The sequence below is a fragment of the Chiloscyllium plagiosum genome, unplaced genomic scaffold (assembly GCF_037043375.1).
Source record: "Chiloscyllium plagiosum isolate Xiang-an unplaced genomic scaffold, Cpla_swu_hap1 HiC_scaffold_50, whole genome shotgun sequence".
NCBI classification, from domain to species: domain Eukaryota; kingdom Metazoa; phylum Chordata; class Chondrichthyes; order Orectolobiformes; family Hemiscylliidae; genus Chiloscyllium; species Chiloscyllium plagiosum.
The window spans coordinates 31,026,155-31,098,243 of record NW_028270188.1 but is presented as its reverse complement, the minus strand read 5'-3'; the positions used below and the strand labels follow the sequence as shown (position 1 = coordinate 31,098,243).

The window sequence follows — 72,089 nt, the reverse complement described above, 5'->3', positions numbered from 1 at the left end:
AGCAGTTCAGGCAGCATCCGAGGAGCAGTAAAATCGACGTTTCGGGCAAAAGCCCGAATCAGGAATACAGGCAGAGAGCCTGAAGTGTCAGGAGGTACGTGACAGGAGGGCTGGGGGAGTGGGGAGAAAGTAGCATAGAGTACAATAGGTGAGTGGGCGAGGGGATGAAGGTGATAGATCGGGGGGGAGGGCGGAGTGGATAGGTGGCAAAGAAGATAGGCTGGTAGGACAAGTCAGGACAAGTCATGGGGACAGTGCTGAGCTGCAGGTTTGGAACTGGGGTGAGGTGAGGGAAGGGGAAATGAGGAAACTGTTCAAGTTCACATTGATACCCTGGGTTGAAATGTTTCGAGGCAGAAGATGAAGCGTTCTTCCTCCAGGTGTCTGGTGGTGAGGGAGCGGCGGTGAAGCAGGCCCAGGACCGCCATGTCCTCGGCAGAGTCCGAGGGAGATTTGAAATGTTGGGCCACAGGCCAGTGTGGTTGATTGGTGCGGATGTCCCGGAGATGTTCCCTAAAGCGCTCTGCTTGGATGCGCCCAGTCTCCCCAATGTAGAGGAGACTGCATCGGGAGCAACGGATACAATAAAAGATATTGGTGGATGTGCAGGTAAAACTTTGATGGATGTGGAAGGCTCCTTTAGGGCCTTGGATGGAAGTGAGGGAGGAGGTGTGGGCGCAGATTTTGCAATTTTGCGGGTGTGGACCTGACCAGGTAGTCACGGAGGGAACGGTCTTTGCGGAAGGCAGAAATGGGTGGGGAGGAAAATATATCCCTGGTGGTGGGATCTTTTTGGAGTTGGCTGAAATGTAGACGGATGATTTGGGTTATACGAAGGTTGGTAGGGTGGAAGGTGAGCACCAGGGGCATTCTGTCCTTGTTACGGTTGGAGGGGTGGGGTCTGAGGGCGGAGGTGCGGGATGCGGACGAGATGCCTTGGAGAGCATCTTTAATCACGTGGAAAGGGAAATTGCGATCTCGGACGCCATTAGCCATGCGGCTGCTGCAGCTACCATCACCACGCTGATTGATGATGTCATTTCCGTCCCCATCATGGCTACTCCCACAGCCACTTCCGCCCTTCACAATTCCACATGCACCACACTTGACATCACTTTCGACCCTCACATCACCGCTGATGTTACACACTCATTGACGTCTGCCCTGCCATTCCCGTGGTCACTACCACTTCAACCCCCACCAGTGCCACTCGCCTGCATTCTGCTGACACGCTCCCCACAGATCCCACTGACACCAACCCCGCCTCCCAGAACCCTGAGGGGAACACCACCCCAGCTTATGACTCCACCCCCATTCCCCCACCACCACACCCCTTCCAGTTACTAGCTCCACCCCAACTCCCAGTTCCACATGCACACCAGATCCCAGCTCCCAGCCCTGTCGAGTTTTCACCATCCCTCCATACCTTCCCCTCACTGAGGACGAACGATCAATCCTCAGCAAAGGACTCACCTTCATCCCCCTCCGTTCACGCATCAATGAATTTAATACACACCGTGACGTTGAACAACTCTTCCACCGCCTCCGCTTCTGAGCTTACTTTCACAATCAGGACTCTTGCCCCCCTTCTGAGGACCCCTTCCCCCACCTCCAACACTCTGCATCTACCTGGACACCCCGCGCTGGCCTATTACCCGCCCTCGACCTCTTCATTTACGACTGCCGCCGGGACATTAACCGCCTCAACCTGTCTATCACCCTGCCTCACTCCAACCTCTAACCCTCACAACGCGCAGCTCTCCAATCCCTCTGTTCAAATCCTGACCTCACCATCAAGCCAACAAATAAAGGGGGCGCAGTGGTAGTCTGGCGTACTGACCTCTACACCGCTGAAGCCAAACGACAACTCGAGGAGACCTCTTCCTACGTCCCCCTTGACCATGACCCCACCACCATCACCAAACCATCATCTCCCAGACAATACAGAACCTCATCAGCTCGGGAGATCTCCCACCCACAGCTTCCAACCTCAAAGTCCAGGAACCCCGGACTGCCCAGTTCTACCTCCTTCCCAAGATCCACAAGCCTGAACACCCTGGCCGACACATTGTCTCAGCATGTTCCTGCCCCACTGAACTCATTTCTACCTGCCTCGGTACTGTCCTATCCCCCCTAGTCCAGGAACTCTCCACATACCTTCGGGACACCACCCACGCTCTCCAGCTCCTCCAAGACTTCTGTGTGCACGGCCCCCATCACCTCATCTCCACTATGGATACCCAATCCCTCGACACCTTCATCCGCCCTGACCAGGGCCTCTACGTCCTCCGTTTCTTCATCTCCTGACGTCCCCAATAGTACCCTTCCACCGACACTCATTCGTTTGGTCGAACGGGACCTCACCCTTAACAATTTCTCCTTCGAATCTTCCCACTTCCCCCAGACCAAACGGGTAGCCATGGGCACCCGTATGGGCCCCAGCTATGTCTGTCTCTTAGTTGGCTACATCGAACAGTCGATCTTCCTTTATTACACCGGCACCAATCCCCACCTCCTCCTCCGCTGCATTGATGACTGCATTGGCGCCACCTTGTGCTCTCGCGAGGAGGTTCGGCAATTCATCAACTTCACCAACCTGACCCGAAATTTACCTGGACCATCTCTGCCACCTCCCTCCCCTTCCTCGACCTCTCCATCTCCATTAATGTCGACCGACTTGATACCGACATTTTTTACAAACCCACCGACTCCCACAGCTACCTGGATTACATCTCTTCCCACCCCACCTCCTGCAAAAATGCCATCTCGTATTCCCATTCCTCCGCCTCTGCCGTATCTGCTTCTAAGAGGACCAGTTCCACCACAGAACAAACGAGATGGCCTCCTTCTTTAGAGATCGCATCAATGTGGACTTCAACAGTTTCCTCATTTCCCCCTCCCCACCTCACCCCAGTGCCAAACCTCCAGCTCAGCACTGTCCCCATGACTTGTCCTGACTTGTCCTACCTGCCTATTTTCTTTTCCACCTATCCACTCCACTCTCCCCACCCGAACTATCACATTCATCCCCTCCCCCACTCACCTACTGTACTCTATGCTACATTCTCCCTACCCCGACCCTCCTCTCACTTAGGCTCTCTGCCTGTTTTCCTGATGAAGGGCTTTTGCCCGAAAAGTCGAGTTTACTGCTCCTCGGATGTTGCCTGAACTGCTGTGCTCTTCCAGCACCACTAATCCAGAATCTGGTTTTCTGCATCTGCAGTCATTATTTTTACCCAATTGACAGCGATGTCAGCATTCATTCCAATACAGTTCTTATTGTCAAATAAATGTGCCATGTTGCAAGGCGTTAATCAGACGTGTTTCCACTGTGACTGTGATTGATGTCAGTCTCCATGGATTCTAATTTTGTCACTGGGGTTTTACCTTTTCTATTAGTAAGGGGGTTCTTGAAATGTTTTCTCCCATTGTAACAGTAGATGTATGACCTCCGACACTGATAGGGATCAGCAGCTACAGATACAGGGAGAAGAGAAGACAGACTCCGGGGATAGTCTGGAATGCTACAGCAATAGATCCAAATCAGAGAACAGAAGCTTGGTATGTTGTAACAATGGATCAAAATTTGAGAGCAGCAGACTGCAATGTTGCAACAAAGGATCGGAATCTGAGAACAATAAACTGGGAAGTTACTGAAGTGGATCCATTTCTGAGAATAGCAAATTGGAATGCTGCAATAATAGACAGCAGTTTATACACGGCTATTTCCTATCTTTCCTAGGTTTGGTCGACATTATCCGATCGGATGTTCGGTGCACTGCTGATTATTCCGTTGGGCTACAATCCCATTCTAGATACTGTTGGTGTTTCTGATATGTTTCTCCATCACTATTAATTTCTTAATCCCAAACACCTGTGGTGAACTTCTTTGCAATTTCATTATCTTTCTTTGGCAAAGATGGAAAAAATTGCCATCAGTTCCAATTGCAAACGACATTTATAATCACAAATTTGCGAAGGGCCCATATCACCCCGCCCACGCCTTTCAAACATCTGAAAGCAGGACTGGTCGCATTCCCAAACACAAATTTCAAAGGCCCTGATCATTATCCGAAATTCACTGCTCCACACCCACCTACAGATGACAGCACACCGTCTGAGAGTAGTAAATTCGTTGGAGATGTAGTAGAGAGGCGCAGGATATTACATTAAAAACAATGGTTCACAACCTCTCACAGAAGATAGACACACTGTGCCAGAGTAATAAGGTCACTGGAGACGAAATGAAAAGGGAAAGCTTATTCCACTAAAGACACTGTTTCACATACTCCCACTGACGATAGTGGCACTGTGTCAGTGTAGTAATGTCGCTGGAGGCGTAATTCAGACAGATTTTCACTCGAAATATACAGTTTCGCAACGTCCTATAGATGAAGGAACATTGTGTCAGAGCAGCAATGTCACTGGAGATGTAATTCAAAGGAACAGGCTATTATACTAAAAACACTGTTTACCATCCTCCCACGTAACAGGGACACTGTGTTAGAGTAGTAACATCGCTGGAGATGTAATTTAGAGGGAAATGTTATGACACTAAATTTTGTGTTTTGCATCAGCCCATAGATGACTCTGTCACTCTGTCGGAATAGTATCAACGCTGCACAGAGTCCCAAGCTATTAAAATAAAGGTACTGTTTCACTTCTTCCACAGGTAGAAAGGAAGCTATATCAGAGTTTAATGTGGTTGGAGACAAAATTCAAATGGAACAGGTGATTACATTAAAGACACTGTTTCATATCCTCCCACAGATCACAGGGGCACCGTGTCGGAGTCAGGATGTTGCTGGAGATGCAGTTCAGAGGGAAATGATATTTCACTAAAGGAACTGTTTCATAGCATCCCACAGCTGATACGGGCACTGTGTCAGAGTAGTGACATCTCTGGAGATGTCATTCTCAACGACATACTATTGCACGAAAGATACGTTTTCACATCTCCCACAGATGATAGAGACACTGTGTCAAAGTAATAATATCACTGGAGATGCAATTCACAGGCCCAAGTTATTGCACAAAGGAATCTGTTTCACATCCTACCGCAGATGCCATGAGTACGTAACATCAAATGGCAGCAACTGGAAATAAAATCCAATTGCACGAATATCAACCATAAGACTGCCAACATTTTCGCTATTTTTCAATATTTTTCACTTCTATCATTTGGTAAATAAATTTTTCATTATTACCTAACCTAGCTGAAGACTGATTCCAGACCCACAGAAATATGCTTGGCTCTGGACCTATCTGAAGAAATAGTTTCATAGTAAATGGCATTTAGTGAGGTCAACAAATGTCTGCGGTGCTAGCAGCCCATATAATAACAACATTACTCATGAAATAATTAAAGAATGATGCTAAATATCGGAAACAATAAAGACGAGCAAGTGCCAGAGAATCTAAGCAAATTTGGCAGGCTCCAGTGAAAAAAAAACAGCTGGCACTGTGAGTCCGATGACCATAGATCAGAACTGACTGCAGTTGGGGAATAGCGTGATTGATGCTGGTAACAGGGACGTCTGTTCTCAAGTGGAGCAGGAGCAAGTTGAATGGGTAGAGAAAGAGAGAGATTGAAGAAAAATCAAAAACCGGGATTGTTGACAATCAGTTAGAGTGGAACTGAAAAATGCGATTAATCTAATTTATTTTTCTCCTGTTCCCTTATTCGAGATATTGTGCCCATGTAGGTATACATTAAAGTCATTGTTAAAGTGAGACATGTCCCTTTGCCTCTATTCCCTGAGTGTGATCACTTTCTTTTATTCATTAACGGGATGCTGTGCCAGCATTTAATTTCCTTTCACAATTCTTCCTGAGAAAATGTTGGTGAGCTGCCTTCCAGGCACACTGCAGTCGGTGGGTTGTATGTTGTCAGTGCTTAAATACATGTGGTTTCATTTCTTTCAGTCTTTGTAGTGGAGTAATATGACTGAGTGGCTAGCCTGCCATTTCAACGTGAATTCCAAAGTCAACCACACTGCTGGAGTCACATGTCAGTCCAACCAGGTGAAGATACTAGATTTTCTTTCATGGAGGACATGAGACAGCCAGGTCGGTCTTTTTTATGACCGTCGGCAAGGGTTTCATTGTTTCGTTTGATTCTTCATTCCCGATATTTTATTGAATCCAAATTCCACCATTTGCTGTCGTGGGATTCGAGTCCGTGACATCGGACATTACCTGGGTTCCTAGATTAATAACCTTGAAATAATACCGCGAGGCCATGGCCTCCCAGCATCTCCAAACATCTTCATTGGCAACTTTGTTGTTAGTGATAATGTGGTTGTGCTTGAAGCAGAGCTGTTCGTAAGGTAGAGTAATGTTTTGGCAAAATATACGATCATTCGTAATTTTGTATTTACTAGAGGGTGAGAGGATCGGACGTGGTCTTGGCGAAAATGAGCTGGTTGGCCTTCGTGATGACTCAATGACAGAATTCACAAAGGGCAGCAGGTAATCTGCACATTACATGATGTGCTGCCCTTCGTGGCAAAATTATTAAAGTATAGGGGTGAATATGCCTTCCTATAGTCGTAATGTGCTGTTATGACAATACTTGTGACACCGTGTACAGATGTTCCCATCTTTTAAAGGAATGATCTTCTTTCCACAGAGGGACAATGTAAAATAGATTCACCAGAATAATGTCTTTGGTGATGGTCCCATGCGGAAAGCGTGAAGGAAACGTGGTTTTAGTCTGGATGGTTATAACTGAATAAAAGGTGTTTATATTAAAACTTGAGTGCTTTGGACCAACAGCCGTTAATTCAGAAACGAAACATTGATAGCGTGAAATATAACACATGTTTTCACGCAAGTCGCCTTTTCACACTTGGACAAAGACATACAAAGGAAATGTTTAAAACGTGGGTTCAAGTGCAGGAAAATGTGGTAAGCGTGGATGTACATTTTCGTCGGCATGGACTAGTTTGGGCTGAAGAACCTGTCTCCGGTATGTCGGACTCTATGACTGTAAGATATTTGCTGCATAGAACCCAATGTTATGCGAGTAAGAGCTTAAGGCTCTAAATGTCTCTCACTGTCTCAATGCGTAGTTGCTGTGTGTCCCTGCATCAAGCGTCATATTTTTCACAAGTCTGTCAACAACCACTCTCTGAAAGAGTTAGACATTCCCACCCGCTTCTGACTTCCAAACCGAGCACTAACCTATATTCTCCGAGATGGAAGATGCCTCGTTGTGACTTGGCACAAACCATCCGTTGTCCCTCCTCACTGTCAGCAAACTGTATTAACGTAACACGTATGTACCATTAGCATCAGAGCCAGGAGGCGTAATGTGGAGAAATCTTCTTGTGTAGTCTCTGTTTCATTGGATTGTCATCTCGGAGCAGCAATGTCAACCTCCTGCAATTGTGTTTCAGTATGGAGGTGCTGAATGGCCTCTTCTGTTAATGTGTTAGTGTCTCAAGTGGCTGAATGACCTTCCCCGTGTCCCAGGGAAGACGTTCAATGACAGTATTGCACGACCCGTGGTTCCTCCTTCTCAGCGTGCTGGACTCACTGGACTCCTTAAATTCCTTTGTAATTGGAGGCAAACAGGAGGATTGAAGGACTCTGCACGATACGCAGCAACATGAGGTGGAGAAGTCAACATTTCAGGTAAAACCGTTCTTCAGGACTTAGGGTGGTTTAGGAGCACCTGCAGTTAAAGAGGGAAGGAATGGTTCGGGTGGCGAAAACAGTAGAATGATGAGGTAGGAATAGGTGAACAGAGGTCGTGGGTTCAACTTGATCGGTTGATGGGAGGGATGAATCTGGGAGGTAGCTGGGAGACAGGGCGATTCGGTGGAATGGAAGGCAGGACATGAGACTGGAAAGGGAGTTGGGGCATGGTTGGGAAGAGTATTTGAAATTGGAGAACTTATTTTTGAGTCCTCCAGATTGTAGACTGCCAAGGTGGAATGTAAGCTGTGAGAACATTGAACATTGCAGTACAGTTCAAGTCCTTCGGCCCTCAATGTTGCTCCGATCTGTGAAACCAATTTGAAGCCATTAAAACCCACACTATTCGTTTTTTATTCGTATGTCTATCCAGTGATCGTTTTGACTAGTTTAACACAGTTGTAGGCAGCGTGTTACACGCCCATTCGACTCTCTCAGTAAAGAAACTACACCTGACATCTGTCCTACATCTATCGTCCCTCAATTTAAAGCTATGCCCATCGTGCGAGCTATCACTATCCAAGCAAAACACTCTCACTTCTTCCCATCTAACCCTCTGATTATCTTGTATGTCTCAATTACTTTCCCTCTCAACCTCTTCCCTCTGACGAAAACAGCCACAATCTTCTGCGTTTTTACTATTAAGAACTTCTCTCCATAACAAGCAACATCCTCGTAAACCAATCTCCTCTGAACCCACTCCAAAGCTTTCGCATCCTTCCGATATTGCGGTGACCAGTGCTGTACACAACACTCAGAGTTTTGTAAAGCTCAGCATCACCTAGTCGTTCCAAAACACAATCACTCTATCAATTAACATTTAGGGCATCGTATGGATTCTGAACAAATGCACCAACCTGCGTGGCAACTTTCAGGAATCTATGGGTCCCAAAGGAGTAGCCACACTACCATACATCAGGAGCATTTCAGAACTGACAGCCAGACTACTGCGACCACTCGGACTTATAGCAGCACACAAACCAACAGCCACCCTCAGACAACAACTCACTAGAACGAAGGACCCGATACCCAGCATGAGCAAAACTAATGTAGTCTACAAAATCCCATGCAAGGACTGCACAAAACACTACATTGGACTATCAGGAAGACAGCTAACGATCCGCAACCATGAAATCAACATGCCACGAAACGCCACGACCAGCTATCCTTAGTAGCCACACACGCAGACGACAAGCAACATGAATTCGACTGGGACAACAATACCATTGTAGGGCAAGCCAAACAAAGAACAGCCAGGGAATTCCTAGAAGCATGGCACTCATCCACAAACTCCATTAACAAACACATCGACCTGGACCCAATATACCTCGCCACTACAGCGGACAGCTGAAACTGACAACCAGAAGCGGCAGGGACAGACCACTATAAATGCCGGAGGAAACACCACAGAAGCGCTTCACAGGAGGCTCCCAAGCATTGAGGATGTCACCTAGACAGGGGACGAAACGTTTGCAACAAAGATTTCCAGATCGGCGAACAGAACCACAACACCTATTTCAATTCGCACTCCCAATCCCTCGTGAGCATGACCATCTTTCACGATCTCCATTACCACAGAGAACGACAAGAGCACTTTTGATGAACAATACCTCATCTGCCGCCAGCGCAGCCTGCCGCCCGGAGGACTCCAAATTCAGTCTTCCAACTTCAAACAAACTCCCTTTAAATCCCTAAACTCCGTTCCCAGCGCCTCCCCTTCCTTCCATCCTCTTATAAACCCTGATTCGAACTACAAACCGGATTCATTCCTCCCATGAACAACGCACATCCTCTACCTGCGTTCACTTATCCCCACTCCTCCATCCTGCCTCCCCATCCTTCCCCCCGCCTCTTTATCTGCAGCTCCCCTAATGCCAATGCCTCGTCCTGAAGAACAATTATACCCAAGGCGTTGACTTCTCCAACACCTGATGCTGTTTGGCTTGTTGAGTTCTTCCAGTTTCCTGCATGTCTACTTTGGATTCGAACACTTGAGTTTTATTCTTCTAAACACTTCTAGTGTAATAGGCAGGAGAGTGTGAATGTGCTGTGCCTCTTCTTATCCAATGGCATTGATCGGCTTAATAGCTTTCTCAGATTCCTGTCAAACCAGCTGGAGATGCTGAATGATCTCTTCTTTTTTAATGTGGAAATGTGCTTCGTGAGCAGTACACTTACATGAGTATTACCTATACGTTAACACCACAACTTTGAATGTTGTCCTCATTTTATACTTTAGTACCTGTGGAATTGAGAAATTGATCTATACATTGTGTGGTCGAACCTAATACTCTAACAACTGATCTTATGACGGAGGGAAAGGCATTGATAAAGCTGCTGAAGACTTTTGTGCTGAGGAAGCTATCCTGAGAAATTTCCTTAGTGATATCATGTCCTGAGAAGACTGATACCTACCAGCCACATTGTGTTCCGATTGACGCAACCAGAAGGGTTTTACAACTGATTCCCGTTAAATTGCATTTTGTTCAGGCTCCTTGGCGCCTTATTCAGTAAAATGCTGCCGTGATATCAGTGCCAGTTACTCTTACATTATGTTCATATCTTTTGTTGATGTCAATAGGTCACGTGAATGTCTGGAGAGTATTTCCTTCACACCAAGGGGAGTGATTGCCGGGACTTCTCTTTTCCAGAGAGCTGGGGAGATTGATCATCGAGATGTTTCGAAGGCGGTCACAATGGATACTTGACGCATCAGAGAGTTGAGGGCTGAATAGCTTGGACAATGAAGATTACTTGAGGCCAAGAACGGATCAGCCATGATCTGCTGGAATAGAAACACATGCTTGAGGGGCTGAACGACCTTCTCGTGTTTCCTATGTTCTTTTATTCTGTTATTGGGAAGTTATTTTCCTGGATGGTCTGTTCTTGGATGTTGCAGTCAGAGAGACCATAGGATTCTGTGAGTCATGCCTGGGTGTGTTATGGGAGCTATTTTCAGTGAATATGCGTCTACAACATGACCAATACATGAAAAAAACCTGTTTCGCAGCGTCATCTGCTCCTTCGTTCACCAAGAATATTTTCCAATCCCACACCAAACAGCATGTGACCGTTTTCTGGCGCAGAATGGTCTCCGGGTCTGTGCACCAGATTATTTGAGTAACTGGCCTCTAACTGCTCTTGTGTAGCATGTTTCAGGGGCTGAACGGAACAAGGAGAAACTGGACTGAGGAGCAGGAAGTGGGTCATTAGCCACTTTGAGCGTTCTCCACCAGGCACGATGATTGTGAATAAACTGGTTGTGGTCTCAGCCTCAATTTCACATCTGTATTTCAAAAACTTTTTGTCTGTGCAACATTTAAGCGACACAACTTTGAATAAATGCTAAAAAAAAAATACAAGCACTACAATCTTCTGGGGAAGAGCATTCGCACTAAAACAGGCCTTTATGAATTTCTTCACATCCCTGTTCACACAAAGTTGAAGAGATGTCAGAAAGCTAGTCCTTTTTTCCTTAAAGCTGTTCCTTTTCTGAAGGGTCGTGTAACAATCCAGTTTGATAGAGCTGCAAGTGTATTAGGAAGCCACACACTCAGACGACAAGCAACATAAATTCGACTGGACAACACTACCATTATAGGGCAAGCCAAACAAAGAACAGCCAGGGAATTCCGAGAAGCAAGGCACTCATCCACAAACTCCATCAACAAGCACAGCGACCTGGACCCAATATACTGGCCACTACAACGGACAGCTGAAACTGACAACCGGAAGCGGCAGGGACAGGACAGTATAAATGCCGGAGGAAACACCACAGAAGCGCTTCACAGGAGGCTCCCAAGCACTGAGGATGTCACCTAGACAGGGGACGAAACGTTTGCAACAAAAAGTTCGAGCTCGGCGAACAGAACCACGACAACGAGCACCCGTGCTACAATTCTTCACCCAAATTTTGAAGTGTATTAGGAAGCATTTCTATTTATACGTAAACAGATGAGACTTTAGGCTAAAGAGTATCTTTTTGAAGTGATCTGTGTACTGATAGTGGAGTGGTCAGTCCTAATAGCTGAATTATTGATTGAGTCAGTTCAACTGTGGGCTGTGAGGAAACACGCTGCTGGACTCTCTCGCCTTCTCCCATTCTAAATTTGTCCTGCAAACACTGGTGTCATTTTTTTGATCTGTGATAAACGGGTTTGTTTATTGTGACTGTTATGTACATTAAGTCGAAGTTGGATAGATTAAGTTCTGCGGATATTCGATATTCTGCTCTTTGTGTTTCATTCCACAATTTTGTGAATACATGGTTGTCAGTTTTAAAACCTGGAAATCAACCTAGCTTACTGCTCTGGGTAATTTTCAACTGTACACTTCACGACACAAATTACAATATTACAGTCTGGGCTGCCTGCTGAAGAATGTTTTGACTGGTCTGGCCAATCCAGAAGGTACTGGCTCTTTGTACGATTTTCCACAGCCAGTGTTATGTGCTAGTCTGTTTATTTCGCGTGTTTGTGTAGTCAAAAATGGGATAGCGATTGCTCTTGCAGTCGCCAAGAGTTTTGTTTTGGCGGTGTACAGGGTGAACTTGGTTGTTTTGCAACAGGTGATTATGGCGAAGCTGCAGGAATTAGAAGACAATCTGGGGTTGGAGCTGCCTCCTTCTGTGTGGAAAGGAGAAATAATTACAACAGTAGCACTACGATTAAAATGCTGGAAACACCATTCGGATCTATTATGGTGGTAATACTTCAATTGCAAATGAAGAGACAGGGGTTAGAGGTGAAAGATAAAGAAAGGGCAGCAAAATTTAAACAGTTCGTGTTACGAATACAAGTAGAAGGGAGGGCAAAAGAGCGAAGCAGAGGTGAGAGAAAAAGAGAGAGCGTTTGAACATTAGAATAGGAAGTCAGCATAAAAAGGTGGAGATGACGGCTGAAGATAACGTTAGCAAGGAAGGAGGGCATACTCATGTGGAAGAGCAGAGAGTTAGAACGGCAAGTTTAGAAGCTCAAGTGGCTAATTATTATGGGTTCATCTAAAAAAAAATGTCTTGCCTTCCAGAATTAATTTCGTTGGAGACAGGGGTTAGAAGTTGTGTAGTCCAGGACATATTTACTGTCCTGGACTATGCAACAATTTAATGTCACTTTGTAATAGGTGAACATTGAAAAGCAAGTTTTCATGATGCTTCTCAAATAGAGAGGAAATTTTGTGAGGTGAATTACTTGATCGGGACTCCAGACAGAGAGACCTCTCACAAAGTGTGTCATGACTACATGCTCAAAAGCATTTTGACAGCGAAGGAAAGAACCATGTTCAGAGTATTCTGTATTGGACATGAGTCAAATCAATTTGGACAACGGAAAAGTTGTCAAAATTGAGATCAATTATTAAGTTACGTTCAGCAAGAAAATCGAAACGACCTGAAAACGTTATTACCGTCACATGTGAGACATTCCGAAATCAACTGGGGATTAGTAATCTAGTTGAGTATGATGTAAATATAAGCGATTAGACTGAAGTATATCGACTTCTGTGGCTGGTCGACTGTGTCGAAAAATTGGGCCAACAATGCATTTCTAAGTTGGACTTGGTTAGAGGCTATTAGCAATTATCTCTGATGGAGAAAGCAAAGCAGATTCGGATTTTATTACACCTATTGTACTGTACAGTTCAAAGCCAGGCGATTTGGTATGACAAACGCGCCAACCATATTGCAGAGACTGACTAATAATGTCACTGCCAACTGCAAGATCCTTATTGTTGACCTGGAATTTTTTAATCATTCACGGAAGGAACATTCACAACATTTAGCAGTCTTGTTTGATCAATTTTGGGGAGCGGGTTTGTTGCTAAATCTAGCTAAGAGTGAATTTGACAAAGCTCAAGTCTGCTTCCCGGGCCATGTTATTGGAAATGGAAAAAAATGGTCCTAAGAAATGGGAAAGAGAAAGTAGTCAGGGAATTTCCCGCACCGTCGACGAGGTGAATAGTACTAAGTTTCCTGGGATTGAGTGGAATTTACCAAAGTTGGCGCAGGAGTTTAGCAGTGTAGCTGAACGACTAAACGAACTCTTATGAAAGAAAGGCAAGGAGTTTCATTGAACAGGGAGCTGTTAAAAGGCATTCGTCAGCCCAAAACTGTGTTAACCACTGTCCCAGTATTAGTCACACCAAATACTCAAATTCTTTCAAATTGTATATCAATACCAATGATGTCTGTGTTGGTGCAGTGACCTTGCAAGAGGATGGCTAGCGTAGAAAGAATCATCGGGTACTTTTCAAGGCAGTTGAATGTTCATCAACAGAAATATTCTACAGTGGCAAAAGAGATTTTGAGCTTGGACTTGATATTGAATCATTTCAGTGTTTAATTTACCAGCAAAGTATCCCAGACAATTGTATACACTGGTCATAACCACTGACACTTGTGGAGAAATTTAAAAACAAAAACGCCAGACTGTTTAGATGGAGATTGTTGTTGCTGCCATTCAATGTGACAATTGTGTATGAGGCAAGTTGCGAAGACGTGATTGCTGATGCATCACCAAGACGCCAATGAGATACAGAGGCGTTCAGTGGCGAGTGTGCCACGGCCTGAAATTGAATGTGTTTGCGCGTGTTTCCATGTGAGTCAATAATGTAGTGTATATTCGTGTTTTAGAATAATAAACCATTGTTTTTGAGATGTTTTAAAAATCAGCCATCTTTGGACATTGATGGTTCATTTTTTAAGGGGAGAGGTATCAGTAAGCTGGTCTTTTTTTCTGAAAGCTGTTCATTTTCTCAAGGATATTGTATCTATTTTTTGTTCAGAGAAGTTGTTAAACACTCTCAACTCAGAATCGGGTGTGTACAGAGAGAAAAGTGCATCTAGAGGCCATTTTCTTTATACATAAATACGATACTTTAGGCCAAAGCTTATGTTTTAGAAGTGACCTGGATAATGAAAGTGGAGTGGTCAGTCCAAAAAACTGAACTCTTGGTTGAATCAGTTGTAGAGCGGGCTGTGTGCAAGCCGGCTGCGAGACTCTCTCTTCTTCTGTCCTTCTAACTTCGAAATATAAACTTTGAATCATTTTTGCTCTGTGTTTAAGTGCTTTGTTTATTGAGATTGTTGTGTATGTTCGGAACAGCATAATTATGTCTAATTTCGAGATATTCTGAGTGCTGTGGGTATTCTATATTCTGTTCTTTGTGTTTCATTCCGCAATTTTGTAAGTAACACTTTATTTGTCTGTTTTACAACCTGATAGTCAACCTAAGCAGTTGTTTTCACTGTGCACTTACCAAAACACATGCAAATACAAGGTCTCGGCTGTCAGCTTAAGAATGTTTTGGGTGGTCAGGCCCAATTAATAACAGGGTCACTTTTTCATTTACTGGTCCTGCTCATTCATTGGTCATGACTAATTTTAAATGTTACCAGGTTAGTGATATGGCCAATGATATAAGTCTCGGAGTAGGTCTGGTCCTTTGTGAGGGACAATTCAGATATATATCTTAAATTTGCAAAAATAACTCATCTTTAACCAAAGCAACGTTACTCAAGCTATGAGTCAATGATACATGAGAAGCAGTTTGGGCAAATATGTGCATCAATACTTCTCTTTCAATGCATGCAGAGATGCATCTCGTTCGCACATACAGACATAAACATACACAGACACACACCATGACACACACTGAGTCACATACACAGGTGTACACAAACACATACATACACATATCTGAAGACAGACAGAAAAGAAAAGCCTGCGAAATATTAATTCGAAAGTGTTTGTCCAAGCAACAGTTAAATTCCAGAAAAGAGGCGAAATTAGATTGCCCCAAATACTATGCTTCCTGTCTGGTTATTCTGCTCACCCAATCTGTGGGCAATGGGATTACATCCTGGAAAAGTTGTATTTTGCTTCTGGCAGTGGAAAGATTCCAATGAATCATCAACAGGAATCTTTCACTTTTGGTAAAGATGAATGATGTATTTTCACCTTTCACACTTTACTGTGAGAAGGAACAAGGAAAGAGAGTGAGGAATAAGCCGTGGATTCTCCAATAGATTACGTTTTGACCGTCTCTGACTGAAACTGACAATAATGTTATCTGACCACCAAAATGGACTACGTGAGGCCTCCTTGAAAATTATCTGTAATGTATGACTCCATCCCTGTTCCCTGATCCATGTCGAAACAACTTTTAATTTATAATTATACTCTCTTGGTGGCTATGCAAATTTAAATATATGTTCATATGTGTTCTCATATTGTTTTGTCCAATAAATTCATGTTGTCATCGTAACTGTGTTAAAATGTATACATTATTTTCTTAACTTTGAATCCTTAGCTCTAGTGTACCATGCCAGGGGAAATCTCTATCAGCTACGTACCTCTCATTCTCGACTCTGAAGTGTTTTGGCCTTCTACATGTTTGTAAAACCAAGAGGGGCATGGAAATGGTAAATCACCAACGTCGTTTTCCTACTTAAGCGGATTCTAAAACTAGAGCACATCGATTTAAGTTGAGAGGTGAAATATTGAAAAGGACAAAAGTGGTAACCATTTCATGGAGTGTATGGAATTAATTGCCATACGTTCTGTTGGAAGCTGCGACCATTATAGCATCTAACAGCCATTTTGGATGGATATATTAATAGGAATGGTTTAGATGGAAATGGGCCAAATGCTGCCAAATGGGACTTGATTAATTTAGGAGATCTGGTCAGCATGGACAAGTTTGACGGAAGGGTATGCTTCCGTGCTTTATGACAGAACATAGTATTTTTCCAGGAGCAAGTAAAGTGAAATATCTTTGCAAAGCTTCGAAAACAATTGGGTATATTTATGTTCAGTTTAGGGAATCATAACTACATACATTACATCAGATGTGGCCTCAGAAATGCTCTGCACAGATGCAGTAAATCATCCTGATAGCATTTGTATGAAGGAGAATCATACCGTCCTAATCACTTGCTGCATCTGCATACTAACCATGTGTGATTTATGTACCAGGCCGCAGAAATGCTTGTACCACTAAAGTTTGTAATGTCTCTCAATTTAAGTAGCTTACTGTTGTCCTACACTCTGTCACAGCACTATTTTCGTTATTCCAGGTTGTACTGTTTCTGCTGAAGATTTGTACATAACCAACTTGTCTATATCCCCTTACCACCAATTGACATCTTATTAAATGAGTATTTTGCTTGCTGAGCAAATTGAGCTCAATCCAATCAGTACACACATCTAAACCATTGACAGATTCTAAATAGTTACTAAGCTCATAATTAACTCTGTGGCACTTAACCAATGTATTTTTTCCAACCTGAAAAGAAACATCTATCCCTAATGTCTATTGCTTGACATTACCCAGTGCTCCCCTGTTCCTGTGCAGCAGGCTAGAAATGTTGAATGGCCTCCTCCTGTTCTGTGTAACGTACTCATAAGGCTGAATGACTTCACCCTAACCCTTTGTAAAAAATAGGAGGACAGAATGTAATCCTCCTGTCTTATTGTATCGATGCTGACTGGTTGAACGGGATCTTCCTTTCCTTCTGTAACAGCATCGAGAGGGGAAATTGAATGCTGCAGATGATGGAGATTAGAATCAAGCATGTGGCGCCCGAAAGGCACAACAAGTCAGACAGCATCCGAGAAGCAGGAAAATCGACGTTTCGTGAAAAAGTCCTTCATTCAGAAAAAAGTGCTTTTGATGAAGGGCTTTTAACCAAAACGACGATTTTCCTGCTGTGCATTTCCGGTGCAACACTCTTGACAGCATCAAGGGATTGAGTGAGAGGACACCACATGGATTGCGAGCAGCAGTTGGTCATTTAGCCCCTGGAGCCCTCTGCACCGTTTTGAATATGCAATTTGATGTGAATATTGCTGCATAACACTTTCCTGTTTGTTTACAGTTGGCATGGATTCTTTGCATCATCAAAGATCTATGGAACTGAATCTTGAATGGTTTCAGTAACGCAGTCTTCACTGCTCTTTGGGGATGAGAACTCCACAGCTCACACAACGCTAAAGAGAAACGAACATGCCTTCTTCAGTCTGAAATGTGAATGCCCTTATTCTCAAATGTGTTCCTCTCTCGACAATCTCCTGTGTTTTGAGACACAAGGATGCAACAACGAGGAACATATATTGATTATTCACCCTTGATAAATGTCCACATGTCCATTAAATCTCTTCAATGAAATACATACGAAATGTTGCCTCCACTGAGTTTAGCGGAATTCCAGATAGCATAAGCTCACAAGAGTATAAGAAATTGGAACATAGAACATAAAAGAGTACAGTACAGTACAGTGCTTCACCCCTCAATGCTGCACTGACATTTTTTCATACTCTAAAATTAAACTACAGTCCATTCCTTCATTTTACGATCATCCATGTGACTATCCAAGAGTTGTGTAAATGTCCCGAATGTATTGATTCCACGACACCTGGTGGCACCTCATTACAAATACCTATCACTCGCTGTGTAATAAAAGTCCTCGAATATCTCCCTTCAACCTTTCCTCCAATCACCCTAATATTCTGGTCCCTTTGTGATCGATATTCCCATTTTGGGAAATACATTTCTAACTATGCACCCTCTCTATGCATCTCGTCATCGTGCACACCTCTGTCAAGTCATCTCTCATCATTCATCACACCAATCAAAAAAAAAAGCCCGAGATCCCACAAATTTTCTTCAACACTCATGTCCCCTCCTCCTCCCAGGACAGGAGCATCCTGGTAAATCACTACTGCACTCACACTAAAGCTTGCATATCCTTTCTATAATAGGGCGACCAGAACTGAACACAACATTCTAAGTGTGATCTAACCAGAGCTCAATAGAGCAGCAATATCCTGCTCATGAAAGCTAACACACCATATGCGTTCGGAACAACTTTCAAATTGAGTGCAACTTTGAAGGGTCTATGGACATCGACTTCAAGATCCCTTTGTTTTTCAACACTGCCAAGAATCCTGCCTTTGAACTTGCAATCTGCATTTAAATTCGACCTTCTGAAATGACTCACTTCAGAATTGGGACATTTAATCCAGTGGATCTGCTGTACCAATTGATCACGTTTGAAATGCTTTTCAACCGTATTCTCGTGCCTTCTCCAACTGACCATCGATTATCATATGAACGAAAAACCTGTTTCCGTCTGAAAGAAAGTTCGATGTGTTTGCATGTAAGTTACCATATCCACATGTATATGTGGTAGCTGTTTAATATGTGCAGTTATATTTGTGTGTATCTCTGTTTGAATCTCTGTGAAATGCTGTCTCTGTGTTTTTTCGAGTACATCAATTGGAATTGGCATCAACGTCCACCGCGCCCCCCCCCCCCCCCCCACGTCATCTGCCTGTCCCTGTGTAGTTTATACATATACAATGCTTTACAAAACGACCAGTATATCCTCCAATTTTTCGAAACTGAAGTACCCTGGAATATCACCACATTCTTTTCTCAACTTACCATCCATACTGTCCTTCTCCTTTATGAATACGAATACAAAATATTCGTTAAGGACTTCACCGACTTCCTCCAGATCTACGCATTAATTCCCTCCTTTGTCCTGACATGGACATACTCTTTCCCTGGCTACGGCCTTACTCCTGATAAACCAGCTTGGGTTTACCTTAATTCCGTTTCCAAGTTACATTCCAGGATGTATTTTAACTCTCTGAGCTCCGTGTTAACATTTTTACTGCGTTTTTAATACAGTTTTCGAGGCCTGTCAGTATCTTCAGTTACCACACACTGACAAGTTTCTCATTTTCGTTTTTTGAATGAGTTCGCCATTCCTCTTCTCACCAAAGCTTCCCAAATCTTGCCATTCTGAGCACTCTGTGTCGATGATCGGATCTCATATTCCTAAATGCAGGAACGTTAAGACAGTTTACGAGAATTTTCGAAGAAAAGGCTGATGAAATTCAATGTGAGCAAACGTGAAGACTTGCACTTTCGAAAAGCGAACACGGACATGAACTATTTTATAAACGGTGAGGAAATTCATATTGCTAACGTACAAACGGATCTGGGAGTGCGACTACAGGGTTCTCTCAGGTTGACTTGCAGTTTGAGACTGTGATTTAAAAAGCAAATATAATATTGTCATTTATTTCAAGGGGGTTGGAATATAAACGTAGTGAAGTGCTACTGAGACTTTATAAAGATCTGGTTGGGCCCCGTTGAAATTATGTGTCCAGCTTTGGACCCCATACCTCAGGAAGGACGTACGGGCACTGGAGCGTGTCCAGCGGAGATTCACATGAATGATCCCTGGAATGGTAAGCCTAACATGCGATGAACGCCTGAGGATCCTGGGATGGTATCCATTGGAGCTTAGAAGGTTGAGGGAAGATCCAGTAGAAACGTACAAGATATTGCATAGCTTGCAAAGGGCGGACGCTGGCAAATTGTTTCCGTCAGGTGAGGATATTAGGACTTGTGGCCACAGCCTTAGATGTAGTCGAGGTTAATTACGAATGAAAAATGAGGAGACATTTCGGCAGCCACAGACTGGTGGGCCTGGTTCATTCATTACCACGGAGCGCATTGGAGGCCGGGTTATTAAATATGTTCAAGGCACAGATTGATTAATTCTTAATCTCGCAAGGAAGTAAGGGTTACGGGGAGAATGCAGGTAAGTGGCGTTCAATTGTCCATCAGCCATGATTGAATGGCGGAGTGAGCTTGATGGGCTGAATGTGGTCTTCTCCAACAATACTCCCAGATTCATCACTATATCTCACATTGTTGAGGTCCTTTTAAATTTCAATTCAAATTAAGTATCATATACAAACCTTTCAAAGCTACAGGCGGTTTCTGTTGTTTGCCTTTTGTGTTACTTTATTTATTTTCATTCTCTTTATTGAAAATATGTCTCTTATTTCAGGGATAAAAGAATGACTAGGGAAGGAAAGGTCCAGTCAAGGATAGTAGTGGGAAGTTGCATGTGGAAGCTGAAGAGATTGGGGAGACACTGAATGAATACTTTTCGTCACTATTCACTTAAGAACAGGACATTGTTGCCGATGTGACTCTTGAGTCACAATTCATTAGAATGGACGGCTTTGAGGTATGTAGGGAAGAGGTGTTGGAAATTCTGGGAAGGGTGAAAATAGTTAAGTCCCCTGGGCCTGAAGGCATTTATCCTAGGATTCTCTGGGAAGCAAGGGAGGAGGTTGCAGAGCCATTGCTCTTGAATTTTATGTCCTCGTTATCTACAGGAATAGTGCCAGAAGACTGGAGGATAGCTAATGTGGTTCCCTTGTTCAAGAAGGGGCGTAGGGATAACCCTAGTAACTATAAGCCGGTGAGTCTCACTTCTGTTATGAGCAAAGTCTTAGCGAGAATTGTAAGGAATAGGATTTATGAACATCTGGATAGGAATAATGTGATCAAGGATAGTCAGCATGGTTTTGTGAAGGGCAGGTAGTGCCTCGCAAACCTTATTGAATTCTTTGAGAAGGTGACTAAGGAGGTAGACGTGGGTAAAGCGGTAGATGTGGTGTATATGGATTTTAGTAAGGCGTTTGATAAGGTTCCCCATGGTAGGCTATTGAAAAAAATACGGAGGTATGGCATTGATGGTGAGTTGGAGGTTTGGATTATGAATTGGCTGGCTGGAAGAAGACAGAGGGTAGTAGTTGATGGTAAAGGTTCATCTTGGAGTGCAGTTACTAGCGGTGTTCCGCAAGGATCTGTTTTGGGACTATTGCTGTTTGTCATTTTTATAAATGACCTGGAGGAGGGGTTAGAAGGTGGGGTGAGCAAGTTTGCGGATGATACGAAAGAAGGTGGAGTTGTTGACAGTGAAGAAGGATGTGTCAGGTTACAGCGGGATATAGATAAGTTGCAGAGCTTGGCAGAAAGTTGGCAAAAGGAGTTCAATGTAGGTAAGTGTGAGGTGATTCACTTTGGTAAGAGTAACAAAAAGATGGGGTACTGGGCTAATGGTCGGATACTTGGTAGTGTGGATGAGCAGAGGGATCTTGGTGTCCATGTACACAGATCTCTGAAAGTTGCCACCCAGGTAAATAGTGCGGTGAAGAAGGCATATGGCGTACTGGCTTTTATTGGTGGAGGAATTGCATTCCGGAGCCCTGAGGTCATATTGCAGTTGTATAAGACTCTGGTGCGGCCGCATCTGGAGTATTGTGTGCAGTTTTGGTCGCCATACTATAGGAAGGATGTGGAGGCACTGGAACGGGTGCAGAGGAGGTTTACCAGGATGTTGCCTGGTATGGTAGGAAGATCGTATGAAGAAAGGCTGGGGCACTTGGGGCTGTTTTCATTCGAGAAAAGAAGGTTTAGTAGTGACTTGATAGAGGTGTACAAGATGATTCGGGGTTTAGATAGGATTGACCGTGAGAACCTTTTTCCACGTATGGAGTCAGCTATTACGAGGGGGCATGGCTTTAAATTAAGGGGTGTTAGGTATAGGACAGATGTTAGAGGTAGATTCTTTACTCAGCCAGTCGTGAGTTCATGGAATGCCCTGCCAGTGGTAGACTCTCCCTCTTTATGGGCATTTAAACGGGCATTAGATAGGCATATGGAGGATAGTGGGCTAGTGTAGGTTGGGTGGGCTTGCATCAGCGCAAAATCGAGGACCAAAGGGCCTGTACCGCGTTGTATTTTTCTACGTTCTGTGTTCTAAGTATCGCTTGCTCGATCTTGCCAGCATCATTTCACAATTTATTTTTTGTTCACACCCCTCGACATTCTATTCTCCTCTGTAGTTCTGAGATCCCTCTAAAGTATATTACCGAAGCCTTTTTTGTCAGTATGCTTGTTGATTTCCAAGGAACTCTGGATTTAGCAGCCAGACCCTGGGGAAAACACTTTCTCAGAGCCACTTTTCTCTACCTGATATTGCTCTGATTCTAGGAGAAAATGAGGGCGGTAGATGCTGGGGATCATAGTCGACAGTGTGATGCTGGAAAAGCACAGGCGATGAGACAACATCCAAGAAGTAGAAAAATCGACTTTTAGGATATGAGGCATTCATCAAGAATGAGGCTGTGAGCCAACGATTTGGAGAGATAAAGAGGGGGGGGGTTGTTCTAAGGGGAAGTTAGCTGAGAGTGTGATCAGTAGATGGATGTGGAGGTGATAGTGATAAATCAGCGAGGAGGTTGGAGCAGATAGTTGGGAAGGAATCTGGCCAGGTAGGACATTTCACGAGTGTGGCGAAATTTCGAATGAAGAGTTTCTGCTCGAAAAGTCGATTTTCCTGCTCCTTCGATTCTGCCTGACCGGATGTGCTTTGCCAGTTTTCGACAATGTTCTGATTCTGATTAATCTACTTGTTATCGTTTCCGATTCACTTGAATGACATATTTCCCAAGTTAATGAAATGCACATCATTCATGCTAAGAAGCAAACTCTTAGATGAGCTTTGCCATTTGAAATACTTACGTCAAAATCAAATGAATTATGATCACTATTCCTTAAATATGGCCCATTTCCTTCCAAATGGCAGTAGTCATGAGTGTGGAAAATGCTACCTAAGGAATACCACGGCACTCACACCTGCTGTTGTGCCTCAGTGGTGGAGGGGATGGATAGGAATCCTGAGGACTGATCTTATCCAGTGTTATTCCTGGGATGTTTCCATCATAGTCTTTGGGGACAGGCTTTCGGGAATCAGCCATTAAAATGCAGAATTGTTGGCTTCTGACCTGCTCTTGATGGCAGTGTCATTAATATGGCTAGTCCATAACATGTCTGGTCAATGTTGACAATTTTTATGCACAGACGCACTATTTTGGGCACTCTGTGGAGGAGAAAGTGAGGGCTGCAGATGCTGGAGATCAGAGCTGAAAATGTGTTGCTGAAAAAGTGCAGCAGGTCAGGCAGCATCCAAGGAGCAGGAGGATCGACGTTTCGGGCATGAGCCCTTCCTGAAGACGGGCTCATGCCCGAAACGTCAATTGTCCTGCTCCTTGGTTGCTGCCTGACCTGCTGCGCATTTCCAGCAACACATTTTCACTCTGTGGTGATAATGCTATTAAAAATTAAAGAAGGATAGCTTGATTACGTTTTGCTCTATTTTTCTAGCATTCATGTGGCATGAATATTATTTGCCATTTATGAGACTAAACGTGGATATTTTCCAAATTTGATGCCGATGGACTGTTTCAGCATCTGGGGAATGGTATGATCAGTGAATATTTCCACATATGATCTTATAATAGGCAGACAATCAATGCAGCAACAGCAAGTGGCTAAGTCTCGCACATTCGCCATCCTGAGCTGTCCTGAAGTTCCAATTGCTGACACTCACAACAAGCATTTTAGCGCCGGTATGTTATTCCAAGCAGGAGTGCATTTTCCCCAAATTCCAGTTAACTATAATTTTATTCGGGCCCCTACCGTCACACAATTTTAAATGGCGTCTCGATGTAAAGAGTAATTGCTCTCACTGCCCTTTTGGAATTCCACTCCTTCAAACTGAGCTTGCAATGGAGTCAGCAGCTCAGTGAGCCAGACAACACACTAACTGAATGACACTGAGCAGGGTAATGCTGATTGATCACATTTTTATTGCTTCCTTTATATTTACATGGTAGATCGTACACCAATGGGTCAGTGACCAACTGCAATGCAAGTCCCTGCTTTTTGTTTGCATGGCATACTGTGCAACATATCACATTGTAGGTAGATGTTGATGTTCTTGCTCAAATGGAACAGATTTTTTGGAAGTGTGGCAATCTCTGGAGGTAAGCCACAGTTTCTCGTGTCTACAGCCATTTCTTGACATTGTGTGGAGTAAAACGAGTTATCTGAACATGGGGTCTGTGATGCTGTTGCCTCCTAAAGGAACCGAAATGGATCTCCTGCTCAGCCCTTCTGGCTAATGGTTGTTATAAACGCAACAGCTTTAATTTCCCTTCTGACATGCTGCGCTCCCCCATAGCTGTGGATTTCATTGTTGGAGTGCAGTCTCCTCCTCGAATGGTCTCTTTCATTATCCACTTAATTTACAACAACATGTGGCAGGACCATAGAGGCAGATTTGAACCATACATTGTGGGACCACTGAGTTCTGTCCTTTACTTTCTGCTTCTGCTATTCAACATGCAAGTCGGCATCTTTTTGTAGCTGAAGGCAATAAAGGCTTCTCCAGGTTATTCTCAAATATCTCGGTCTGGCTGGTGCTGCTTCCGGCATGTCCTTCTACACTCTTCACTGAACCAGGCTGGAGCAGTGGCGTCATAATTTCTGCAGAGATGGAGGTATGCCGGGCCGTGCGGTTCGAGGCCATATGAGTTGTTTCGCGCATGATTCAGCTGCTGCCCGATGGCCTACTGCACGTTCGTTGCTCTATCTATTTAAAGTCTGTCCCGTTCAGCTCACAGATTGCCAAACAGTATAGTAAAGGGTTACAAAATGTGAAAATGACCCTTACTCCCCACAAGTTCTATGCACTGGCAACTCTTACTGATATATTAAATTCAGAGGTGTCTCTCTGAAGTCGGAGGATCGGTGACGATGTTGTCAACTGTATTCTTCCCTTTCATTGGTTCCCTCATAACGTGCCTCTGAGCAACCTAGCAGCCACGGTATCCAGCATAAATGCTGAACGCTATGCTGATTATACACCAAGAAGCGATCTACCAACCCCCTCACCCCACACACCCCCTTCTCTGCCTGGTTTGTTCTTTCAGGGCGACAGAACCTACAAAAGAAAATGGTGATGTTGACTGGGACATAGCCCTGTTCCCTGAATCCGGCTTTAAAGACAATGTCGGCCTGTTGCTTGATTAGTCTGTGCGAAATATATGGCATGTCCCTTTTGCATTTTGTACAATGAAGATGTAATATCACTTTATTTCTTACTTGTTTTAAAATGAACCGAAATTCATTGTTTTCAGTTGAACACAATTGAAGTGAGCAATAATTAAATTACCAGAGAGCACATATAAATTTTACAAAATCCAGTGACTGTAGTAAGCAGCTGAATCATGTTCAGATCAGTGAACATACCATTTTGCAGTCAGCAAAGTTGTTGAAAATATCTTTTAAAAAAACTGAACTCAGACGCAGTGTTATTGGGCTTCATCACGACCTCCAAATCACTGGCCAGCTCCAAAATCTATCCAGAATCCTTTCAAACTGGAGCTGGCCAGTTTTCGCACAATCCCTCACAACAGACCAAGTAGAGACATACCTGAACAACAGGGAAATGCTTGGCCAATCGACTAGCACTGTGCTTGGTGCTGGTCCAAACACAATTCAACAATTGTAAAAAGCACCAGACCACAAGCATGTTTTGCAAGTTTATCTATTCTCGTATCACACTGAAACTCTGTAATTCTCCACCTTGGACGCGATCCGAAATGAAATTGCTACAAAGATGATGGACTCCTGACACACATGGCGTCTTGCACTGAATCCCTCATAAACCGTGTTCAGTGTATGACAGCTCCACAATGTCAGTATGGAAGCAGAATTGATGACCAGCATGATCCCCAGACCAACTTCCAAGTGTGTGACTCGAGATAGAAATTTCTGTGTATGTATTTTCAGCATTGGTCAAACCATTAACAGCAAAGTCGGTTCGACATAGTTAGGTAATAGTGACTTTTCAATTGTCCGATAAGCACAAACACACACGTTTGTTCTGTTCACTTTTATCATAACAATATGATGAAAGCAGTGCACAAACCACAATAAGGGGCTTTGGAATGATGCATCTCATTACTGCAACCAAGAGCAAATAATTATGAAGTGTTAGGATGCAATTAATTTCCATTGTAATATCACTGTGAGCTAACATTCACACACAATCATTTTCATGGCAAGTTTATCACTGTCAAAAGTTCTACAGCTAGATATGGGTACATTATCAATTGCTTCTGTCCTTCTCATAGCGCAGGAATGTGATGTGTCAATGTCAGTGTGTACCTGATGTTAGGTATGTAGGCCATGCTTTTGAAAGACTGACAATGTGTTTTAAACAGCAAATACTTTGAGCTGTTCACAGCAACCAAGGTACTGATTGTGCCCAACCAGCGTGCGCTCACGAAACCAAAAACGCAGTGCCCAACTCTGGGCATTGATTGGACAATATTTTTCATTCTAATTTATTCATGGGATGTGATTAAGCCAGTATTTATTGCCCTCCCATGTTGCCCTTGTGGAGGTGTTGGTAAGCTGTCACAATAAACCATGACAACCCATGCGCTGTAGGTACGTTTACAATACCATTCGGGAGGGAACTTGAAACAGTGACACTGAGGAACAGCAATACATGTCCCAATCAGGATGGTGGGTGGCTTGGTATTGACTGTTCTGGTGTTCCCATGTATCTGCTGTCCTTGTCCTTCTTGATGGTGGTTTTTCAGGGTTACTTTGTAAGAGGCTTCGGTAAATTTCTGCAGAGTACTGTGTAGATGGCAGGTATTGTTGCTAGTGACTGTCAGTCGATGAGGAGTGAAGCTGCACTCATATTGACACATGGGGTATATCTCATCACACGCATTTTCAACGTGTGTCCAAATGATGGCGAATAGGCTTTCAGAAATCTTGAGGAAATGTATTTTTACTGGATTCATAGCCTCTGACATACTCTTAAAGATAATGAATTTATTTCAGTTGGCAAGTGTGGTTCCGGAATAGCACAGGATGTCAGACACCAACTGAGGTACAGAGAGTCAAAACGTTTCAGCATAAGCCCCTCACTGGAATGGATAATGAATTTATTTGGTCCATCTAGTTCTAGTTAACAGTAATATCCAGTATATTGGTCCTTCGGAATTCTGTTGTGGCAATAGCATTGAATGTGTTGTGAGAGGTGATAGTTGTCTTGCATGTGTGTAAGGACAAGGTAATTTGTCGCTTTTAAGAATGCGCCTGCATATTTTGCATATCTGAGTAATCACGTATGATGTTGAATATTAGGCAATCATTGGAAAACACATCCATTTGTGATTTTACGGTGGAGAGATAGTTATTCATTATGCAGCTGAAGATTGTTAGATCGAGAACAGAGATCACTCTTAGAACTCACTGATAGTGACACTCTCTCTGAGGTAGGAAGCTTGCTTCGACTTCCACCTACTCCACAGGTGTGTAACAACATATCTGAACAGATTAATATTAAAATATCTTCCCTAAGGAGTCGAGTGAGGACGTTAACTCAATCAGTTGGATGGTTAATTTGTAATGCAGATTCATGCCAACAGTGTTGGTACAATTCCTGCACTGACTGTTTGCCCTATACTGCACAGTATCGTTTCACTCAGCCACTACTTTCTGTGTGACACACTCACTGTCCATTTAAACTAATATCGATTGTCTTTGTCAACAAGAGCGTAACCACATAATCTCTTCAGATTATCGTGCCTTACCTTTCCATTTCTGATCTACAGGCATACCCAGAAACACTTCCCCCAGGTAATCGCTGCAGCGCTGTCGTGGAGCTGAGATAGCTGCTCTCAACAATCTTCCTTTGGACCAGGTATAACTTCAATCAGTACAGAAGTTTCTCTGATACTCATTTCCTCCAATTTTGCAATTAATTCTTGATTCCATACTTGATCAAGAGCAGTTATGTTAACGTTAAGTGCAGCCACTCTTGACTCACCTTAGAATTCAGCTGTGTGTTTTCTTGTTGTCCATGTTTAAACTAAGTTTTCAATGAAGCCAGGTGATGAGTGCCCTGGGAGATCTCAAACTGAGCTTCACTGAACAAGTTGGTGCTGAGGAAGTGCTGTTGACACCACTGCTGATGACATTTTTCATCATAATATTCATGATATGTGTGAGACGAATGGGGCAGTCAGTGAGTGATGTTTTGTCTGTGCATGTACAGGACACACTCGATAGTTTCCCACATTGTCAGGTCGATGCTCGTGCTGTATCCCAGCAGGAACTGGTTGAATGTCATGTTATTCGGGCCAACAGCCTTTGCATTATCCAGTCCCTGCAGCCTGCTAAGAGATACCACACGAACTGAATCAAGTTAGTTGAAAACTGTCATCTGGAGGAGACTAAAATAGATCATCCCTTCGACACTTCTGTCTGAACCATTTTGTGAACGTTTCAGCCTAATTTTTCGATTGTTGTTTTGGGCTCTTCCACCATGTGGATGCCTTTGCTGATGGAGTTCCGGTTGGAATGCCAGTGTTCTCGTGAGTGTGTTTGTTTAGTATGTCACAGGCTGGAAGTATTGACCTCGTCAAAGTGATGCCCCTCATCGTTTATCTGCATGATGCCGGCTATAGCAGATCATGTCTTTTGGTGGCTAGTTTAATGCCCGCTTGTCCAATGTCATATTTCTTGCAGTCGTTGCAAGGCATTTTGTACATGACATTCAATCTACTGGTTGTGGGTACGCAGTCATTTAAAGTCATCAAGAGCTGTTTAAATGTCCTAGTAGGTTTTCGGGCTGCCATGATGCCTTGGGCCGGATTAACCTGTTCGTCATCTCCGAGATGTCTTTGATGTTCGGCAGGGAGACTCGAGTCTCGGGGGTTCTTCAATTACCCTGGGAAAAATACTGAGTGTGTTCACCCTCTGCATGCCTCTCATGACCTCTACACTTCCAAAAGATACCCCTCTGACTCCTACTCTCTAAAGAAAAATGTTGTAGCTTGTCGAACCTCTTCCTATACTTGAGAGCATTGAGTCCTGGGTAGATACTTTTAAATTTCTATTGCACTTACTTTCCCGTTTAATAATATGCTTCCAATAGCAAAGTTAACAAAACTGAACACAATGATCGGACTACGGCCTCACCGACATCCTGTACAACTGCAACATAACTTCCCAACTTCTGTCATTAATGTCCTGACTGATGAAGGATAGTGTGCCGGAAACCTCCTTCATTGTACTGTGTACCTGTGACTCCACTTTCAGAGAACGGTGCACCTGAACGCCAAGGTATTTCTTTTCCAGAGCACGCTTAAGACTCTGCTATTCAGCATGGAAATTCTACCTTTTCTTGATTTTGCAAAATGCAAGCCCTCACACGTATCTATATTAAACCACATTTACCATTACTCAGCCTAATTCCCCACCTGTCATAATTTCTCATAAACTTTCTCACTGCCCATGATACTGCCATTTTTAGTGTGATCTACAAACTTCCTCATCATGCCTGAACATTGTCATTGAAGTCTTTGAGAAAAAAAAACAGCACCATTTCCTGAGGAACCGCACTATTCACAAGCACCCAGTCCAACAAGCATCCTTCCACTATTCCCCTCTGCTTCCTACCATCAAGCCAGTTGTGTATCCAATTTGTCAGCTCCCTCTGAATTCCATGTAATCTATTCTTCCAGAGCAGCCCGCCATATGGAACTTTATCAAAGTTCTTACTGAAATATATATGGACTATGTATCCCATCCGAGGAGCAGTCCATACTCCCTAAACCTGTAACATTTTCCAGTCCACCCCATCCTCCATATCCCTGTAATATTCTCCAGTCCATGCCATAATTCCCATTCGTGTAATATTCTCCAGACTCCACAACTGCTGTTAAATCTACCACATTCTCGACTCCACTGAATGTTTCCACACCCTGCTCAATTTGGCCATTGTAACGATCCACAGGCTTACAGCTGTCGTTACCTCTGAAATCTCATCTTGGCACCCCAACTCTGCAAGTTGCTCCAAACTGTAAAACCCTTCCTTGCGCGATTCTCTGAGATTCTCTGACAGCTGTTAACTGCTTTTAACCTTGTAAGAACCTCAACCCCTTTAAGACTTCTGTAACTCTATAATCTCAACTAACCCTCAAACACGCACTATCACTGAAACACTCCCAGCATTCACATCGAGGCTTTCGAGTTAACCCTTCTTTCCCAGACTATCCAAAGTCTGATAATCGCTGTCGGAATTATACTTAATGACCTAGCCTCGACAGCCCTCTGCATTTAAGTAATCCACAGCTTCAATACCCACAGAGAGACTAAATTAATCCTCACCTCCTTATTGAGTGAGGAGGAGCTTGTTGAGATTTGATTTTTCTCTGGTCACAGATTCTCACACAAAGTAAAACAAAACGATGTGGTAAAAATAATTCTTCAGCGTAAAGCTGTGGAGATTCTCTACACTAACTTTACTAAACCACTTGACAATGGCAGGTTGGTCTGCAAACTCAAATCACAATCTATGGAATCCGCGGTGATTGGTAAGTTGGATAGAAAACTTTCTTTGTCACAGCAGTCACAGGTATGTGGACGGTTTATTTCTGTTTACAGGTCTGTGGCCAGAGATGTTGTGCAAGAATCAGTGCTGCAATCTCTGTAATTTATATCAGTGATTAAGAGGAAAACGTCAGCACTCTGATTAGTAATTTTACAGACGATATGTGGAAAGACATTTAGTTATTGGGATATCTGGGAGAATTAGGGGTTTAGATAGGGTTGACAGTGAGAATCTTTTTCCACGTATGGAGTCAGCTGTTACAAGGGGGCATAGCTTTAAATTAAGGGGGGGAGGGGGGCTAGGTATAGGACAGATGTTAGGGGTAGGTTCTTTACTCAGCGAGTCGTGAGTTCATGGAATGCCCTGCTAGTAGCAGTGGTGGACTCTCCCTCATTATGGGCGTTTAAGCGGGCATTGGATAGGCATATGGAGGATAGTGGGCTAGTGTAGGTTAGGTGGGCTTGGATCGGCGCAACATCGAGGGCCGAAGGGCCTGTACTGCGCTGTATTCTTCTATGCTCTATGTTCTATGTAATTGTGGATAATGAGGAAGGATGTAAAAGACTGTAGCAGTAAGTCGATCAGCTGGAACACTGTTTGGAGAAATGAAAAAAATTGCATTTCATTGTGACAAGTATAAGGTGAAGCATTATGGAAGTAAAATGGTAGAGTAAAATACACTATAAACAACCGACTGTGCTATACAGATGGATCTTGGTTGCATTTCCATAGCTTCCTGAAAATAACAACACAGCATGATGTGATGGTAAAGAAGGTGTACGGCATGTTTGCCTCCCTCGATCGCAGCATTAATTGCAGACGTTTATATGTCATGCTGTAACTGAATAAAGCTTCAGTCGGCTCAGTTTGGAATGCTATGTGTAGTTCTCATCGCCACACGATTAAAAGGATGCGGAGGCTTTGGAGAAGGTGCAAAAGAGGTTTACCAGAATGTTGCCTGGATGACAATGTGACAAGTAGAAGAAGACGTTTTGCCTGTATGCAAAAATGTTGACTATAAGGAGAGGTTGGAAACAGTTGGATTGTTTTTCTAGAGTGTTGGAAGCTCAAAGACGACCTGGTCCAGATAGATGGCATTGGGAGAGGCATGAATAGTCTGGATGGTCTGAATCTCTTTTCCAACGTGGAAATATCAAATGCTAGGGCGCCTTAGTCTCAGGTGAAAATGACAATTTTAAATGAGATGAACAAAACAAGGTTTTTTTTTTGTTGCATAGAGGGTGGAAGTTGCCCAGGATCATGTAGAAGAGGAAAAGTGTTTTAGTGGGGTTTAAACAGAAATACGAACAGGCAGAGATTAAAGAGATATGAGCCATGTGCCGGCAGATGGTATTAGTTTATAAAAACATCATGGTCATCACTGCCATGGAGTGCCGAAGAGCATTTGCTGTGCTGTGCTGTTCTATTTTCTAACCTCACAGTCTCTACCATGGCAAATGCACTGAGAATCTTGGATTTGTATTGAAATTCTTTTTCATTCTTCTAAATTCCAGTGTGTTCAAGCTGAACTGACACAACCTCTTATGATTAGAATATCCGTCTAGCCCCAAAATCAACCGATCTTTCTCTGCCCTGCCTGCAAAGCCAGAATTTATTTCTCTAGGACAGTAGTACTGTTCATATTATTCTATGCTTCATTTGATTCGTTACTTGTATAATTTTAGCAAGTCCTCCCTGTGTTTGCAATCCATTCCCATTGTAATAAATTACAACATCTTGTTTACATTCTCTATTACCTGCTGACCGTAAGCTGCCTTTTACATAAAAATTCTCAAAACACCTTGTGCAGTCTGTATGAAACCAAACGGTGCTAGCCTCTGACATTAAGTTGGGAAAAGCTAAAGTGTAATAGATAGACTATGACAATAAATAATAATTGTACACTTAGAAACAATGGGATTCACATGATTTTATTAAAGGGAAATATTTTTAAACCTGTTTGGATTTTACATTTTGGAGTGACCATTAATGACAGAATTGATAGAGGTGTGGGGGAGGACTCTCGGTTTGGGGATGTTTGAAGTTCAGAAACATTTTGAACAATTTCAGTAAGGAATAAATCTTAGCTAGGGAGAGACTAAGGCCCCTTGAAGTTCAATGGGGCTGTCGATGTGTATCCACTGTTGATGGCAGAGATCTGAAACAAATACTTTGCTGTAGGACGTCCTATTGAGAATGATAGGAAGCTCAGGAATCACGGAGAATAAATTGTGATATCTTGGAAAGTGTTCACGTTATAAAATAAGATGTGCTGGAAGTCTTGAAATGCTAAAAGGTTTACGAAACCTGGGGACATGAGAAGACATACAACAGCACTTCATGAGATGCTCAGGAGGAAATTGACAGCCTCTCGCTCATATATTTGTATCATCAACAGGCACGAAAGACCAATGAGACTGATGGATGTGGTGCATCAGTTGTTGGAGTAGATTCTGAGAGAATAGATTATCATGCATTTGGAAGGGCAAGGAGTAATGAGCAATAGTAAGCAAGGGATTTCTTGCGTATAAAGTAGTTTCTGACAAACCTGACTGGTTTTTGAGGAGGTAGAGAAGTGTATACCAAGGTAAAGCAGTACACCTTGTCTAAATGGACTTTAGCAAGGCCTTTGGCAAGGTTCTGCATGGCAGAAGAAAAGAACATAACAACTACGAGCAGAGGTAGGTCCTCTGGCCCTTCAAGCCTGCTCCACCATTCAATAAGGTCAGGGCTTATTTATTCCTGGACTCAGAACAAACTATCAGCGCGCACACCTTACCCTGTCATTAATTTTTCTTGTCAAGAGTTTGTCAACCTTAGCTTTAAAACGTTTACTGGAGCAATGTGAACGGCTTCACTGCAGTAGGAATTCCACGGATTAAAAGCGATTTTGGTGTGAAGGTTTCTTCTCAACTCAGTCCGAATGCTGCTCTTTCTAATCTTTTGGTCATGCCCTCTTCTCCTAGCTTCACCTGCCAATGGAAATATCCTTTCCACGTCTATCATCTCTACTCCATTTATAGTTTCATTTTTCTCCCGAGATCTCCCCGATTGGTTTGAATTCCAATGAATAAAGTCCTAAAATACACATTGTATCTCCTTATAAGCCAATTCTCTCAATTTAGAAATCGAACTTGTGAACACCCTGTGCACCCCTCCTGTGTCAATACATCCTTCCTCAAGTGAAGAGACCAAAACAACACACGGTAATCCAGGCTTTGGCAGCACATTGCACAGTTGCAAAATAAAACACTCTGCTCTTAAACTCCATCCCTTCAACCAATGAAGGACAACATTTAATTTGCCTTCCTAATTAGTTGTTTCACCTTCAGACCAGCATTTTCTGACTCATGCATAAGTACACCCAGATCCCTCTGCACAGTGCTGCAACATTTTACCATTCAAGTAATAATCCTTTCGACTGTTACTCCTGTCAAACTCTGAGGGTGCCGGAGTTCGACTGGTGTGGACAAAGTTGAAATTCACACAAAACCGGGTATATTTCAGCAGTTTCGTTTGGAAGCAGCAGCTTTCCAAGCAGCGCTCTCCTTACCTACATTCGTCTCTTTATCGATCACTGGCATGTTTTGAGTGTCCTCCACTCTGAAGACCGATCACAAATACCTGTTCAATGCCTCAGTCGTTTGATCATGTTCCATTACTAAATGCCTCACCTGTTTTATCGTGTTCCATAACTAAATGTTCCTCCTCATCATCTAAATAACTAACGTATACTTCTGCCATTCTTTTGTTTTGTGAATAATTATACAACATTTTGCTGTCTGAACTAGAACTGCTTTTCTTCTGTGGTAGTTTATTTCATGTTCTACCACACTATTCTTTGTAGTGCTTTTGGCGGCTTTCTGTTGACCTTTGATGTTTTCCCAATCTTCTCGATCACTGCTGTTTTTGGAACCTTTGTATCGCTTCTCTTTCAATTGTTAGGCTCCCTTGTTTACTCAGATAAACATTGCATATTACCCCCTTTTCTTACAGTCGTTTCTTTTCGCTTGAATATGCTATTTTGTTTTTGCTGAGCATCTTGAAAAACATGCTCTGAATGTCCTGCGCAGCTGGTCAACATATTCACATTAAAATATTTGCTTTCAGTCTATTTGTGTCAAGTCCTCGCTCATTCTATTGTAGTCTCCTGTTTTTAAGCACAGGACCATGGCATTGGAATTTATCTTCACACACTCCACTTGTACTCTAAATTGAAGAAAAATCTATGATCACTGCTTCCAAGAGGATTTCAAACAAACAGGTCATTAATTATTCCTGCCTCATTACGTAGGACCAGATCTCGGACAGATTGTTCCCTCATTGATTCCATACTGTACTAACCAACTATCACGGAAACACTGAACTAACTCCGCCTTAAGTCAAAAGTGACCGAGCTGGTTCGCGCAATATTCCCCATAACAATTACTTAGATTAGATTACTTTAAAGTGTGGAAACAGCCCTTCGGCCCAACAAGTCCACCCGCCGAAGCGCAAACCACCCATACCCCTACATTTACCCCTTACCTAACACTAAGGACAATTTAGCATGACCAATTCACCTAACCTGCACATCTTTGGACTGTGGGAGGAAACCGGAGCACCCGGAGGAAACCCACGCAGACACCGGGAGATTGTGGAAACTCCATGCTGTCAGTCGCCTTAGGCGGGAATTGAACCCGGGTCTCTGGCGCTGTAAGGCAGCAGTGCTAACCACTGTGCCACCGTGCCGCCCCATACAATGTGCCATACAATTTTAGAGACTATAGTTATTTGTTTGTTGATTGCCCGCCCCTGACGTATGAATCATTTTAGATCACACAGGCCAGGAAGGGCTCACCAACTGAATTCAAAACTTGATTGACAGTCGTCGACAAAGCGTGTTCATAGTGGGTTGTGTTCAAGGTGCAGGCCGATGCGAAACAGTGAGCAGTGAGGTTTGGTGCTGGGTCCACTGTTGCGCATCGTTTATATAAACGATTTGTATGAGAGAACAGGAGTCGTGTATAGCAATTTTACGAGTGACATTGAAATTGGTGGTAAAGTGGACAGTGAAGTGGGATATCTACGAGTACAACGGGATCAACAATACAGTTGACCTAGTGTTCAGGTATAGCAGATGGAGATCTCAACGACGTTGCATTGTGCGAGTACAAACCAGGGCGGGTCTTGTTTAATTAATGTTCGTGGTTTGGGCAGTGTTATCAAACAGAGAGATCTAGGGATGCAACGACACAGTTCTTTGAAGGTTGTGTTACAGGTAGACAGTCTGCTGAAGCAGGTGTTTTGGACGCTTGCCTTCATTGTCAGAGCATTGAGAATAGCAGTTGGGATGTCATGCTGTGGTTGTACAAGGCATTAGGCAGAGGACAATAAAATAGCTGTTAATTTTCTGGGAAAACAGAGACTCAGCTGGTTCATTTATATCCTTTAGTGAAGGATACAGCATTCTTACCTGCTGTGGATCACATGTTACCCCAGACCCCCAGCAATCTGGCAGATTCTGACCGACCTCCGTGAAATTAGCAGTGGGCAATATATGCTGGTCCAACCAGTTACATCCACAGACCATGAATGCATAAATTAAAATGCATACTTCCGTCGCTATCAGTGCAAACGCCTCCAATTGCAGAAATACATACCGCCCCTGTAATATTCTTCAGAGCCTTGCCACTCTGCAACATTCTGAACACCTCCATCACCCTGAACCCTCCCTATACTTATCTTCTCATTCAGCTCTGACAATGATTCCGATTCCCACTGCTCTCCTAATCCTAGGAGACTCCTTGGGATCGCTTTAACAAATATTTTCCTATTTCCGAAATGTTGGATTCTTCAGAACTGTTAGTTTTTTTCTTGTCTTCGAAGCATTCTTAATTAAATCAGATCCTTTCCATCCTACGTGAAGCACAGCGGGGAATGTCTTGCTAAATTTTTATCTTTCTGTTGAATATTTTACAGTTTCTTCGAATGTTTTCCACTGTTCACTTCCAGCAGCACGTTTCAATCTGTTTACCCTGTTTAGCTTGGTTAGTTCTCCACTTAAACTCATGTAATCGGCTTTTATATGATTATCAGCTGTGCCTACTGGTCATTTTAAAAATTCATAATCTCTTTGAATTGCAACATATTACAATTTCCCTGAGGATCGCTCAGTGTGATATCTCTCATGTCCTCACTTTCATCTCCTCATCGATCTGAGAGAGCTATGATCATAATGACTTGCACTAATTGGTATTCAAAGAAATATGACAAAAAGCATTCCCCACAGTCCAGTTTGAACAACACTCTTGCAAGTGTGACTGTCCCAGAATGTAGAAAGACTGACGTCTCCCAAAACTATTACAATGCATTTGTTACAAATTCTAATAATTCATGTTTAATGCCATGATGAGTAACTAAATGTTGCTCGACAGTCGAGAATCCATTCTCCTGCTGGTGCTTTTGACAAGTTGTACCTGGAGTGCAGTCGGATTCAACTGAATAATCTGAGGCCAATTGGTTTTTTTGTAATGCCTTTGTCAGGATTACACAATCTGCGCCTCGGAACTGTTGTATACTATTGAATATTTATGTTCTACAGGTTGATCACTCTTCTATTACGTCTGTCCATCTAACTTATTTCAGGTAATTTGTCCTTTCCTAAAAAATATATAATTTACGTGTTCTCAGAATTTCCTCTAACTAACCTATTAGGTGATGTACAGTTTTAGTTCAAACTCTGTGCATTCCTGTTCCTTTCACTTTGTCTTTGGCCAAATCTCCAATGCTTTTCCGATACTTCACTTTTCGTCTTTGAATTTGGAAAGGTTCTTTCACCTGAACAATGTTTCTGCGTCTTCTCTGATTTTTTAAATACCTTTTCATAAACATATGAATGGCATTGGCAAAGGACACTAGTCCAGCAGGGTTATGTTTATTTGATGCGTGCGATGTAGATGTTTCTCACCGTTCAGTGTTTCTTGCCCGAGCTGCCCTTGAAGTGAGTGGCTTGCTAGATCATTTCAGAGATCAGCTGAGACTCAAACGCATTGCTTTTGATCTGGATTATATACATGCCAGACAGCTTCTGATAACAGATTTCCTGTCCTGAAAGGTATTAATCGATCAAATGGATATTGCTTGCTGCACTGGATTATGAATAACATTAGGCCATCGTCTGACCACTAATAGATCATTCATACATGAGTACTGGTACAATTGCACCCACCTCCTTCATGACCATTGTTTGATCCTGATAAGTTCCTGAACTCTGGTGATGTCACTCGGTATCTCTTCATGTGATATCCCTCTCCATGTGTGTCCAATTGCCTCTGCCTTCATCTTTTGCAGCTACTCCAGATCCTCAGTGAACAGAAATTTCCGCTCCAGAGAGATGAGGTATCATAGGCCAAGGCGGAGACTGGGGGTTTAGTAGTCTCTATGGACCTCAGTGCCATTCTCCAAGTGTAACACTCAACGAATCACCCTATTTTCGGATTCTCTCTATTTCCCTGTCTCAAGTAGGTACGCAGGAAATGCCCAACTCAATAGACGTCACAAAAGCTGGGATTCTCATTCATCACCATGAATTCCAGTACATTTGTTGAGCCCGCACTAGGATGAATTCTGGCAACTAGTGTCCTGCCTGTGAGACTGATGCAGTTTTTAGTCAGAGGGATGGACGACAACTCCAGGGTTGGGAACAAAAACAACTTCGAATAGCACTGGAATCCAACTCAAAAGACAATGGAAGAAACTGAGCATGTCATCAGACAGACAGCAGCTTCAGCACTAAACGGGACGAAAAAAGGGACACGCCCTGAATACCATGAAAGGAAAGACCTGGAAGGACTGAGAAAATGTAATGATATTGTATTCCTACCGACTCAAAAAGGGCACGAGTCCATCATTCTTACAGAACACAGTACATTGAAAAGGCAAACTCTGTACTCGCAGACACTGACACCTTAGTACAGGTGGGAATGGATCTGACTCCACAGCAAAAAAACTGGATCACAGCGCACTGCAGAATCTCCACAAAGCAGGCGAAATGAACAAGACTGACGGTACAAGAATGAAACCTGGTGGATACAACACATCCCTTTTCTACGAATTACCGAAGTTACACAAATCGGGGGGTGGCGGGGGGTGCTTCAGACCCATAGTGCCACTCATTGGCGCACCGAAATACAGATGACCAGAGAAGCTTCACCAAAAACTGAAACAGTTATTAGAAGCCTTACGCTACTGAATCCACTCCACCAAATAATTCTTCAGCATCACCCATGCACCAAGCTAGGGGACGACGAAGTCATGGTATGCCTTGTCAAATCCAAGTACATGACATAAAGTTGCAAGTTACTGTCTCAAGCCGAAGCAGAAAGATTAATTCTGCATGATCCTTCTGAAACAAATCCAGCTCGCCTGCCTGGGACTCCCTGGGCAGAAATCTAGCAAACAAAAACATTGCAGTCATGCTCGAAATCTAAGTCTGGTGAGAGAAAAAAAGAATGTAATTCGGAAAGAAAGTTTTAGAGAAACTATTGGGAGTAAAAGCCAAGATATATTTATGGAATTGGAATCATATATGCGAAATTGACTGGGAGATACATTTTAGAAAAACAATCGATTCAACACATTGGGTTAGCAGAAAAAAATCAATAAACCCAAGCTGAGTGGGCAAAATCAAATATTATGGAATTGGCATAATATATTAGCATATTTTAAGAATGGGAGAGCTGACAGAAAGCAATATGTTTTTGGATCAGAAGAGTTATGTGGTATCGCATGGTTTGCTTCTTCGGCCCCAGCTGTCTCGACACATGTCAAACGTTGAGTTTAGGGATCAAATCTAATTTTTCCAAGCCTACGGGTGTAACTAATCAATGTCAGGTTATGCACAGATGAGGAGGAGATTAATAAAAAAAGCTCCAAAATGATTGAGACAGGTCGGGTGAATCGCGAATTACATGGCAGACAAAGGGCGATTTGGACTTTGTGCACTGTGGTGATAGAAAGACAACAGCAGGCGACATTTGTAAAAGGAATGTTTGAAAAGGGTGAGCTATGAAACGACTTATCCTTCTTTTATTATTTTCTTCAGTGCAGACCTCTGAGGTCAATGCAGGACAGTATGCTCTTAAGCTAGACATCAATATGGGAATGACTTTGGCACGCTGAGCAATGCACATAGACCAACGAGGTGGGTAGCTGCAACATTCAAAACGATAGAGATATCCTTTATCAACAGTCAGTGAAAGCAATATTGCAGGAAAAGAAAGCAATGATGATGATAAATGGTGTGTTGACCTTCATTGTCAGCAACCCTCCACCATCACCTTCGTTTCTTACCTTCGCGCTAATGACTCCAGTTCTCCATGGATTCCATATAATCCAACTTTGCTAACAGACTATCATGTGGGAAATTGTCGAACACCTTACTGAGCTCCATCCATTGCTGTGCCTTCATCAACTTCTTCATCATTTCCTTAAAATCTTCACTGAACTTAGTGACACACGATTTCCCAACACAAAGCCCTGATGACTACCCCTAAGCACTTTGTTTTCCAAATACAAGTAATTCCAGTCGCTCAGAATACACTCCAAGAGCATGCCCTCACTGACGTCAGGTTCACCGGTGTGTTATTTCCTGGCATTTCCTTATCACCTTTCCGAAATAATGGTACGACATTCGCCAACCTCCAATCTTCTGGCACCGCATTTGTGGCTATCCATGATGCAGATGTCTCATTAAGATGCCAAAACAATCAATTCCTTACCATTCCAAGGGGTTTAGGGTTACAACTGATTAGGTTACCTGGCTGTATCCGCCTTTGTGCATTTTAATACTGTAACTCTTCCTCTTCTCGAGAATAGACACTTCTCAAGATATCACTATTTATTTCTACAATTTATCTGGATTCCATAAGCTTCTGCACAACAAATATTGATATGAAATAATCATATAGTATCTCACCGAGCATCTGTGTTTCCACAGACAGGTGGATTTGTTGTTCTCTCCCCAATTACACACTTGCACTTACTGAATTTGTACAGTCCCATTGGATTCTCCCTGACCCTATTGACTGAAGCTTTCTCTGGTTCCCATTTGCTTCCCCCACCGCCCCCCCCACCCCCCCGATTTCTATCTTGCGTATGAACCTGCTGTCATTGTACTCCTCAATGGTTTCATGTGATCACTGCTCTCCAAACCTATCATATGCTTTTTTTCTGTTTCTTGACCAGAGTGACTCCTTCTAGCCATCCAAAATACCTCACAATCGCCAAAATTGCCCTCCTCTTGAGCAGTAATATACTGCTGCTCGACTTTGTAATCTCGTTTCTGAAGGTTTCCCATTATTCAGCGTATAATCTCTCCAAAGTAGTTTTTCGAAATGCTTCGCTAAAACGTTCATTATTGGTCTTAACAAATTTAGAACTTGAATATTTATGTCAGGACAATTCTTCTGCATATCTCTTTTAGAGCCAACAGCTATTGCATAACAAGCTCAAGACTTCCTGCATCAGGCACGAAAGGCTGAATGGTCTCCCCTGTCGCTTTTTTTCAGAAAGATGGTGACAGACTGTTACCCCCTGTTCTGGAGAAGCCCACCCAATGATCTAAATGATATCTAAATGTTCCGATACGATTTGAAAAGAGGGCACTTCACAATAGGTGCAGCATTACATGATGTCAATAGGCCATGAATATTGTTACCGTGATTTATCATCTCTATTAACTTTCCAATCAGCCACCTTCTGTGGCTGGTCTCGTATAAACAGGGTGGAGAATGCACCACTCTGCAGTGGCATGGCACTATTCCCCCATACAAGCACGAAGGATTAAAAACATTGAAAGATTTATTGTCCATCCTTCAAAAACTCTCATCCATTCCATCCATACCCCGTCAGTAAATGTTCCCTTTTAATAGGGCATGAAAAGTGATGAAAGGAAGGGGTTAACTGAAACTGTTTGTACAGTGACTGTGATTAATGAGAGCCTCTATGGATTCAAATTATCCCAGTGGAGGGTTTACATCTTTTAATGAAAACTGCTCTCCATTCACAGTGTTATACCAAAAAATGAGTAAGAGCCACTAAAACACGAGCGGGAATCAGCAGCTCCAGAGAGAGAGGAAGGACAGATCAGAATCTTACAGCATTATACTGGAGTGTTCCAACAATGGATCAGAATCTGAGTACATTATACCGGAATGTTCCAACTGCGGACAGGGATTTATCTTGGGATATTTGGGCTCTGTCTACATATTACGATTATTTGTCATTGTCATGGCGGATTGCAGTTGTACTTTCCATTATTCAATATATTTATTATCCAATCTTGGCTATCGGTGGCTTCCCTGGTAAGTCTTACTTTTCAGTTATTAATTACATACACCGTTTGTGAACATAATACTGTAATTTTCATTTACTCGACTCTCCTTGCTGCTGCTATTGTACCAGTTGAGAGTCTGACTCCAGATATTCACTCCACAAACCACTACTATCTACATCAGTCAAATTGTTAATGCTGTCTCTCTCTCTTTCCTTCTGGCAGAGTCCCTTGTGTATCTCTACGTGGATCTATTCAGTTTCAGCTGTGAACCACGATTCATTGTATCACTGCCCTTGTTATTTGAATATTGTGAGTGTAGAGCTTATTTTCTCCTGTTCTGATTACAAACATCATTTTCTTCCTCTCACTCCAATTTAGAGCCAATATCAGAGCCTGAAAGAGACAATGTGCAGCTGTGGTGATCGCTTTGACCATGAACTGATTCCTGCTATCATAACTCACCATTCCAATTGCAATTCAAAACAACTCCAGAATACATTTCACTGGCTGAGCCTATCTGAAACATTGACCTATGAAATACAGTTTTACTGATGTCAATAATCTGCTGCTGACAATTCCAGCATCAAACCTGCAGAAGCCAATCTTGGGTTGACACTCCATGGTTCGTATCTGAAAACGCACCGAAATTTGATCCATCCATTATTCTTGTGCGCAGTGATTTATATTGTTATTGGGATTCGTAATGCCATTATTTTAATATTCACAAACATGACATCATATCTGACTGTCAATATCTCCCTTGTCCGTTACCCAAACACCTGCCAGTTACTCATATTAAAATGGATTTCCTCCATGGGTGTCCTTTGTCCGACAATGACTTTCACATCTACCATCGCCTCAGACACAGATGCATGCACACATAAAGAACCTTTCCTTGAGCTGGTACGTACAGATGCAGACATAAATTTGCGGGAGCCCCAATTACTGTCATTTGCAGTGTGTGCTGCAAACCTTCACTTGTTCAGGAGATATCTAGTCCACGTATCACTGCAATATACTGACACAGGTTTGAAATACTTCCAATGTTGGACACAAGCTTGGTTTACTGACCAATGCACGAGCACCGTCTGCACAGCTGTCTGTGCTTGTCTGTTACCTTGTCTCAGTTTCTACTGCCTGGGCTAGTTCTGTGAGGCAGTTTCAGAATGTGATGTGACGTGTCATATCAGTTGACCTGGCAAAGCCTTTTTTCAATGTTCTCATTCTTTTGAATTAAACCGTCCAAAGCATAACGCCGCTGCATTTCTTTCCGCTATATTTCCACAACATGTTCTCAGTTAATGAATTGTTTGTTTCTATCTTTTCGTGAACCTGCCTGTCCTTTTGTATTTTTTCCCTGGTCATGGTATCTGAGTCATATCTTTGAAACTTGTTCTGTGCCGGTCCTCTGAACGCCTTTGTTGGTCCTTCCCAGCTGATCGTGCAGTCAGTAACGGGGATGACCCCAAGTATTATTGTACAGGACAAGGCATCTAACTTGAAGCTGAGGGGCTTCTGACTGAATTTCGTTATTGAAACGTTAATGGAGGTGCTGGGGATGGTTTGTTCCAGGTTGTGCTATAATTTGCCTCAGACAATCACGGGGAACTGAGCATTTTGTAACTCAATTCAGGACGGTGCGTGTGGACTATACTTACACCATCTGGGTCGGCAATATGAACAAGTGAAGCAGAGGCGCTGAGAGGCGAAGTTCTGAAACAATGGAGGAAGAGTGTGTGGGGAGAGGGCTCTGCTGTATCTGTCTGTGTCTTAAATAGACACACTCTCCCTCTCCCTCTTACACACACTCACACTTGCACTCTCTCAGACACGCACACAAGCCCATATATTCAAATATTTGGTGTGAATATATATTTGCAGATTTGTATTTGTAGATAGATTATATTTTGTTTAAGACCATAAAATATATGGACATCAGATAATGTGACATTTTATGAAGTCCTACTTTGGAAATAAAACGGGTCTGACACCAGTTGAAGACACAGACAGACTCAAAACCAATCTTCACGCCTACAATACATTACCTAACCAGAAGTGTCCCCTCCTTTTCATCGATAATGACTTAAGTTATCTCCAGGCAGTGATTTGACATAAAGTCTGAAATTTGCATACGGATGTATCAAGACTTTCACCTCCATTCTCACTGACTAAAGATGTTAGAGCCATCTTACATGTATTGAATCTATGTGCATAATTTGCATGACCCTTTGATCTTTTCCTCATAAATTATCTGTCTCTGGTCTTCATTTTCACTAACACCTGACGAAGCTGCAGCGCTCGAAAGGCTAGTGTTTAAAAAAATCCCTTTGGACTATAACCTAGTGTAGTGTGATTTTTTTTTTACCTTGTCCAAGCCAATCCAACACTGGCACATTCATAGCATGGCGTTCATTGGTTAGCCAATCATCTCTCCAAAAACTTTTTTTAAGCCAGCGGTTGCTTGTATTGCATGGCCATCATTTGTGGGGCACCTTATGCCAATGCCATCTGGATGTCCAATTATAATATATCGAAAGGATGCCGTTTCTCCACTTTGTTTGACACATTTCTATATACACTACCGCAAACAATTCATACTCGACTTATCCTTCTTAAAATCATGTTGACTGTAATGGATTTTACTTGGACTTTGACAATCCCCTATTATTAATCTTTTAATAATAGGTTTCAACAACAGCTTCAATTCCAATAGTTTGCTCTCTACTTTATATCCCCTTGTGGAGCTGCTTATTCTCAGTGCTTACATTTCTATAACCTCTATGTTTTCAATTCATTTCCTGTGCAATAGACGCAAAACGCTTAAAAATCTGCTCCGATTGCTGGGTACAGGCATGACTGGCTGAATGGATTCATTTTTGTCCTGGTTTACTTCATTTGCTGAATGTACTCCTGGTGTTTCTGACGTTATAGTCTCGATGCTCTGAATGTCCTGCCCCTTTTCCTGACCAAGCCGCTCAAGATCTGAATGTTCTCCTCGTGTTGTTGTGGAGACGTTTGGCGATTTACAGAATCTTCCTGCTGTGGTGCAACATTTCAAGAGGCTCAAGTGTCTTCTCAAATATGTCCAGAACAGGCTCGAGATCCTGAACAGTCTCCTCCTACATCGCTGAAATGAGTTTGAGAAAGTGACTGTTTTGCTCCTGCTCCAATTCAACAGAAATGCGATTGAATTACCTCCTTATGTTTACGTGAAAAAAAAACTCAACAAGCTTCACGTCTTTCTGCAGTTCTTGTGCAACACACTCAATGGGCGAAATAGCCTTGCCCTAAGCTGACAATTTCCCCTCACTTTGTGGCTTCTTCCCGTTATAGTTTTGCATCATTGAGAAGGCTGAATGGTCTCATTCTTCTGTTGTGTAACACGATACAGGTGCTGCATGGTCTCTTATGGGCCCTATGTTGTAGTATCGATAGACTAATTGTCTTCTATCTGAATTGTCTTCTTCTTCTGTCTTCTATATGAGGATACAGGAATTAAATAGCATCCTCCTTATCTGCGACAATAGGTTTGAAGACGTTTCTCTTGCTGTTCCAATGTTCCAGGCCCGATATCTGAATTGGATTCCTCAATTTGCTGTGTAATTGTCTTCTATTGGTGAGCTTTAAAACAAACTCTTGTTATCCTTATAAATTTTAATAGGTGTTGCATCAATCTGCCCATCTCTCTCTCTCATCTGTAAACATGACGTGTGGCTTAGTTGGTTAAAGTGCTATCTCGTTAAACACAGATATCCGGGGTTTAAACCTTAGAGGTGCCGACACCTCACATGAACCAGTTCTTGCTTAAACTTCTCTCAACTCCATCTTGCTCTTCCATCAGGATGTTGATTCCACTTGGTGATGTAGAAGGAGACAGACATTGACTGAACGTGATTCCCGTGTTTAAAGGAAACAGTGCTCCCACTCCTGTTACCTGGGATTGATTCCCAGGCAGAGAATTTTGTGTTAAGTTCTAATGATGGCTCACTGGATTTATCACTTCCCTGTGCGGCGAGAGATGCAGCATTACCCTCAGGAGCTGGTAGCAAATTTCGCTTCTGGATTCAGTTCAATTTGGTAATGTGGCTGAGTTAGCTAAGGTGCTAGATTTTGGCTTTAGTATCAAGGAGGTGTGGGTTTATATCGTATTGCTACCACTTATACGTGTTAAGGTGTTAAATTGCATCTTGTTACGGGTGAGTTCTGTTCAAGTTGAACGCAACAAAATATAATCTGTTTCGTGCAAATCGATATATGATGTGTGACAGCACAGAAGCGTCAGAATATGAAGTTATCACATTCACTTCATATAGGAAAGTTTCCCTTTCCGATACTGGGCAGAAACAAGGCTTTGCTGATGCTTCGATGTGCACGAGAGTTCCTTCGTCCACGCAGGGTAGCTCGGTCTTAGCTCTACTGCCTCGCAATGTCAGAGAAGTGAGTTCAATTCCAGTCAGGGATCACTGTCTGTATGGAGTTTGCATATTCCCGTATTGTTTGTCTGCGTGGGTTTCTGTAAGGTATTCCAGTTTTCTCCCACAGTCCCAAGATGAACTGTCTATGTGGATTGGCCAAGATAAATTATCTAAAACTTCGGGGAACTGCAGGCTGGGTACATTATCTATGGAAAATGCAGAATGACAGTGATTGTGTAGGGTGTGAGTGTGCTGTGGAGGATTAGTGTGAAGTAGATGGGTCAAATAGCCTCCTTCCAAACTGTAGTGATTCTATGATGAATATCTTACTTTCGGAAATCCTCTGAGGGAATAACCTCTGAGTTACTTCTAATGCCCTTTCATGAGTGAGGCGGTTAAATCTGTACAAACTGCTCATTACGATTCTGTCCAGCAGCAGTAACACTTTGCCAGTCTGCTGAAAGGTTCTCATAGTTTAGAGCAATCTCAGCTGTTTGGGAGAACAGACACTGTTATTGAAAGATCATTGTCCTCCCCGACTCCACCAGAGTAACAGGTGATCAGGTAAAAAATGTCACAATGACACTTGAGAAGTAGAGATGAGATGTTGCAACATGATATCAATACTGAGATCAACCTTGCCGAACAACTTACATGAATCTACTATTAATCTCCCAGACCCCACGTCACTCAGATTCCACTGAATCTGCGAAGGTGGAGATTAGGATCAGCATGAAGACGCAACATGGAGCAAAGTTACAAAGTAAAACAAATACTGCAATGCGAATGTTGGGCATTTTATAAATAGGAAATTAGATCTACCAGATTGTGGGCACTGCAGCAATCACGAAACAATTCAATCTGCGTCAAACCTGCATTAAATCAAGGGAATGCTAATGCTCAGAGAAATGGATATCACTAGCATGAGTGAAATGGTTTCCTTTAACATGATGTTGAGCACCAAGTTTCAGTTTTGGAATTGGTATTGTATGATCAAAAGTGTGAATTGAAAACCTTGCTGTAAAGGAGCTATTGAGAATAGTGAATTTGGCATAACAATAGACAATAGATGATAGGTGCAGGAGTAGGCTATTCTGCACTTCGACACTGCACCACCATTCAATATGATCATAGCTGATCATACTTAATCAGTATCCTGTTCCTGCCTTATCTCCATAATCATTGATTCCACTATCCTTGAGAGCTCTGTCTAAATCTTTCTTAAATGAATCCAGAGACTGGGCCTCCACTGCCCTCTGGGTCAGAGCATTCCACACAGCCGCCACTCTTTGGGTGAAGAAGTTTCTCCTCATCTCTGTCCTAAATGGTCTACCTGTAGTTTTAAGCTGTGTCCTCTGGTTTGGCACTCACCCATCAGCGGAAACATGTTTCCTGCCTCCAGAGTGTCCAATCCTTCAATAATCTTATATGTCACAATCAGATCCCCTCTCAGTCTTCTAAACGCAAGGGTATACAAGCCCAGTCGCTTCAGTCTTTCAATATAAGGTAATCCTGCCATTCCAGGAATTGACCTCCTGAACCTACGCTGCACTCCCTCAAAAGCCAGAATGTATTTCCTCAATTTTGGAGACCAGAACTGCACACAATACTTCAGGTGTGGTCTCACCAGGCCCCTATACAGCTGCTGAATCATCTCTTTGCTTCTATATTCAATTCATCTTGTTATGAAGGCCAGCATTCTATTAACCGTCTTCACTACCTGCTGTACCTGCATGCTTACCTTCATTGACTGGTGTACAAGAACACCCAGATCTCTGTGTACTGCCCCTTTACCTGAATTGATTCCACTGAGGTAATAACCTGCCTTCCTGTTCTTGCCACCAAATTTATGGATAACCATGCATTTATTCACATTAACCTGCATCTGACCACTCACCTAGACTGTTCAGGTCACCCTGTAATCTCCTAACATCCTCCTCACATTTCACCGCCACCCAGCTTAGTGTCATCAGCAAATTTGCTAATGTTATTCTTCATACAATCTTCCATATCATTAATATATATTGTAAAAAGCTGCGGTCCCAGCACTGATCCCTGCGGTACCCTACTGGTCACTGTCTGTCATTCCGAAATGGAGCCATTTATCACTACACTTTGTTTCCTGTCAGCCAACCAACTTTCAATCCAAGTTAGTACTTTGCTCCCAATACCATGCGCCCTAATTTTGCTCACTAACCTACTATGTGGGACTTTATCAAAAGCTTCCTGAAAGTCTAGGTACACTACATCTACTGGATCTCCCTCGACCATTTTCAGAGTTACAACCTCAAAAAATTCCAGAAGATTAATCAACCATGATTTCCCCTTCATTAATCCATGCTGACTCTGACCTATCCTGTTACTACTATCCGGATGTGTCGTAATTTCATCCTTTATAATAGACTCCAGCATCTTTCCCACCACTGAGGTCAGACTAACTGGTCTATAATTTCCTTTTTTCTCTCTCCCGCCTTTCTTAAAAAGTGGTATAACATTAACCATCCTCCAATCCGCAAGAACTGATCCAAAATCTATCGAACTCTGGAAAATAATCACCAACGCATCCGCGATTTCTCGTGGCACCTCCTTCAATACCCTGGGATGTAGACCATCAGGCCCCGGGGACTTATCAACCTTCAGACCTAACAGTCTCTCCAACACCAATTCCTGGCAAATATAAATTCACTTAAGTTCAAGTCCTTCAGCCACTGTTACCTCAGGGAAATTGCTTGTGTGTTCCCCAATGAACACAGTTCTGAAGTACCAATTCAATTCTTCTTTCTTCCCCGTAATATATTCCCCTGTTTCTGTCTTCAAGGGCCAAACGTCTGAACACAAAACCGATTGTTTTTTTTTCAATTGGAAGTGCCTTAGTCACGGAAGCCAAGAAAGAATGAAGAAGGTGATGGCTTCAAATGAACGGAAAATGAACATGAAAAAGATATCAAAAAGACAGGCAATGACTGTTACTTGCAGAATCACTCCAGAGTATGAAGTGTGCGTACATCCCCTCAGGGTGCAAATAGCAAAAGAGAAAGGAAACAGAATGTTGGTTAACAATAGAAGCTTAACATTTTATTGGATCTAAGGAAGTGGCTCAGAAAAATTCCACGTATTGTTGAATCAGCGAAATTTGGGACACAACAAAGAAGGGTCAAGAAACTGAAAAGAAAACAATCATGCAGAATAACAAGAACAAAGACTGGCGTAAAGCTTCGAACAATTCTTGAAAGGAAAGTAAAAGCAAGATCATATGTGGAACAGTGAATGTGCGGACAGGCCAATTTTTTTAAATGAACACAAAAATGACAGAAGAAGTAAACAGTTAATTGTATTTGTGTTCATGGAGGAAGATCTAGAAAATCTCCCAGGGACCTGTGTAACTATAACTCAATAATCAAGTGGCGAGGTAGTAATTGGAAACAAAACTTTATTGAGTATTGATAAGTCTAACGGACCAAATACACATGATACCGGAATATCAGAGCAAGCAGAAACCGATATGTTAATTGCCTGGAAGATCATGCATTTTTCCAAATTAAAACTGGAAGGATATAATAGCATTCCAATGGATTAAAAAGGGGAGGAAAGCTTGAGTCGAGAACTACAGACTAGTTATCTTGTCATCTACATGAGGTAATGTGTTGGGATCTATTATTTAAAAAAATGCAATATTGGACACTCAGTGCTCATAGAACTGTTTGGCACTGGAAATGTAAGGGAGGTCATGCAGCATCTAAGTAGCAGGAGGGACGACATTTTGGCCATAATTACTTCATCTGGAATGTGGGCGGTGCGATGTCCAGAGTCTGTGAAAAATAGGTGGTGGGACTGAAGCTGGGGTAAGTAAGCTAGGAAGGTGATGGATAGAGACAATGGGAAGTGACAGTGAGTGGTGGAGAAGGCAGGTGGGGTAGAAGATGGACGCGGTGGCAGGTAAAGATGGCCTGTCAGCCTCGTTCTCTTCCATCCCATATTCCTGATGAAGGGCCTCTGCCCGAAACATCGACTCCCCTCCTCCTCCTTTGCTGCCTGGCCAGCTGTCACACTTTTCGACTCTGACTCTCAAGCATCTGGAGTCCTCTCTTTCACCTAGAAAATGAAAGCAAACTTCAATAGAATGATTGACTGTTCATGAAAGGGAAGTCACAATTTACATTCTTCTTGTTTGAAGATATCTCTTGTAAACATCGACAAATAAGAACTTGTGGATGTGGTATATTTGAATGCTCGGGGAAACATTTTTAGGGAGTTCACACAGTGAGTTCGAAGAAAAAAATTAAAGCAAAGGATATTAAGAGGAACTTATGCAAACAGAGTTTGTAAAATTCAGATTTTCCTTCATTTAATGGGTATCACGAGAAAGATGATGAAGAGTCATCTCGACTGAATATTAGCTTGCTGTCTCTCCAATTATGCGCCCTGCCCTGATGAGCTCTCTGGAAATTGTTTTCTTTTCAGTACAGGTTCCAGTATCTGCAGTACTGCTTCCAAGAGAAGTAAAAAGATCCTGCGCCAGTTTCACAGAGTGTTGGTGAGAGGGTAGCTGTAGCATTGTATGCAGTTATGATTTTCTGATATAAGCAAGTATATACTGATCACATATACTGAATGGCCATTCTCCAGTTTAATGCTGCAGATTGGAAGATTGTCCGATGATTCTCTCTCTGTGTTCACTGGAGTTTCAACGAATGAGAGGTGATCGCAGTGAAACATTGAAAATTCACACCAGTGGGGACTGACTAACACATGAAAAAGTTCAAGCAGGCAAAGTTAAGCGGAATCCCAGGATTTCTCACAATTGCAGCAACTAGAAAGATATTACTAGGGAGCAATTACTGTCCATTAAAAACGAAGCAGGCAATCTGTGTGTGAAGCTCGTAAGCATTGATAGATTGTTACATGAAAGCTTCACACCTGGTTTGTTATGGAGAAGGATTATGCATGTCAAGAATTCGAGAAGATTGACTGTGAAGCTTTTAAACACATTTACGTAAAATGCGAGCAGGAATGATTGGTTTTGCTGAGTATAAAATTAAACAAATCCCCAGGACTGGATGAGTTTTATCCCATGCTCCTGTGGGATGCAAGAAAGGAAAGGTCATGACACTTACCAGGATGCTGCCTGGACTGGAAGGCATGTCTTCAAAAGATATGTTCAGGGAGCTAGGGCTTTACTCAAGGAAAATTCAGAAGGATGAGAGGTAATTTGATAGAGGTACAGAACAGGCATAGATGGAGTGGATAGCCAGAGACTTTTGCCCGTGGTGTAAATGGCTACCACAATGGGACATAATTTTAATGTTTTTGGAGGAGGGTTTAGGGGAGATGCCAGATGTAGTTTCCTGCACAGTGAGTTTTGTGCGCGTGGAATGCACTGACCACAGTATTAGTGGAGTCAGATACATTAGGAACCTTTAAATGAGCACTGGATAGGTACATGGAAGACAGTAAAATGAAGGGTGGGTGGCTCCGTTTAATCTGAGAGAAGAATATAAGGTCGTCAAAACATGGAGGGCTGAAATGCCTGTACTGTGCTGTAATGTTCAATGGTCAATGTTCTATGCTCAAACGTTTAAGTAGAACCTGGTCACAGGGGATGTGCCAGAGGAATTGAGAACACCCTTTAGATGAAGGGTGGTGGAGATAGAACAGGGAAGTATAGACCAATGAATATCAGATCAGTTTTATGGAAACTACTGGAGAAAACAGAAAAGGCGAACAATGTTCTCCATTTGGATCGGCAATGCAGAATCAGAAATAATCAGCATGACGTCATCCGATGGACGTCATGCCTTCTAAATGTTATTGTATTATTTTTGGAGGTGTTCGCTTATACGTGTTCTCAGCAATACCTTTAAAAAGGCCCACAGAATTTCCAGATAAGTTACATGCAAAATCTTCTTAGTAGCAGGAGACAGGGATAATTGTTGTGTCGCTTATTATTCACAGTAATCATCAATGATATAGACTGGAGAGTGGAGGGAGATGGGTTGAGTGCGACCTGTAAGTTTGCGCTTAACATAAAAACTTCCCAAGTGGTTGGCAGTGAAGAGGACTGTCTTCTGTTATTGGAAGATATGGATGGATAGGTCAGGTAGGCAGGTCAATGGAATGTAACCCTATGAATATGAGGAGATGCACTTTGGGAGTAGAAACCAGACAGGGGAATCCTCAAAGTAGGGCGGCACCATTGAAAGCCCAGAGTGTGCTTTACCACAGATCCCTAAATGTGACTGGACAGGATGATAATTCAGTTGAGAATGCTCACAGGACTGTGGATATAGCCTTTATTCATTGAAGCACAGAGAGTAAGAGCTAAACAGAATTTTATTTCCCCACAGGTGGAATGCTGTGTGCTGTTTTGGGCGCCACACCACAAGAAGAAAGAAATTGCATTGGAGGGGGTGCAGAGGGGATGAATAGTCATGTTCCCTGAGATGCAGCATATCACCCATGATGAGAGGCTGTAGAAGCTCGGATTGTTGGCTTTCGAGCAGAGTAGCCCGAGGGGGACGTGATTCAGAAGGATAAGATTACAAGGGGCATAGACAGACTGGATATATCCGAGCTGCGTTTTTTCTGGCATTAGATAAAAAAAAGGAAGCACACATTTAAAATGAAGCGTTTTCTGTTTTAGAGAGATTTTGAAGGTTTTTTTTCCAACAAAGGGTGTTGCGAGCTGGAATGTATGTCCTGAGAGGAGCATTGCCACGGTAACCTCAGAATCGTTAAAAAAGCACTTGGACGTGCACTTAAAGTAAAACAACATTCACAGCTATGGGCTTCGTGTCGGAAAGTGGGAGTAGTATAGAGCGTGCTTTATTTCTGATGATACACAGTTTATGGCTCTGTGCTTGTCCGGTTATGGGAGGTCAATCGTCGAACATGGAGAACGTATAGCATAGAAATGTACAGCACAGAACAGGCCCTTAGGCCCAGGATGTTGTGCCGAGATTTAATCCTAATGCAAAATATAATAATTTATCCTATGCACCCCTCAATTTACTGATATCTATGCGCATGTCCAGCAGTCGCTTCAATGTCCTTAATGATTCTGCTTCCACGATCACCCCAGGCAATGCATTCCATGCATTCACAACTCTCTGCGTAAAGAACCTACCTCTGACGTCTCCTCTATACCTTTCTCCTAATATCTTAAAACAATGAACACTCGTACCAGTCAATCCTGCCCTGGGGAAAGGTATCTGACTATTGACGATTTATTCCTCTCATTATCTTGTATACCTCGATCAGGTCTGCTCTCTTCCTCTTTCTCTCCAGGGAGAAAAGTCCGAGCTTATTCATCCTCTCGTCATAAGACAAGGCATCCTGTCCAGGCAGCATGCTGGCAAACCTTCTTTGCAGCCTCTCCAATGCCTGTATATTTCTTTCCTATAGTAGGGTGAACACGGCTGGACACAATACTCCAAGTGTGGTCTCACCAGGGACTTGTAGAGCTGTAGCAAAACTTCGCGGATCATAAACTTGATCCCTCGTTAATGAAAGCCAAAACACCATGTGCTTTCTGAACAACCCTATTCACTTTGATGCCAACTTTGAGAGAACTATGTACTTGCACACCTAGATCCCTCTTTTCCTCCACAGTGCCAAGAATTCTGTCTTTAATCCTATATTCAACATTCCAGTTCAACCTTCCAAAATGCATCACTTTGTATTTATCCAGGGTGAATCCATCTACCACTTCTCAGCCCAAGTTGGCATCCTGTCGGTATCGGGCTGTAGCCTGGAATAGACCTCAACGCTATCAACGATACCTCCAAGCTTTGCGTTATCTGCAAATTTAATAACCCACCCCTCAGCCTCCTCAAAAAAGTCATTTACAAAAACTACAAAGAGTAGAGGCCCAAGAATAGAGCCCTGTCGTACCCCACTCGTCACTGACCTCCAGGCAAAATAATTTCCATCTACAACCACTCTACCATCTGTCACCCAACCTATTCTGAATCCAGATATCCAACTTTCCTTGCATTCCATACATTTTGACTTTATAAATGAGTCTACCATGAGACTCATTCATTTCAGCATGACATTTGATAAGGTTCCTCTGGTAAGTCTTGAGAATCTGAAGACAGGAATTGATGCGTGGCTGAACAGTGCATTAAGAAGAGTTGTAAGATGGGGCTTCCAATGGGAAATTCAAGAAAAAACAAGTGCGGTTTTCTTTCAGATTGAAAGCAGAGAATGGAGAATGGAGAACGGGGAATTGGTAGAACTATAGAGCAACTGCTTCAGTCCTGTCTTCAAAGAAGATGCAAAACAAAAGAAAACAAAAACGTCCTCTGCAATACTAGGGAAACCAATTCTGGTGAGAGGGAGGGGATAGAATGACACTAATAGGTATAGACAAGTTAAAGCAGTTTTACAAAATGGGAATCATATCAGACAGACTGATTGGTAGGTACATCACGGAGAAACAAAGAATGAAATACATTTGGTTTTTCAGAATGACTTTTGAATAGGCCAAAGCCTATTGTACAATTTAACATCTGTTGATGATTGTGGTTAATATTTCGACACAGTTGTAGAATTGTACGGCTGGCAGGAATCAGTAAGGAGGAATAAAATATTGTTTTTTTGGAGGTGAAGACACATGTGATATCACAGGGATTGGTACCTGGGCCCGAGCTATTCCTGAAACATCACAAACATTTGATTGAGGGAATCAAAAACAATATTCCCAAATCAGCTGATGGCACTATATGATTTTGGATTGTGAGTTGGTGAGGAGAATTTAAAGACACTTCAAGGTGATTAACCAAATGCAGTGAACTGACAAATACGTGGAAAATGAAGTGCAATGTGGATAGCTGTGACTTTGGGCAATCTGGTGTTAAATAGAGAACGGCAGGCTACCAACTTAAGAGGGGTTGGCTGAGCAGAGTACATAGACCAACAAGTGGGCAGCCGTAATACAGAATATGATCTGGATCTCCTTGTACAGAAGTCACTGAAATCAATATTGCAGGAACAGAATGCAAGTCGGAACGTTAGTGGTGTGTTCACATTCATTATAAGGGGGATTTGAGCCCAGGAGTAAGGGTGTCTTCCTGCAGCTGTGCACGGCGGTGGTGAGACCTCATATCAAGCATTCTGCAGCATTGTGTGCAGTTTTGGTCTCCTTACCTAATAAAGGGCAAACCTGACATTGAGGGAGGGTAGGGAAAGATGACCAGACTGATCTCTGAGATGACAGGTTTGTTGTGGCATCAGGGTTTGAGTCGAATGGACCTGTATGACATGAGTTTTCGAATAATGTGAGAGGGGATCTCAGTGAAACATGTAACATGCTGCCAGGGTGAGACAGATTGGAAGCAGGGCTGGTAATTTCCCTGGCTGGAATGTCTAAGACAATGAAACACAGTATTCGGTAAAGGCAAGCCACTCTGCATTGTGTTGAGAGTAAAGGTCAGTATTCAGACGCTGGTAAACCTGTTAAATTGTCTTCCACATTAGGCTGTGAAACCAAGGCACTGAATATAACTAGGGATTCGAGACCCGAAAGGGATTGCGAAATTGCAGGTGTATGGTGTGGAAATAATTTGTCAGGCTTGGTTATACTGAACTGGCTAGAAAAATCATATACTGAAGGGATACCTGCAGTTCCTACTTTAAATGCTTCGAATGGGCAATAATTGATAACTTCCTTATGTGAGAAGATCACGTTAAAGGATGCGTACAATGTGTGAGAAAAGTGCATTGAATACAATTTCGGCCATAAACGAGAATGGTATTTGTTCAATGTCTTCAATGGCCTACTCCTTGCCCTCTGTTTCTGTGCAGTCTGCTGGATAGCTCTGTAAGTGTTGTCACAAGCACTCAGATGTTAGGAAGGAAAGCTCTGCAGGATCAACATGAAGGTGTTTCACGTTCTCTTTTCTGATACAGAAGCTGGTGCTGTGTGTTCTAACAGGTTTAATCACTTTAAACCTCGGAGCAGTTTGATACAATTGAGTGCCTTGCTCCGCTGTATCAGACACCATTGAAGAGTTTATCACATGTCTGTATGTCTGGAGTCACTTTCAGACAAGACCAGGAAAACAATGTAGTACTACATCCTGACATCAACTGGGAATGGGCTTTGGTGCTTACAATCGACATTGGCTTCAAAGTTACGATTACCGATACCAGATCTCAGATCACGATGTTTTATTAATTGTTTTAACTTCCGCCAAACCCCAGAGAATTAGTCTTGTGTCGTCAAGTGACATTTCCACAACAGCACCATCTCCACATGGAAGACTATTCAAAGTTTGGGATAAGATTTGTAGCTCAGGTGCTCGTTGCTGTGGTTCTGTTCGCCGAGCTGTGAATTTGTGTTGCAGATGTTTCGTCCCCTGTCGAGGTGACATCCTCAGTGCTTGGGAGGATCCTGTGAAGTGCTTCTGTGATGTTTCCTTAGTCATTTATAGTCATATAAATGCCGGAGGAAACATCACAGAAGCGCTTAACAGGAGGCTCCCAAGTACTGAGGATGTCACCAAGACAGGGGATGAAACATCTGCAACACAAATTCCCAGCTCGGCGAACAGAACCACAACAATGGAAGACTATTGGAAACCACGCTGAACTGGTACTTTCTGTGCTGCTTGATAGCTCGGTCAAAAGAACTCCCACCAATTTGACTATCGTGATGAGACTGAGGACGTGGCACCTACTCAGATTGTAATTATTCTACTCTGAGTGTACTGGAAATGGTTGACATTTTTTCACAATGCCAGGTTCATGTCAAAATTGGAGCTGGGATGAGACAGTTTTCCCAGGCACATAGCTTGTTTTACAGCACAGGTCTTCAGTTTTGTTGCAAGAATGTTGTCAGGGCCCATTGCCTTTCTCATATCTCCTGTACCGTTGTTGCTGATACCATGTCCAGAGAATCGAATCGAACACTGCCAACTGTGATTTTGTCGACATCATCCACACAACACTTCTGGCTGTAAATGGTTTCAATACTGCAACATTGTCTTTCAAACTGATGTGCTGGGCTTTCCAGTTCTTTGTACGGATAAGCAATTAGCGAGTCGTTCTACTGAGAGGCTGTAAATTAATGCACTGACGTGTGGTCCTGGATACCTGGATTCATATCTTTACAGAGAAGGTGGCGGAATTCGAATCCAGCAAATATTTGGAATCTTGAGTAAATAATGTAACAAATGCTCACAATATGAAGAATCCATCTGCTTCATTAATGCCGTTTAGGAATGTAAACTACCTTTTTAGATTAGATTAGATCAGATTACTTACAGTGTGGAAACAGGCCCTTCGGCCCAACAAGTCCACACCGCCCCGCCGAAGCGCAACCCACCCATACATCTACCCCTTACCTAACACTACGGGCAATTTAGCATGGCCAATTCACCTGACCTGCACATCTTTGTGACTGTGGGAGGAAACCGGCGCACCCGGAGGAAACCCACGCAGACACGGGGAGAATGTGTCTGAGGCGGAAATTGAACCCGGGTCTCTGGCGCTGTGAGGCAGCAGTGCTAACCTCTGTGCCACCGTGCCGCCCACGGTTCTGGCCGACATGTGACATGTGACTCCAGACGCATAGCACAATGTGAGCTCAGTGAACCACTCTGGGTTCTGATGTGGTTATTTTAATATTCTCATTCTGTTAGCGACTCACCATGGTGTCACACCTCCAATGTAATTCATTTCTCAAAACTCTTTTACATATTGTCTGAATCATTTACCTTCATGGAGGCCCATCTTCTGTGTTTAATGTGAATGCATTTATCTCTGTTTCTCTCCTTATCTGGCATTAAGAGCTCTGGAATGGCAGTAATACCAGCCTTATGTCGTTTCAGAATCAATGAATTTGTGTACCTTGCGTTTTCGCTCACTTGACATTGTATGACACTCAATATCGGACAGGGAGTTTCAGGAGCCCTGACACACGCCTTTCAAACTTGTTCAACAGCAGCAATTGTTGGAGAACGGAAGCAAGTTTGGCCGCATCTGTGGAGTCAAAGCAGACTTAGTCTTTCAGTTCCAGAGACCATTCATTTTGGCTTTTGTTTTCTCCAGCTATTTTTACTTTCATTTCGAATACCCACAGTAATTTGTTTAATTGAAAAGTTGAGCTGTGCCTATTGTTGTCTGGAGAAACTCAGCACGTCTGGCAGCATCTGTGCAGACAGCGAAACACATTTAATTTTCACATCCAGTGTGACATTCTTCACAACTGAAAAGGATTGGAAATTTGGCTTTTTAATATCTTCACATAGTTGAGAGGGTAGATGACGGGAAACACAGCACGTGTGGGAGCAATGCTACAACGCAATGGGACTTTAGTTGTAGTGAACGAGATAGAGATGTTAGATTAATGTAAATTAGGTGTGAACGAAGGGGGAAAGACGTTCTGTCTTTTGAATGAAATAAGCAAGACTCAGCCACACAATTTCCAAGGGATACCAAGAGGGAGATTGATGGACAAATGGAGAACAGTCATAATGGGAATGAAGGTTATGGAATTGAATATTGACGCTGACGGGCTAGAACGTACCAGAATCTAAAGTGAGGTCTAACTGGAGCTTGGATTGTGCTTCATTGAAAATCAGCAGCAGCTCAGGCCCGAAATATCAGCAAGAGAGCAAGGTAGATTAGTGAAGTGTGAAGCAATGTGAAGGCCAGGCTCATTCTTACAGACAGCTGGTTTTTGATCCTTAAGCAGTCTTATTGTTTGGCATTGTAAAAGTAAAGGAGACTGCATTGTGAGCAGCAAATACAGTGGACTGGATTGAAAGAGTACAAGTGAAATACTGCTTCATCTGAAATTATGTTGGGGACGGTGGTATGGATACCTTTGGATGGAATGCTGTCCTTCAGGGGATCAGTGTGGAGTCTATGGGCCAAATGGCCTGCTTCCACACTGTAGTGATTGTATGATTAACAACTTCGTAACATAAATTAATTGAGAGAATTATCCTTTCCTTAGTGATGACATTAAATCTGTACACACTACTGCTGATGTGATCTCACTAAAATCGTGTACAACAACATCAGCACTTCTCCATACTGCTGTAGGATTCCAAACAAGATTAGACCAACCCCAGCTGTCTGGGGGAATGTACTGCATTTCTGAAGGATCATTTTCGTTGCCTACTCCCCCAGCACAATGGAAGATCTGGTGAAAACGTTACCATGATGCTTGAGAAGAACGGATAAAATATGGCAATATAATGTTAATACTGAGATATGCCTCGCCAAACATTTTGCCTGTATCTACCATTAATCTCGCCGGAGCCCACGTCACTCACATTCCACAGAATCGAATAACGTGCAGCTTAGAAACAGCAAGAGGAATCAAACATTGATGGTAATTATATATCAAAGTCAAAGTTGTGATACAAGTATTGGCTATGTTACAAAACAGGAAAGTAAAAAGTTAAAAATCACACAACACCAGGTTATAGTGCAACAGATTTAATTGGAAGCACACTAGCTTTCGGAGCGACGCTCCTTCAGTAGGTGATAGTGGACGGCTCGATCGTAACACAGAATTTATACCAAAGTTTGCAGTGTGATGCAACTGAAATTATACATTGAAAAATTGATTGTCTGTTAAGCCTTTCATCTGTTAGAATACAGTGATAGTTTCACTTCTTTCATGTGTAAATCACAAAAACTTTATTTTAAAGTTGCATTCTCGGGTTAGCTGTTAACAATGGCGATAGCTAGACAGTATGTTGAAGATGTTTGCCCCCGTGTTCTCTGTCTATGGCATGGTGTTTAGATTGATTCTAATCTAAAGAGTGAGATAACAGAGTTTTACATAAATTCATGCAGTTTTTGAGCAAAGTACAATGTAGCTCTACAAGTTCCGATTCAACGCACAAAATATATGTGTGTATGTTGGTCTTTGTCTGTCTATGTGTGTGTGTCTGCCCGGGGTGGGTGTTGTGAGTTTGAGAAAGTGTGTGTGCGTGTGTGTGTGTGTAGTCAGTGCAGAGTGTCTTAAGTCTGTGAGGGTGTGCATGCATGAGTGTGGGAATGTGTGTGTTTATAAGGGTGTGTATGGGTGTCTGTGTGTACTGTGTCCATGTGTATGAGTATGTGTGTGTGTGTGTGTAGGAGTATCTCATGCTTCATTTTTGCTCTTCTACTACACCCCGTAAGCTAAAGGGATTCATGATCCCAGCTGCCTACTCCTAATATACACCTTACTCCTTTCCCATGACTGGACCATCAATGTACCCTGTCACGTCTTGTTCCCTACTCTTCACGCTGACAGGAACTTGCTGTCTCTGAGCTCTCACCATCTCGCTTTTGAAAAACTCCTACTTGCTAGATGTACTTTTATCTGAGAACAGCTTCACCCGAATCATCTTTTGAAAGTTCTTGCCCAATGCCATCACAATTGGCCATGTCCCAATTTGCAACATTAACTTGTGAAACAGGCCTATCCTTTTCCAGAACGATTTTCAAACGAGAAGAATTCTAGTCACTGGTCCGAAAGTGCTCGCACTCGAACAGCACAGTTACTTGCCCTTCCCTAATTTCCAAGAGGAAATAAAGGTGAGGCCAGAATGAATGGCGGAATAGGAATGATTCCATATAATTTCGTGTTTATGATTGTGTGTGTGTGTGTGTGTGTCTGTGTGTGTGTGTGTGTGTGTGTGTGTGTCTGTCTGTCTGTCTGTCTGTCTTTCTGTCTGTTTGTGTGTGTGTGTGTGTGTCCGTGTGTCTGTTTATGGACGTGCGAATGTGTATGTTTGTGAATCCATTTGAATGGGAATCAAAATGTCCCTTCTCTCTCTCTCTCTCTGACAAACCTCTTGTGTTTCAAATGATGTATTACCACGCTCTGCTGGCCGCCGCAGGCCATATCAGAAGCTGCAGCTTTGTTGGGAAAAGGGACCAAAGACAGTGACTCTCTCAGCTTTGAATTAAATTCGCTACATTGTCACGTGCACACTAACGAGAGCAGGGAAATTTTAGTAATGTCTTCGCTTATGACACCATCTCAGGTGCAAGAAATCTCGGTACACATTCTTCAGTATTTGGTGCAGAAGAATAATAAGGTAAAAAGAACGGATTCGAATTACTGACCCTTACACCCCAGTGTGTGCCAGCAACGAGTTTCTGTACCGCACTTCGGCTCGTGTCCAGAACACACCAGGCCCAGTTTCTAAACCGCACCAGGCCCAGTGTCCAGGACCCACCAGCCAAGTCTCCAGGCCGCACTGTGCATTAAATCGCGAGGCCTTGACTCCCTAAGCAAGCCTCTGTTCTGGGATTCACCTTCACCATTACCATCGGAGTCATTTTAAAAATAAAATAAAAGTTTGTGAAGAAAAAATACACCAGAAAGCAAAATAAAAATGAGAGACACAAAGTGGGTGGAAGCAGATGAGTTTCTACCATGCCGCTAACCTTCATATTTCACACTGTTTCCTTCTTCCACATATAACTTGGAGACTCAGAGCAGTTTTGTCCGATTCCTTGCAATGCTGTCCCGGAAATATGAACACAGGGACATGAACATGACCATTACTATCCTGTATGCTGCCATTGGCTTTATTTCAGGACTTTATCATCCATTCTCACTGCAATTTGGAAAAGTACATCAAAGCACATTGAAAGTTAGATAAATTGATATTACCTTCATCTCAACCTCTTCCAAAGTGCTTCACTCAGAGTGGCCTGGATGCAATCGTACTGCTATGGTCAGCATAGCTCCCTTTATGGAGAGTTTTGTTTTAGATTAATTCACGGCATAGCTCCCGATGTTGGACAGACATCCCTTCCGGATTTATAGATCAATGCACTGCTGCTGTCTACACAGTTTTCCACACTTAGCAATTTTCTGGGTTGAACCGAGCACAGCTTGACCTATGCAGTGCTGTGTCCTGACTAGATCGGCCCTCTTGGTTAATGGCTTTCTGTGGTGGATTGAGAATTTGATATAACTAAACATGTGAGTTGATCTGACACTGCGTTTCAGTTATGTTCTCCTTCTTGTGTTTGGAACCTCCGTCTCTCACTCTATTAATGTTGCAGTGTGCCCATGTACAGTACATCATGTTTGTGAATTCACACTGTTTATGGCAGCAGCCACAGTCTCCTTATTCCGAAGCACTCAGCAATTCCCATCGTCTTTGTGTCTTCACGTAGAAAGAAAATATGTCCTCTAAGCTAAAGGGCGCCCCCTTGGTACATAGTTAAAAACATGCTCCCCCTCACTACTTCACACCGCCAAGCAACCACATGAAAATATTCAGTGTGTAATGAGAGCAATGCGACCACTGGAAACATCAGGGATCAGACTATCAGGGAGATGGAATAACACTTCCCATGTCTGAACTGGTCAGAGTGAACACTCCAGTAATCACTGTGTAGCTGAGTCCTGTAATCTCTTTCCGTTTCAGTAGCATACTGCATTTCATTCTTACTGAAAAGTTCAAAGGTTCACGTTTAAACATGTTATTTTCCAGCTGCCAAATTATTGTCCTTTGCTTATCCAATCAGTGCCTCGACCATTTTTTGATAACTTCAGTTCCTAACTATCTAAGTTAGAATACATCTTTTGCATTTATTAAAATCTTTAAAATCTTCGTGGGTGGCACGTTGGCACAGTGGTTAGCACTGCTGCCTCACAGCGCCTGAGACCCGGGTTCAATTCCCGCCTCAGGCGACTGACTGTGTGGAGTTTGCACGTTCTCCCCGTGTCAGCGTGGGTTTCCTCCGGGTGCTCCGGTTTCCTCCCACAGTCCAAAGATGTGCAGGTCAGGTGAATTGGCCATGCTAAATTGCCCGTAGTGTTAGGTAAGGGGTAAGTGGAGGGGTATGGGTGGGTTGCGCTTCGGCGGGTCGGTGTGGACTTGTTGGGCCGAAGGGCCTGTTTCTACACTGTAATGTAATCTGTAATCTAAAAAAAATATCGTTTGCAAATAGTTGAGGCCCACTGGTCACTCAGTCATTGATTGGTGTTAAAATGATAAAAATCGATTCATCCCTAATTTATGCCTTTTTCCGGCTCAATGACCTGTCCTCCCCCATTCACATGTAGCTACTTTGGAATGCTGACTAGTCCCTTTCATTTCCTGTGTAACAGCTATGAGAGTTAAAAGATCTGTTCCAATTGCTGAGTAAAAGGCTCGAATGGCTGAATGGCCTCGTTCTGTTCCCTTGTAAAACTCTTGATGGGCTGAACAGCCTGCTTCAGTATATGCGCAGTTATGAATGTTGCTGAATATTTTGGAACAATCAGTGCACAGCCTACTTCTGACCTTTTGATGGAGGGAAGCGCATCGATGCTGCAGCTGCTGATGAACTAAATTAACTGATGGATACCCAGTTTCCATTGGCTTAGACCTTCAGAAGAATGTCCTACCTCACAGGAGGTAGTGCCACATAACACATTGGGCAGTACCTTCAGGATGAGACTAAGACATTCTCTCCATCCGGACTGTCTGCTCGGTATTCCTACAGAAGTTGTCAGAGACAGATTCATCTGTGCCAAGGTGTACGTTGAGAATGCTTCCTTCTTGTCGTTTCCCCCATCACTTCCCGGAGACTGACTGCTGCGTATTAGAGGCTTCTGCCTGCTCAGTCAGTGGTGGATCTGTGGAGACACGCTTTGTAATGGACATTGAAGTCCCACACCCTGAGTGCGTTCTGTTTCCTTGTCACCCTCAGTGCTTCCTCTGAAGAATTGAGTTAGCACCAAGGGGTGGTGTGGAAACCAGTAGATGCCGACCATCAGGAGATTTTCTGGACCTGTTACCATGAGATTTCCCGGGTTCTGGAATCAATGTTGGAGAATTGCACGGTAACTCCTTTCCTGACATTATCCCCGAGGATTTTCCCAACACTGGTGGGCCTGCCCTGCCCGCGGGACAGGATATAACCAGGAATGGTAATGGAGCTTCATTCCATATTACCCATTAGGCATGATTCTGTGAGTATGGCAGTGACAGACTGTTTCCTGACCAGTGGTCGGAAAACGCAGCCCTTCAGGCAGAATTATACGAGCTGAAGAATCGATATTTCTGGCATAAGCCCTGTACCACGAATGAGGCTTGTGTGTCTTTTGGGGGAGGGGTCGAGAAAGAAATGGGAGGAGTGCTGGGGCTGGGGGCAAGGTAGCTGCGAATTCGATATGAAGATGGATCTGAGGGACTAGTTGATAGTTTAGAATATATAGTAGAGTGGATAGATGGGAAAGGCGAGGGACTTGTCAAGAGGGCGGTGCCGAGTTGGAGACCTGAGACTCGGATAATGCTGGGGGAGGGGAAATGAGGAAACTCGTGAAATTCACATTAATCCTGTGGAATTGCAGGATCGAAGGATTGAAGTTGAGACGTTCTTCCTCCAGTCATCGGGTGGTTCGGGATTGGTGATGGAGGAAGACCACGACCTGCATATCCTTGGTGGATTGGGAGAGAGTGTCTAAATTTTCACCCACGGGTCTCGGTTGGGGCGGGTGTCCCAAAGACGTGCTCTGAAATGATCCACAAGTTGGTGCCCTGACACCCCAAAGTAGTGGTAATGACATTGTGTGAAACAGATACAGTAGATGACATGTGTGGAAGTGCATGTAAATTTGTGACTTATGCGGAATGATTCTTTGGGGCATTCGACAGAGGTGAGGGGATAGGTGTGGGCACTGGTTTTGCAATTACAACAGTGGCAGGGAATTATGTCAGAGGTTGGGTCCAGGCTGGGTGTCGCTATGGACTTAAAAAGCTTATCACAAAGGGAATGGTATCCCCAAAACACTGATAGGGTTCGGGAGGGAAATGTATCTCTGGTGATGGGACTTTTTGTCTGTGGTGGAAGTGATGGAGGATGATGCGAAGGATTTGGAGTGAGGTGGGTTTGCAGGTAAGGACCGGGAACATTCTGTCCTTGTTGCAATTGGGGGGCAGAGTTCGAGGGCGGAGGTGCGCAAAGTGGATGAGATGCGTTGGAGGGCATCGTCGACCATGTGGGAGGCGAAATTGTGGTATTGGAAGAAGGAGGACATCTGGGATGTTTTAAGGTGTAATTGGTCATCCTGGGAGCAGGTGGGGCCGTTGTGCAGGAATTGGGAATAATGGATGTCGTTTTTTCCAGCAAGTAGGGTGGGCGGATGTGTAGTCGAGGTAGCTGTAGGAGTTGGTGAGGTTGTCGTGGATGTCCCTTTTAAGACAGGCGCCAGAGATGGTGATGCAGATTCACGGGAAGGGCAGAGAGGTATCGGGGATGGTACAGGTTAACTTGAGTTTGGGATGGAACGTGTTGGTGCAGTTGATGAACTGTACAACCTTTTCGTGTGAGCACGAATTGGCGCCGATAAATTCATCAAAGTAGCGCCAAGAAAGGTGGGAAATGTTGCCAGTGTCACTGTGAGGTTTCTCCGCAGCAATAAGCACAAACCATTCTGTCTGTAACTGGAAATCCCGAGAAAATACTCTAACCACAATTCTCTGTTACATTCTACCCCCGACATTAGTTGGGAACGGCCGGACGTCAGTGAATTAAAAAAAAAGATGAGATCCCAAGGAAGAGACCCCGTTGCAGGGTGAGGGAGACACTGTTACGAAGTCCCCACAGGCAGTTAAAATGGTGAATACATTTTCCCTCCGTTTACACGTGTTCAGTTAGCATGATCGATCACAATCGAGTCTAAAAGTCAGAAATTTCCAAACTCCATTTGTCTTCAAGGAACTGGGAGGGAATCCTTCACGAAAGCAAGGTTTCACCCTCCGTGTGAGAATATGGAAAAATGTGATCAATGTCTGCTCTCCAACGATCGAGTATGTGGGAGTTTCCTCGAAATCATCTGTTCCTTTGGATGTGTCTCACTATGTTTGGGGAGGGAATGTTTCTTATGGTTTATGTTACATTTCTGTCAGAAGTTCAGATTTTCACATTTGTCATTTCAGCTCCAACTGTTTTCATAAATCCTAGAGTACAGTGACACATTTGAAAATCTCTATCTGTCCTCAATCAAAGTGGTCACTTTTCCTCCATGTTGATGAACAAGGTTTTTTACCTTCCTCACAGCTAACGTAGTGACGATCTACGTCCTGCTTTATAAAGATTGTGGATTGGCTGCATGTGTCAGACGTTATCTGGCGGCCATGGCAGTGGCGGATCTACTGGTCATTATCCTCGACCTGATATTGAGACACATTCCAATTGTTTATTGGGAACAGTTTTATTTCATGCGGGACATTCCCGTGTGTAATATCCACGCCGTCCTGCTTTCTGCAGCTACTGATTGTTCTGTCTGGTTCACCGTCACGTTCACCTTTGATCGATTTGCGGCCATTTGTTGCCAGAAGCTTAAAAGGAAATATTGCAGTGAGAAAACGGCGGCTGTTGTTCTGACAACAGTGACTGTGCTGAGCTGTTTAAAAAATATTTTCTGGTATTTTATGTTCACAGGTCAATATCGGCTGGCGAACCAGCCCTGGTTTTGTGAAGTAACAGATGGTGTTCATGTCTCCCCTTTCTGGGTGGCAATCGAGTTCCTCCACCACATTCTAAACCCAGCTCTCCCGTTTCTCCTGATCCTGCTGCTCAATGTTTTCACCGTCAGACACATTTTGGTGAGCAGCAGAGCCCGCAGAAGACTCAGGGCTCACACCAGTGGGGACGCTCGGTTTGACACAGAAATGAGCAATCGCAAAAGATCTATTATTTTACTGTTTGTGATCTCGGGCAATTTCATCCTGTTATGGTCAATATTAATGATGTTTTCCATATGGTACCGGATGGATGTGATCGGGCGTCGACCTGTGTCTTTACATGACTTTCTGAAGGAATTGGGCTTCATGCTGCAGCTCCTCAGTTGCTGCACAAACACCGCAATTTATGCTGTGACGCAGACGCAGTTCAGACAGCAGCTGAAGAATGTGCTGAAATATCCCTTCACCCAAATATATCAATCAATCAGTTTCACTTATAAATCAATCCATCCGGGAGTCTCTCATTGTAGTTGAATTTTTCAGCGATGAAGCAACCTGTCGCTTTCGTATCAGCCTGTGTAATGAGGGTTTGTCCCACCTTATCCGACAGGCGAGTTACAGGGACATTTCAATGATTCTATCAACTCAGGTGTCAGTAAGTAAAGGCAACATCCCACTGACTTGTATCGATCACTTCAAAGTATAAACAATAAAAATGTGCATTAAAAGTTACCGAGCAGCAGAGTGAAGGATATTGTTGTTTGTCATTGTTTTGAAAAAGCTGAGCTGGACAGAGACAGTCAGCCACAAATCTTGCTCCTTGGGGTAGGGGAGGGGACCGGGGCCTGAGCTCAGGAGTTCGATTTAAGTCGCTCTGTCATTGCTTTCACCTCTGGGTCCCCCACACCGACCTGGTCTTCGGCACAGTTCATCTCTCTACCCCGTTGCCGCTAACTCCAGTCAACCTCATCTGTCTCTCTTTTTCTCTATCACTGGCTCCCTCTCGAATCCTTCATTTGCACACAGTCCCAAATTTATCTCCCCCGTTATTTCATCTCATTTTCCTCCCTCACTTCCTCTGTGCACTCGCCCTTTCTCTCCACTCTCACTTTCACTTCCGTCTCTTGCCAGCCCACTTTTTGTCTCTCTCTCGCTATTACCTCCACGATTTCTCCACCCTTGTCCACTCTACTCTCTCTCCAGCAACTTCTCTCTAATTCTGACTACCACCTTCATAATTCTCCCCCATGTTCTCCCTACTCACAGTCAGAGAGAAACGGAGTGAGGGCGGGGAGAATGCGAGAGTCAGAGGGAGAAGGTGAGAAGAAGTCACACAGATGGAGAGGGAGAGAGAGGGCGCAGAGTGTGCGGGGAGAGAGGGTACGAGAGAGTGAGGGAGAGAAGCAGCGAGGCAGCGAGGAACGAAGAGGAAAGAAGGCCGAAAACAGGAGGGAGGATGGCGAGAGAGAGAGATAGAGAGAGAGGAGAGAGAGAGAAAGCGAGGGGTGACCAAGAGAGGAAGGAGACAGAGCGGGAAGGGAGGCGAGAAAGAAAGGTGTCGAAGAGAGTGAGAGGGCATAGGAAGAGAGTGAGAGCGGGATCGGGACAGAGAGACATGGAAGCGGGAGACAAACTGGGAAGGCAGGAGGGAGATATAGTGGGCAGGGAGGGAAGGATAGAGAGAACGGGAAAGAAAGGGAAGAGAGTGGGAACGGGACGGAGAGAGACAGGGAGACGGAGAGAGAGGTGTAGAGAGCGAGAGTGAAAGAGAGCGGGAGAGGGTGGGTGAGAGAAATTGGGTTTAGGGAAACAGAGACAGTGGGAATGAAAGGGGTAGAGAGAATGGGACGGGGGAAGATGGACGGAGATGTGGGGAGAGATTGGGAGGTGGGGAGACAGAGGGTTAGAGGGAATAAGTGTGGGAGAGAGGTAGCGGGAGGAAGACAGTGAGGGTAGGAGAGAGAGAGTGCAGGGAGATAGAGGGGGAAAGAGAGAAATTACGGGGAGAGAGTGCGGGCGGGGAGAGGTGGGGGAGAGAGGGAAAGGGAAAGAGTGCATAGAGAAGGAAAAAGATGGTTAGGGCTGGCAGAGAGAGTCAGGTGGAATGGGGGAATAGAGAGATGATGGGGAGAGAGATATTAAGAGAGAGCGCATAGAGTATGAGAGGTGTGGAGACTGTGGGGGAGCTGGTTGGAGGAGAGTGTGTGACAGGGCGAGGGAGAGGGAGAGGGGAGACATGGGCGGAGCAGGAGGAGAGAGAAACAGTTGAGAGACAAGAGTATAAAGTGGGGAGTGGTGGGGCAAGGAGAGTTTGGGAGAGAAAGAGAAAAAAGAGGGAAATGGGAGAATATGAGAGAGAGTGGAAGGGGAGGGAGAGCGGGAGAGGGAGAGGGAGGGGGAAAGGAACAGAGACAGAGGTAGTTGGAGAGAGATGCGGAAGGGGGAGAGATAGAGTTGGGGTAGAGACGGAGGGGAGAGAGGTAATGGCAGAGACAGTATGTGAGAGGGTGTGGGAGATGGTGAGGCAGAGAGAGAGAGGGAATTCGAAGAGAGAGAGATAGGAGTGAAAGAGGGAGGGTGGACAGTGATAGTGAGAGAGGAAGAGGAGATGGAGAGAGACTGAGAGATGGCATGAGGAAGGAGGGAGAGAGTGCGGTACAGGGCGAGTGGAAGGGGAGAGAGTGTGGGAACGGAAGAAGGAGAGAAAAGGAGATGGGAGCAGGGGAAATGGAAGAGAAAGGGGAGGGAAGAGAGATAGTGGGCATAGAGAGAAACAGATATTGTGGGAGAGAGAGAATGCGCCGTGGGGAGAGACAGACAGGAGAATTAGAGAGAGACGGAGGTGGAGGAAGCAAAGAGAGAGAGAGGTGGGAAAGCGAGACAGTAATTGGGGGTACGGAGAGAGAGGGACGGGCGAGAGATAAAGTGAGCGAAAGAGACGAGAGAAAGATGGGAAAAGGGAGAGAGTGGAGCGTAGGAGGGATGATGACAGATTAGTTTAGATTCCCTACAATGTGGAAACAGGTCCTTCGGCCCAACATGTCCATACCAACCCTCTGACTAATGAAGCACGGCAAATTCACGCTATCTGCACGTCTTTGGACTGTGAGAGGAAAACAGGGCACCCGGAGAAAACCCAACCACACACGGAGAGAATATGCAAACTCCATACCGAAGCTGGAATTCAACCTGGAGCCCTGGTGATGCAAGTCGGCAGTGCAAACTACTGAGCCCCCGTGCCACCCACTTGATTGAATCTGAAAAACGCACGAGTGAGATTTGAAAACATGACCTCTGGTTTTATTTTTAACAACGTTCAAAGTAATCTCAGCTGGTGTAGTATTTAAACCCCTGACGTTCGCACTATTCTGCATTGCAAACTAGCTGCGCAACCAACTGAGCTAAACTGACAGAGAGGATTAGAGCGGTGCTGGAAAAGCACAGCAGGTCAGGCAGCATAAAAGGAGCAGAAAAAATCAACGTTTCTGGCAAAGGCCCTTAATCAGAAAAAGAGGCAGGAAGCCTGCAGGGTGGAGAGAGGGGACGAGTGAGACAGACGAATAGAGAGGGGAATGGAAGAAAGAGAGAGATAAGAATTTTTGGAGGGGGAGGTGGGCGAGAGATGGAGTGGAAGAGAGATGGAGGTTGCGATAGACAGGGAGAGAGATGGAAACAGATAAGAGTGGAGACGAAAGAGATAGTGAAAGGGAGGCAAGTGAGAGAGAAAGAGAGGAAGAATGGGAGAGCGACAGACGGATTCAAGGGTGAGAGAGAGGGATAGGGAGAAGGGGATGAAAAGAGAGAAGGATGAAGAGCGAGGAGGAGTGAATTTGGAGATAGACGGAGAAAGTGACGACTGCAGATGCTGGAGATCAGAGCTGAAAATGTGTTGCTGGAAAAGCGCAGCAGGTCAGGCAGCATACAAGGGGAAAGAGAATCGACGTTTTGGGGCATGAGCCTTCCTTCAGGAAGAAGGGAAAGGTTAGAGAGAAGAGAGAGGGTAGAATGGAAGGGGAGAGAGGACAAGACAGAGAGAAGGCGCAGAGAGAGGGACGGGAGAGGATAGAAGTTGGGAAAGGTTAGAGAGAATGGATGGGGGGAAAAGAAAGTGGGAGATTGTAGAGAGACAGAGAGAGGGAGGGAAAATAGACACGAAGGGAGGAGATTGAGGCAGAGAGGAGGAGAGAGATGAGTGCTGAGAGACAGTGGGTATCGAAAGGGGGTAAAGGAAGACAAAAAGAGGGGAGATAAATGCTGCTGTGGAGACAGAAAGAGATGGATGGAGAGAGAGAAAGAGAGGTGGGGGCAAGAGGGATATAGAAATAGAGGGTTGAAGAGAGTGAGGCGCGGTGACAGAGGGAGACAGGGAGGGATTAGAGGGAGAGTGGTTGGTGAGGAGAGACGGAAGGGGGAGAGAGAGGGAGCGGATGGAGAGAGGGGTGACGGACAGAAAATGGAAGGAGAGAGAAGAGAGAGAGTAGGACTAAGAGAGGTGGAGAGAGAGGGTGTTGGAGAGAGAGATGTAGAGGGCGAGGGAGAGAGAGGGAGGCACGGGTTCGAGAGAAGGTGAAAGAGAGAAGAGAGAGGGAGGGATGGAAGGGGAGAGAGCAGAAGACAGAGAGAAGGTGCAGAGAGCGGGAGGGGAGAGAGAGGGAAGGAGAGAGAGGGAAGAGGCAGAGTGGGAGAGAGAGACACAGAGCGTGGAAAAAGACAGACAGAAGGGGAAGAGGGAGGGAGATGGGATAAGAGATTGAAGGAAGAAAGAGAGAGTGGTTGTGGGGCAGACAGAGAGAAAGAACGAGAGATAGAGGCAAACAGGAGAGAGGTGGGAGAATGCGACAGTGGGGGAGGACAGGAGGGTGAGAGAGGATAGAGAGAGGGACACGGCGGGAGAGAGTCTGAATGGTCGAGATAGGGTGTGAGGGAGTAGAGAGAGAGGGAGGGATGAGAGAGATTGGGGTGAAAGAGACTGGGGAGAGGAGCATGAGGGCAGAAGAGAGAGATGGAGGGGAGGAGAGATGAATGGCAGAGCGAAAAAGAGGCAAGAGAGGAGAGGGAGAGAGAAGGAGAGGAAAAATAAGAGAGACGAGGAGCGATCG

At 43.6% G+C, this 72,089-nt stretch overlaps 1 protein-coding gene across 1 annotated transcript; it reads left to right on the top strand.

Annotated features, from left to right (window-relative positions):
- Nucleotides 1-33,445: 33,445 nt before the first annotated feature.
- LOC148135264 (putative G protein-coupled receptor 139) lies at nucleotides 33,446-67,524 on the top strand. The gene is made up of 2 exons (XM_087985091.1): nucleotides 33,446-33,516; nucleotides 66,564-67,524. The coding sequence occupies exons 1-2, from the start codon at nucleotides 33,446-33,448 to the stop codon at nucleotides 67,522-67,524; spliced, it is 1,032 nt and encodes a 343-aa protein (XP_087841217.1).
- Nucleotides 67,525-72,089: the final 4,565 nt, after the last annotated feature.

What these genes read in the sequence shown, in the direction of transcription:
- LOC148135264 (XM_087985091.1), top strand. Translation starts at nt 33,446, where the DNA reads ATGGACTTTAGCAAGGCCTTTGGCAAGGTTCTGCATGGCAGAAGAAAA. An exon ending in CATAACAACTACGAGCAGAG is followed by an intron (nt 33,517 to 66,563) that starts GTAGGTCCTCTG and finishes TTGATGAACAAG; the next exon opens with GTTTTTTACCTTCCTCACAG.